The 70,386-nt window shown below is 32.9% G+C and overlaps 7 protein-coding genes across 18 annotated transcripts in view; 2 read left to right on the top strand and 5 right to left on the bottom strand.

Annotated features, from left to right (window-relative positions):
- LOC110646898 (probable folate-biopterin transporter 3) overlaps positions 1-5,924 on the top strand; it is a 6,363-nt gene extending 439 nt beyond the window's left edge. Inside the window, exons 1-5 of the mRNA XM_021800504.2 lie at positions 1-220; positions 1,695-1,954; positions 3,269-3,364; positions 3,443-3,613; positions 4,881-5,924. The exon at positions 1-220 is cut by the window's left edge and continues 439 nt beyond it. Coding sequence (XP_021656196.2) covers positions 1-220; positions 1,695-1,954; positions 3,269-3,364; positions 3,443-3,613; positions 4,881-5,471 — 1,338 coding nt within the window. The 3' untranslated portion in view covers positions 5,472-5,924. The remainder of the gene's footprint in view (positions 221-1,694; positions 1,955-3,268; positions 3,365-3,442; positions 3,614-4,880) is intronic.
- Positions 5,925-6,059: 135 nt separating this feature from the next.
- Positions 6,060-9,005, bottom strand: LOC110646897 (aspartyl protease family protein At5g10770). 2 transcript variants are annotated; one of them, XM_021800502.2, is made up of 3 exons: positions 8,174-9,005; positions 7,996-8,039; positions 6,060-7,623 (listed from the first exon to the last, which is right to left on the bottom strand). In XM_021800502.2, exons 1-3 carry the CDS (start codon positions 8,224-8,226, stop codon positions 6,356-6,358), a joined length of 1,365 nt encoding a protein of 454 aa, XP_021656194.1. In that variant the 5' UTR covers positions 8,227-9,005; the 3' UTR covers positions 6,060-6,355. The 2 variants fall into 2 exon arrangements, with proteins under 2 accessions (XP_021656194.1, XP_021656193.1); XM_021800501.2 differs by lacking the exon at positions 7,996-8,039.
- Positions 9,006-11,069: 2,064 nt separating this feature from the next.
- On the bottom strand, positions 11,070-14,357 carry LOC110646901 (protein HEADING DATE REPRESSOR 1). Of its 4 annotated transcripts, none has more exons than XM_021800509.2 (4): positions 13,950-14,353; positions 12,462-12,787; positions 12,156-12,377; positions 11,070-11,684 (listed from the first exon to the last, which is right to left on the bottom strand). In XM_021800509.2, the coding sequence occupies exons 1-3, from the start codon at positions 14,065-14,067 to the stop codon at positions 12,159-12,161; spliced, it is 663 nt and encodes a 220-aa protein (XP_021656201.2). In that variant the 5' UTR covers positions 14,068-14,353; the 3' UTR covers positions 11,070-11,684; positions 12,156-12,158. The 4 variants fall into 4 exon arrangements, with proteins under 4 accessions (XP_021656201.2, XP_021656202.2, XP_021656203.1 ...); XM_021800510.2 differs by lacking the exon at positions 11,070-11,684 and adding an exon at positions 11,715-12,001; XM_021800511.2 differs by lacking the exon at positions 11,070-11,684 and having other exon boundaries at positions 12,053-12,377; positions 12,462-12,809; positions 13,950-14,357.
- Positions 14,358-27,612: 13,255 nt separating this feature from the next.
- Positions 27,613-40,418, bottom strand: LOC110646905 (uncharacterized). Of its 8 annotated transcripts, XM_021800521.2 has the most exons (7): positions 40,323-40,418; positions 38,666-39,348; positions 37,805-38,596; positions 29,767-29,862; positions 29,251-29,313; positions 28,831-29,160; positions 27,613-28,188 (listed from the first exon to the last, which is right to left on the bottom strand). In XM_021800521.2, the coding sequence occupies exons 2-7, from the start codon at positions 39,333-39,335 to the stop codon at positions 27,965-27,967; spliced, it is 2,175 nt and encodes a 724-aa protein (XP_021656213.2). In that variant the 5' UTR covers positions 39,336-39,348; positions 40,323-40,418; the 3' UTR covers positions 27,613-27,964. The 8 variants fall into 8 exon arrangements, with proteins under 8 accessions (XP_021656213.2, XP_021656209.2, XP_058003948.1 ...); XM_021800517.2 differs by having other exon boundaries at positions 37,805-39,348; XM_058147965.1 differs by lacking the exon at positions 40,323-40,418 and having other exon boundaries at positions 38,666-40,217.
- Positions 40,419-42,865: 2,447 nt separating this feature from the next.
- LOC110646900 (PIGF/3-ketodihydrosphingosine reductase fusion protein) lies at positions 42,866-49,586 on the bottom strand. The gene is made up of 9 exons (XM_058147954.1): positions 49,217-49,586; positions 49,076-49,141; positions 48,702-48,744; positions 46,260-46,314; positions 45,812-45,860; positions 45,407-45,474; positions 44,760-44,868; positions 43,253-43,381; positions 42,866-43,107 (listed from the first exon to the last, which is right to left on the bottom strand). The coding sequence occupies exons 1-8, from the start codon at positions 49,499-49,501 to the stop codon at positions 43,268-43,270; spliced, it is 789 nt and encodes a 262-aa protein (XP_058003937.1). The 5' UTR covers positions 49,502-49,586; the 3' UTR covers positions 42,866-43,107; positions 43,253-43,267.
- A 7,802-nt stretch (positions 49,587-57,388) lies between these two features.
- Positions 57,389-60,586, top strand: LOC110646907 (AP2-like ethylene-responsive transcription factor At1g16060). The gene is made up of 8 exons (XM_021800524.2): positions 57,389-57,779; positions 57,882-57,964; positions 58,108-58,116; positions 58,332-58,420; positions 58,535-58,608; positions 58,731-58,781; positions 59,314-59,390; positions 59,745-60,586. Exons 1-8 carry the CDS (start codon positions 57,631-57,633, stop codon positions 60,260-60,262), a joined length of 1,050 nt encoding a protein of 349 aa, XP_021656216.2. The 5' UTR covers positions 57,389-57,630; the 3' UTR covers positions 60,263-60,586.
- Positions 60,587-65,196: 4,610 nt separating this feature from the next.
- Positions 65,197-68,454, bottom strand: LOC110646894 (tubby-like protein 8). The gene is made up of 9 exons (XM_058147944.1): positions 67,688-68,454; positions 67,480-67,594; positions 66,476-66,652; positions 66,335-66,387; positions 66,151-66,247; positions 65,975-66,064; positions 65,781-65,873; positions 65,593-65,660; positions 65,197-65,500 (listed from the first exon to the last, which is right to left on the bottom strand). Exons 1-9 carry the CDS (start codon positions 68,113-68,115, stop codon positions 65,425-65,427), a joined length of 1,197 nt encoding a protein of 398 aa, XP_058003927.1. The 5' UTR covers positions 68,116-68,454; the 3' UTR covers positions 65,197-65,424.
- Positions 68,455-70,386: the final 1,932 nt, after the last annotated feature.

Below are 70,386 nucleotides of genomic sequence, written 5' to 3'. Positions count from 1 at the left end.
GTGATGATAGTTTATGGTATCAGTCAGGGGCTTGGCGTGGGCTTGAGCAGAGTCAGTACCCAATACTACATGAAGGATGAGCAGAAGGTGCAGCCCTCTGAAGCACAGGTCTACTTTGGGTTGCTTCAAATTCCTTGGATTATCAAGCCCCTATGGGGTCTCCTTACTGATACTCTTCCTATTCTTGGGTACCGCAGGCGGCCTTACTTCGTTTTTGCAGGTAAAGTTATATGCTTTCTCGCTTAATTTTGTGTCTTTTGTCTTATGGTGGCTTAGATTGCTGGTATGCTAATGGGGATTAAGTTTTTGTTTTGGATACAAAGTCTAGTTCGCCTTCTGTGGTTGATAGCTGTTTTGTATGCATTTGATGTGTTGCCAGTGTCTGATTTAGAGCGGTAGAACCGTTTTATTAGTTTTTGTTCTTGATGACGGAATGAAAACGTGAATATTGGGGAGGCTAAATTATGTTCTTCCCGGTTGTCTTTACCTTTTAAAATCTCTTATAGATTTTTACTCGAATAGAAGGTAAAACAATTGTCAAGCCTATGGTAGAAAGTCCTTTGGGCTTCTATTTGTTTTACTTCTAATTAATAAGAAATTATAGCTGAATAATACGAATCCAGATTGCCATGTACAGATCTAGGAAAGGCTAACTAACTGCGAAAAAAAAAGGTTATCGAAACATCAGAAATGTAAGGGTGAATTCAAGGTTGTTAGCGGAAGGTGCACTCAAAGCAATGCATTACTCCATCCCCATCTCTTAAGGTGCAAAGCCCAAACAAAGTGCTTTGAAGGAAGCGCAAAATTATTTTTAAAAAAATTAACTAATAATATAATATGCAAATAAAATATAATTCTCTATATTTTAAACCCTTTAAAAATCATCAAACATCCAAAATGTGCTTTGCATATTTTAAAGCGCTTTCCTATTTGTCGCCGTGCTTTTGCGCTTTTGCACTTTAGCTAGTGCTTTTTGAGCTTTTGACTACACTAGGTGAATTTTGATAAATTACAAGCTCCAGCTCTAAAATGCTTCATAACATTATACCAAAATTACATGGAATTAGAATTGCCACATAAAGGTTATGAATAAACTGCCAAAGATAGATTCGGTAAGATTGCGTCTCTAATTCCATGGTTCAATGATAATGTTCCTCTGAAACTGTTAGGTGAACATCAGAAAAGTGCTGGAGAGAGAGAGAGAGAGAGAGAGAGAGAGAGGGAGAGAGAGGGAATTGGTACATTATATTTGCCTCCAATTTGCCATTGAAGCTAAGTTACTATGGCTTACTGGAGAGAGAGAGAGAGAGAGAGAGAGAGAGAGAGAGAGAGAGAGAAGTGGTACATTATATTTGCCTCCAATTTGCCATTGAAGCTAAGTTACAAGGGCTTACTGCGGATGTATCATGACCAATAAGATGGGCCCCATGTTGTGAAAAAGTGTCTTAAAATTGACCAATACTAAGGTTTGAATGAGCAGAAATCGTATCTAGTATTGAAGAAATCTCCTTTCTTTGCAATGACATTCTTTTTTTATTATTAATTTTCTATTTCCATTTTCTAGGATTACATAACAGTAAATAAGTGAGAAGAAAACAAGATTACCTTTTCTACAATATGCTTGGATATAAGATAGTGAATAGTAAGCAAAATGCAGTTGTTTAACTAGTATGGCTCCACCCTGTTATTTTCAGGTTTTCTTAGCATGATCACAATGCTTGTGCTATCATTACAGAAGAACTTGCATCTCGCATTTGCTTTGCTGTCGCTAATGGCAGGAAGTGCTGGAATAGCTATTGCAGATGTGACCATTGATGCTTGTGTGACACAGAACAGCATAAGTAATCCATCTCTAGCTGGTGATATGCAAAGCTTGTGTGGACTCAGCTCTTCCATTGGGGCTCTTGTGGGATTCTCGCTCAGTGGCTTTTTGGTTCACATAGTTGGTCCTAAGGTTAGTTTTTTATTGTATTTAACACTGACGATATTCAACGATCAGCATAATTCATTTGCATATCCTTTTATATCTATTAACATCCAAACTTTTAGCCTGATTTGACTAATACCTATGATGTAACTGTTTATTGATTGTTTGAATGTTTGAACTCAAATTACTAAAAAAGGACTGAAATAAAAGAATCAGATTTGCTGCTTTTTTGCCTTTGAATATGTTTCTGATGCCGATATATGGTTTATGACGTGTTAGAAATTTTACATGCAGATATTATTATCTGATCAAGCACTTACATAACAATTTGCAATTGCAGTATACACTGCTTTGAATTCAACTGCGTAAACAGGTTAAATAAATTTTCCCTTGTATGTTTATATGGTGAAACTTGTATAATTATAATTAGGGTTTACACTTTGAGAAGAAAGGTCCAACATTTGTATACTGACTGGAAGTTTCAAAACACGAGGTTTGAGGGTAGAATTGGCTGCTTTAATGGTGGACTATGAGAATTAGGCTATCTAGAAATTTCTGGCAGCAGCAATTTGCGAAGCTTTTGGGTTGACTTAATTGGACTAACTAATCAACAGGAAAATTGGAGAACTATGTTGACTTTAATGTTTTCTAACAGTGAAACAGTGGGATATGAGCTGGGGGTGAATAAAACAAGATGTGAAGAAGAAACTATTAAGCTAGCTGGTTGCTCTGAACAGTTTCCAAGTTACTGTATTAGAGAAAGAAAGAGAAAAGTAGGTTTGCAGATCAGGAAGGGGACACAAAAAGATAGGAAGAGAAATATCACCCTAGGCATGTCTGTTTCCAAAATAAAAATAAAATATCACAGTATCCCGATAAAAGAAATGTAATAAAGTAGATTAACTCAATATTTGTGGAAAATTTTAGTTGTCTCACAAGAATGAGAACTTCTAGATAGCCAAAAACTAGAAGCACTGAAAGGCTAACTTGGACCCAACAAAGAAGTACTATCAAGACTTTTAGAAATTCATAGAAGACTCTCGATTGTAAAAACTAAGAATTGGGTGGAAGCCAACCACCCACGGAACCCCCACACCCCAACAACACCCACCCCCCACACCCCCCCCCCCCCCCCCCCCCCTTCTCTTCTCTTTCCCTTCTTCTCATTGACTACACCAATTTTGATTTGAGATCCTTTTGCAGAACCCATTCTGTTTTGGTATTCAGTCAGGGACAAGTTTCAGTTAAATCAAGTTCAGATCTTTCTGTTTTGAGACATTCCAAGATCACTTATTGATTTTACCCTTTATTGACCTGTTAAATGTTGCTCTTTCCTGGCAGGGTGTGTTTGGGTTGCTCAGTATCCCAGCAGGCCTGATCATTTTGGTTGGCATAATGCTGAGAGAATCCCATGCACATAGATTTGCTTACAGAGGGGTAAAGTTATTTTTAATTGTACTTTGGTACATTTATATTGAAGCTTTCTTCTATGCTCATCTGAAGCATTTAAATTAGGTAAATGAGAAGCTTCTGGATGCTGGTAAGGCTATGTGGACAACGCTCAAATGTCGGGAAGTCTGGAGGCCTTGTTTATACATGTACTTATCACTTGCAGTGAGCTTAAATGTTCATGAAGGAATGTTCTATTGGTACACAGATGCAAAGGGGGGTCCATCTTTCTCGCAGGTACTTCCTTTTACCTATTCCCTACATTACTCGACTTGGGCACAAGTTTCTGATACAAGTACATGTCTGGGCTTTGGATTTGCCTATTTTCTAAAATTTCTATAGATTTTCCCACTAATATTAAGTGTCAAATTATGATATTGATGTCTATTGAGATTTAAGAATTAAAAGCAGGAGAAAGAAAGGGAAGGAAGGGAAGAGAAGGAAAATAACTCCAAGAGTTACATCTTTATTCTTCATTATTTTTATAAAATAGAAGATTACATATTTATTTACAAATCTTCTATAATTACTCTACTTAATTAGTAATATAAATCTCTACCTAAATAGGTAATATAAATCCTACACTAAATAGGAATATATAAAATCTACTAATTAGAAATATTTAAAAGGCATGTTGACTTTTCCTAACACTCCCCCTTAAAATGGAATCTCATCAATTCCAACAATGTCAAGAGTATTTTATCTGCATGGGCATTTAATCAACAACATGAACACAGTGGAAATCTAGACTTTTGCCATTGAATAGGGATTTAAGGCTTCAATTATCCTAGTGTATGCATGAAAATGGCTTTCCTTTATGTTATTCCTATAATTATCTTAATTAATCTGCAGTAAGATCAGTCAAAAACCACAAATCACAAATTATTTGTGAGTTTACATGCAGCCCTTAAATTTCTAGATTTCTGGTAAACTTCTTTGTTGGTCCTCAAGTTTTCATCCTCCTAGTTTGAACTGACAGTTAAGGTTCTGAACTTTAGACTGGTTAGAAATAATCACTTTTATAGGAAGGCAGAGTGGTACTTATTGAGGACAAAATTTAAAGGGGGTCAACTGGTGCTGAAAAATGAGTGAATAAAGTAGTGGGAGCAGCATGGGACAGGTAAATAGCAGTGGTAAAGGATGATCTATTATTAAGATAACTATAGAAGGTTTGGATGGATTAAAGCAGAGTTAAGTGGAGAAGGATTCTTGTATACACAATAACTAGTTTGTGACTAAGACTTATTAGACTAGGTTCCAGACTTTGGTAAGTAGCTCAGTGGACAACCAACAAGTTTGCATCAACTTATGAAAATTTATGGCTTCCAACTACCACTTGGCCCGGATTCAGCCTGTGGCCGGGTCTAAGTTTGCAGCTATATGATCACTCAGTTCACATACTACTGAATGTATCTCTAATGTTCAATTTCCGCTATGTTTATAAAAGCTTTTATTTATAACATGAAGCGCTTCGCATGAAACTCCTCTTATATTTTTCACACAGGAGGTTGTTGGGTCCATATTCTCAATAGGTGCTGTTGGTTCCCTCTCTGGTGTGCTTATCTACCAAAATTTGTTAAAGAACCATCCTTTTCGAGGCATACTTTTCTGGTCGCAGTTGTTGTATGGTGTCTCAGGATTGCTAGATTTGATACTTGTCTTGCGTGTGAACTTGAGAATCGGTTTACCAGATTACTTTTTTGTTGTGATTGATGAAGCGATTTCTCGAATGATTGGACGCGTTAAGTGGATGCCTCTTCTTGTGCTTAGTTCCAAGCTTTGCCCTGCTGGCATAGAGGGCACTTTCTTTGCTTTGCTCATGTCAATTGATCATGTTGGTATGCTTTCATCAACTTGGGCAGGAGGTCTCTTGCTCCATGTCTTGAAGGTTACACGAACACAATTTGAGAACCTCTGGATGGCCATTTTGATCCGGAGCATGTTGAGAATGGTTCCGGTAAGCCTGCTGTTTATGATACCCAGAAGCGATCCAAACTTATCCATCCTTCCAGCAGAGATGTTGAAGACAAAAAAAGGTGATGATATGCTTGAAACTGGAAATCTTGAAATGGCCTCGCTTGTTGAGAACTCTTGAAATAAGGAATGGAAAAATGGCATCTAGGAAATTGCTAGTTCCTACATGACGACTAATAGTTAGGTCCCAAGGTGTCTTTCTATTCAAGGATTAGCATAGCAGCTGAAAAAGGTCCAATCATGGAGGATGTAACTTCTAACCATGATTTCTTTCCATTTTACACGGTCCACAGAATAGAATGGCTTGGTCAATGTTAGCAGTTATTATTCCTAAACATTCCTTTCAATCTGAGCATCAAGCGGACAATTTTGTGTACTTGACCATGTAATATTCCAGGTGAGAAAAGTTAAAAGCACTAGAATCAAATTGAGGTATAAGCACATATTTTTTGTACAATTTTTTTCAAGTGATACCTCCAACATTGGAAATTTCCACGGGCCCATTTATGTTTGTTTTTGTTGGATAAATTTTGCAGATCCTAATAGACCCATCTTGTTTTGCATATTCATTAAATTTGTTGGGTAAGATGTGGCGTTTGATATGTCCTGGATGCAGTTGAATAATTTTGCTTGTCATGAACTCTTGATCTAGACAAAACACAAGGCATAATGGTATGCAAATCTTCATTCTTTAACCACATTAACAATCTTGGAGCATCTTCAATCTTTTTCTTATATTCAAACAGGTCTTACAGGAAAAAAAAAATGTACAACTTGCACACTTTTTGCTGTGTTAGGACTAGGAGATCGCATTATAACACCCAAGAAAATCTTCAAGAAATAGGAAGAGCTTTTATATATTCTATACCTTACCCCAATATAGCTATTTATATGTGATGCAAAATGAGGAGAACTATAGATCTACTGTTTCTTTGCCAATTGAAGAAATTGGCAATTGCATCAGAGAAATATATTCACACCCACACAACTAATACTATCTTATGCTCAGTTGAAACCGCAAGCTTCTGCAGCAAATCCTAACTTGGATTCCTTGGTATCATATATAACCCTTTGGTTTCTCTGCTGATAATTTCCTATTATAGGGATCTCATCTTCAAATGAGAGACTAGCAAGGGCCAGACAGACCTGAGATGCATCAGTCTTCACAAAATAGAAAATCCCAGTTACGTCAACATTCAGCTCAGCAGTTCCTTCAAAGTGCAACTTTATTGTAGGAATATCAACTTCTTGATATCCGCTAAGGTTAAAACAAGTATCCAAGATTGAAAAAGGCTGTGCAGAAGGAAACCCAGAAAATTGTTTCAGAAACTCTGCTTTCAGAATCCTGTACACTGAAGGAGGAAGCCTGGTAATGACTGTCCCTGAATCGATCAGTATACCACCTTGAACGAAGGATGGCGCTTGCAAAGCCACCCCACCAATACTAATACCAGTTAAGTTGAGAAAGTAGAAGGTGGGTAGTTGTGGATTGGGAATCATTCTAGTATAAGAAATGGGAGTTGTGTTCTTGTAAATTGAAAAATTACCACCCAAGACTAATGAACCTGTATCATCAGCAGCTGTGTTTGGCAAACAATAGGAAAAAACTCCTCCAAATATCGCAGAAGATTGATAAATCAATGAAAGATCACTCCTTCCTAATCCCATAAGACCTGAGGTCCCTCCAAAGAGACCTTTACTATTCCTGCCACATCCAAAAATGAAATTGCTGACACGAGTGGTTCCTAAATTGATCTGTTCTGTCCCTAGCTCACCACGGGTATAGGACCCATCACCGTAGTTAACAACATAGTTACAGGTTGGTGGGTTGCTCCCACAGACTCCTGAATTCCCAATTGCAAATTGGAGGGATTGGCAAGTTGATGAATTACATAAAACTGCTTGGTATGTAGGGGATATTGAAGGGTTGAAAAGAGGATCTTGTTGGTTATAACAGACATTGCAAGGTTGACATTGAACCCATGTTAAATCACTTCCTGTGTCTACAATAACTGTCATGTTTCGACCGCCTAATTCCACTGTAACAATGTAGTTCAGTGTCTGAAGTCTTACACCAGAAACTAATGGGATTTGACTATCTACAGAATCTTCCATGTTGCCATAAATAATCTTTTTGATTCGAGATTGAAGTGACCGAACTTGGAACTTGTCAAGAATCAAGCTTTCTTGTAGCTTCTTGTTCCAGTCAGTAATCTGTCCTGAGCAGGAATCTCTGTGCTTCATTTCCAGAATGGTTGCACCCTTTTCCCATCCTATGATTCCAAACAGAAATAAAAATGCCACTCAAAACATTAATCACAAAAGCAATTTCTTTTCTTAGCAGACAATGAAATAACATCAAGAAGAAGAAGAACACTAATTAAAAGCAAATGATCAGAGTTATGGATGTATTTAGGTACCTAATGCATGAAGTACTGTATGTGGACAAAGTGCAGGTCTAATTAGAAACAGTTGGTTTCAGGAAAATGAAAGAAAATTTACTGATAACTATTGAAGTACTAAACTACATAATTCAATAATAGGCTGCATATTGCAATGAAAGGAAAGTAAAGTAAAGTCAAGGGCAAGCTTTTATCAATGACATTCAGTTTCAACCTAACAAAGTTAAAGGGAAAGAGAGAGACCAATGATGGTTGTTTCCCATAAAGCATGAAAGCAGTTATAGATCCTAGCAAAAAAGGAAAGCAGTAGTAGATTACAGATCCCAAAATGGAGAATAAATAAAGAAGCTAAAGGAAAAAGACTTGGTGGCCATTCAATGGCTGGACTAAACATTTTCCTTTTCACTTTGGTAGGACTCACTTGATTTCTGGGAGAGACAACTTGAAGTATAGGCCTCCTGTTTCCATTGCCATTCCTGCAAGCTAAGGACTTTCTTCTCTTGAAAACATTGAACTCCAAGAGGAGCAACAGCGAGGAGAAAAACAAGAAAAGTAAGAAGAAGAGAAAGAAGAGCTTGTTTCAATGGCAAAAGAGGTCTTGCTTCTGCCATTGTTGAGTACAGTGAAGAAAATGAGAAAAGGGTTGCCAATAAAAATGAAGGAGGGAAAAAAATCTGGGAATATGTGGGAGAGAAAGAAAGAAAGAAAGAAAGAAAGAAAGAAAGAAGAGAATGGGAGATTCTTGGGAGTTGGAGTTTGGCAAGACAACAAAAGAGGAAGGGCTGGCTAAAGGACCCACTGGTGCATGAGAAATTATTGGGGATTCACGTGCAAATACTTGAGCAGAGGAAGAAAAAAAAAAAGAAAATAAAGAAAGAAAAAAGAGTTACTGTGTTGCGTAGGTAGTAGTGGAGGGTAGTGGAATATGGAGTTTTAAGTAGTGATTTCGAATGATTTTATTGGTTCTCTATGCTTTTCATAAGATAAGGACTCATCCATCAAGGAATCAGCTGTCACAGCTGATATGCATACAGACAGAGAGAAAGAGGGTCCATGGTGGGGAAACATGTCAAGGCATGTTTTGTGTTTGATATTGTCCCTTTCTGTAATGAGACTACTTTGAATGTCATTTCTATTGATCATTTTGGTTATGGTTTAGTTTAGTACTAATTACATAACAATCAACTACACCTTTTCAGTTTTAGCTATTTGATATCTCTACCTAGCCAGCTTTGTTCTCTGTTATTTTGAATTGGGCATCGAGTGGTTTCAATTTTGGCAATTGGCTCCATAATAATGTGTAATATATATTGGGCATTGGAGTTGAGTTGTTTCCCTTGGTAGATAATTATTACATATAGAATATTTTTTTATACAAATTAACTTAATTTTCTTAGAGTGCATTGATGAAGGTATCAACTAATTTAAATCGAACTTTTTTAGAGTGAAACTTTTTTTAAACTGTCGATTTCATAAATTGAACACTTGATAATCTGTAAGTATTAGGCTCACTTGAGTTAAATTATCTTCTTAAAACATGTATGTGAATTTCATTCTTTGAAATGAAAAAGAAAAGAAAAGAAAATATGTAGGCCTTGTAACAAACAATAAGCTATTAAAATTGCTGACAAATAAAATGTGTAGGCCAAGTCAGAAAAAGCAATGGTTAATGCAGGGCCAACACCAGAGCCCTTCAAAGATTATCAAAACCATAGAAGTTTATTTGGGTTTCAGACTTCCTCAAAGCCCACCAAAAGTAGTACCATAGAAATTAGAGAGAGAATATTGTATTTTTTAATTAATATTTTTAATCATAATTTCTTTTCACTTTATGATAATTAAAAAAAATAATATATAATTGATGATTATTTGTAAGCGATTTTTCATTGTTAAATCAGTTATTAATAATAATCAATTTATTAATTAGTTGTTAATTATTTAGCAATTAAATTCATTACAACCGATTAAATCAATTATTAAATAAATACTAAATTGACTGCTTTAAAAAATTAATAATTTAGATCTTGTATTTTAACTCTACCATAGAAAATGTTCAGTTAATTATCTGAATGCATGGCTATAGCCTATAATATCCCAAGTAGTACTTGCTTATAATTGCAGTTAAGACTGGCATACTTGTTTGAGAAAGGTTGTGAAGAGCACTGAAGCTGTGCACTAAATATCTTCTAATCTTGTTTTAATTATTGTTCATAAATAACTCGTATTCGTTTCTTTTCACATTTTTTCTTTAGTTGTTTATTGTAGTATTGTTGAGTAAGTAGACTAACTATTTGATTAAATTGAAGCCAATATTCTGCAAGTATATGACCATTCAAGATTTTATTTAAGAGTTTTATTTGAAAGATAAAAGATCTCATTAAACACTTTCACTCTTCATTGAGATGGAATTGATGTTTCCTTTGTAGAATGACTTTATCCCTGAATTTTTGTTTGTTTGTCAATTCCATTTGTCAAATTATTGAACTGCTCTTTGCAAAATTCTTTAGCTTTCCCAAGAATCATCTAGTGGGAACGAAGCTAAACAAAATATTATGACATTAATGCAAACAAGTAACTATCTGGTTGAAACGTTTGGTAAGCCTAGCTAGCTTCTGTTAAGCTTCATCTGTATGCAAATGATGCAAGTCAAAGGATCATCCGTCAGGATGGGAGAGCAAACATGTTACACTGTTATGTTTGTGCATTACACGTGTGATGCTGTTCTCCTCTCCTGTGGGTATAGTTTTTGAGTCTTGAATTTGCAAAGTAGTAACAAGGAACACTAGGTGAGCAGGTTGACTACCACTCTAATGCTTAAAATAGTATAGAAAACTGAACTCGTATATCAATGAATGTAATTAAGATATTATCATGCGTATTTGATGGCTTTTATATAGGTTCTGATGTAGATTCTTCTATCATTGAGAGCTAATACCGGAATAGGACTGAGAGTCCACTTTATTTGGGAGTCCTACAGATGATAGGATTGTAAACATGGCGAGAATCACGGGATACTTATCCTCTTATGAATGTTTCGAGTAACTGGAGATATGATGGACGAGTATCATTACTCGATCAACTAGGGTGAGTGCCCGAGCTACACATAGTAGCTCGGGCTTTGTCTAGATAGACTTATCCGTTAGTTGGTACTCGCCCGTAAACACCATTTAAAAGAGCTGGAGTGTCAATGCTGAAGTAGTCTTTTGCTCTCATTTTCAGTTGATTCTTGCATACTGCAGTTAAAATTTCATGGTTTTAATTGTTAAAATGATTGTGGCCTTGTAGGCTGTAATAAAGCTCTATTTTTGGTGCGTATATATCCTGCAATAGCATATTCTTCTTTTTAAGTCGACATTTGTCCATTTTTGGCAAAACCATGACAATAGTTCTCATTCTTCTAGTGAAGTTGTTTTCTAACTAATCTATTATTTGTAGTGATGGATACTGATACAATTGAAGAAATCAGGAGTATGAAAACGGACAGGCGGAAGATACCAAGCCACTGGGAGTATCAAATTAAGGTGCCTGAACTTCAGCCATCCATGTCATTGAGCGACCTTGTGAACAACCATGGACAACGCATTTCAGAACAGATGATATCTGGCAATCCTAAAATTTCTCATGGTGATCCAAAGAACGGTGACATTCTAGAGGAGATCACTCGATACTTGCTTAGGGACTCTCAACTTACATCAGCATCAGATGAGCAGCACCTCATGTCAAGGGTCAATTCTCTTTGCTGCCTATTGCAGAGAGATCCTGGATCAGTAAGGAATTTGCCGTCTAAGAGTTGCATCGATCTTGAAGTAGATGATGACAGGAGCATAGGTGAAACTAAATCCATCAACACAGCAGCCTGCCTGGGTAAATTTGTGAAGGGTTTCCAGGGCCCGAAGTTTAGTCCAATAGTGTTTCCAGCTGCAAGCAGGCACCTACCACGTCAAGAAAGGATTCAGTTGGGGAGTTGCTGCTTAATATCCCAAGGATTGCCTCCCACCCACAATTTTTGTATAATATGTAGGGAGATTCAGATCAAGAATTGGAAAGAACGATGGATTCTGCCACTTTCAACTGGTCGTGGACAGGATATGTGGATTTTGTGTTTTGCAGTTTACTTTTTGTAAATTGTAGAAGCTCGAGGATTTAGAAATTTTGTATTGATGAAGGATCCTCGCATGTTAATAGCAGGTGTAAAGTAGTGCATAAGGGTGCATCACATTGTAGCTCACAATTACTTGCACGTATATACCTACCAAATATGAGACTCGATTACAAACAACATCAATCATGCACAAGGAAATACCACCTCCAACAAACTATCATGACTATATATAAATATATGTATGATTCCTTCTAACCATTCAAACAAACTTACAAAAGAATAAAACATAAAATGAAGCTACCATTTAAGGTTCATCAGGGCCTTCGTCCCTGGCACCTTCATCACCCATTTGTTCATTTTCCTCTAGCATGTTCATCAGCATGGATACTTGGTCTTGCAGCATTGCGTTCTCTCTCTCAAACTCGGCACGTTTACTTCGTTCTTGCAGAAGCTGGAGTTGCAGGTGTTCTAGACACCTTGCATCCTCTTCCAACTGCTCATTTAGGCCGTTAATTTCGCGGTCCTGAAAGAAACATCAAATGATTGTATATGTATTCTGCATATGCAACCTACAATCCATGTGTGGGAAAAGTTATAGAAGCAATACCTTTCTGTTCATTTCCTGAATGGCAATATTCCTCATGCTCTCAACAACATCTATGTTAACAAGCTTCCGCTTCTTTCCAATTAGCCAACCTTTAGGATAGCTTGCTGAGTCAAAATCTGGCGGAGGTAGAAGGGATTCAGCTGACGGTCGTTTGCCATTGATATTTGTTACAGGTTCCAATGGTTCAAAGAGAGCCTTTCGCCGCTCAGAAAGTTCTGGAAGTGCATTTGGCTCCTGCATCTTTTCATCATTGGGAGATTCTTCCTGTTTGCTGGGAGTTTCATTAGCAGTATCGTCTGTTACATTGTCTAAATTCCTCCCGCTAGCTGTTGGAAAGGAGTTACCATTCTAGTTCCAACAATTTTAGACGTGGCAAATTTACAAGCACAAAAGCATAAGAAATGTAATTGGTGGCATATATATATATACTATACTTGCTTTGAGCAGCACAACAGGTTGCAAGCTAGAAGGAGAAATGCAAATTCATGGTATGGAAGTGCACCCATTGAAAAGGTGATGATATGAAAGTGTAACAACAAGTAAACTGTATGCCTAATCATATTCTAAAAGGGAGGAGGATGCTTCCCACCGCAACTTCCTCTTTGCATTTTCTCCACCTAATCCTTCCAACCAAACAGAAGATTCAATTCTTCTCCTTCCTTCACATACTCTTCATTCTTCTACTTTTCCTGCTTGATATGTAAACACAATATGACAATTTTCTTCCTGCATGGCATGGTGGACTAAAACATGCTACCAAGCTTTTTTTTTTTTTTTTTTTGGCAAAGATGCTACCAAGCTTAATGATTCATTAGATATATTTATTTATAATTAATTTTGCATAAGGAATTGTTAAATATTATATAGAAAGTAGTAATATCAAATATTATAAATTTTCAATGTAATATTACATATTTTTATATAATATTTGATAGTTTTTTCATATAAAATTATAATATTTAACGAATCATAATAATATTAATATTGGTAAGCTAACCTTACCATAAAATTGACGTAGCAGCAAAGTAATATGCTAACAGCTGGTCATAACATTATTGTTCTCTCTCTCTCTCTCTCTCTCTCTCTCTCTCTCTCTCTCTCTCCCCTATCTAACCAAGCAAATGTCAATCCTATTGTTGTCTCCTTCCTTGGCGTTGTTGAGACAGAATAACAACTTGCAAGTTAATTACAAGCAAATTAATTAAAGGATCTGCCTTTTGACAAAGCTAACTAAAGATTCAAGAATTGGTAGAATTGACCAATTTTAAGAGAGATCTTTCAAAGCCATAACATAAAAATGGAAATTCTTCACTTATGTCAGATTCCCAGATGTGGGTTTGTTGGATATGCTCTTGTAGCAAGCAAATATCATAAAACCATACTGAATTCAACATATTCTTTCCTTTCTTTTCTCTATGGTGTTACTTTTTCTTGGAAAGCAAACAGAGAGAGAAGAGAAACGGAAGTTCAAATAATAGAAACAAATACCTGATCTCCTTCGAGATTTCCAAAAGAGCCTAGGTGTAGAGACTGGAGAGAAGCCATCCAAAACCCCATCCACCACCTTCTTCCCATCTTTATTACTGTACTGCCTCCTTTTTTCCATAGGAGACAAGCCTCAAGTATTAAGAATAGAAAATATCAAGGTCTCTCTCTGTGGATGATTTTCTTGAAGAAAAAGAAAAGATGGTGTTTGTTACAGCTTTCCTAGTATTTCTTTCCTTGCACTTCGGTTTCTGGTCTTCACCTACGAGGAAAGAAGGAAAGAAATAACAAGAACTAGAACAAGAAGAAGAAGAAAATTTCTTTGAGAAGATGGACAATGGGGTCACAGAGTGATGACGAGACCATCAAAGCCCCTCAACGCTTGGGGTTTGGCTTTTTCTATGGAAGATTTTAAGCCTAACACTTCTTTCCAGGTCCCCATTTTTTTTTTTTAAATCAAAATGTCAATATGAAATTTATATATATATATATATATATATATATATAGTAATAATTTTTATTTTTTTTATAAAATAATTTTTATTATAAACTACTATTTAATTCATAAGATTTAATAAAATCTATAAATTAATCATATATTTTCAAAATAGTATAATTTAGATTATAAAATTTAATAAAATTTATAACTTGGTCTCAATTTTTAAAATTTTAACTAAGTTACTATTAATTCTAAAAAATAACTTAAAAACTCTTAATCCTATTTTTAATTTGAAAATGATTTAGTTTCTAAAATTTTATTTTATTTATAATTTAATCTCAAGAATTTGATTAAATCTATAAATTAATCCATATAGTTTTAAAAGTAAGCAATTTAGTTTTTAACATTTTAATACACTAACAAATTAATCTCTCTATTAAAATTATAGTTAATTTGCCATTAAATTAAGTAAAAATACTAAAAATTATTTTAACTCAATTTTTAATATAAAAATAATTTAATTCTTAAAGTTTTATTTTAATAACAATTTGCGTTTCATATTTATATTTTTTCTTTTATATATATATATATATATATATATAATGTATGAAAATATTATGAATTGATAATATATTTATTTATTTATATGTTATTAAAATAATAGTGACAAATAGAATTTTACAAAATTATAAGAGTTTATTTATTAATAGTTATAATATTTAAGGATTGATGTCCCAAAATATGTCCAAGAGGGGGGTGAATTGGACTTTAAAAACAATTTTCGGTTCTTGCTCAAAACCTTTGAAAATTGCAGCTAAGTTCAACTTAATTAACTAATGCTAAATATGAACAATATAGCTCTATTGATAAGTTGACTCAAGGTTAAGTCAGATGCAATCGTGATAATCGATATAACAGACTATATAAGCATTCAAGAAATATATCAAGAACCGAATACGTTTTTATCACAAAGAACTAGAGCGATACCGGATATCATATCCGATAAAGACAACAGATAACCAATGAATATATCGGATATCGCAGATTTTGCAAGAAACTATTTTTCTCGGATAGCGGCAAGATCAACAAAGATATGATATCAATTTTCATATCGAAAAGTATATCATTCATAAAGCTAAATTGCAAAAATGTAAAGAGCAAGGGTTGAGAAAATGAACACTGGAATTTTTATAGTGGTTCGGCTTTAACTAGCCTACATCCACTCTCTCAAAGATCCCACTTTGAGTCTTCACTCCACTATTCTTCTCTTTTCAAGGCAAGAGACAAAGCCCTTTACAAATCTTCTCAACAAAGCTTTTACAAGTAGCTTCACACTTCTACCAAGTGTTATCCCAAACACTTATCACAACCAAGCTTCAATAGGTGCTTGAATGACCTCTCACAAATGATAATAATGTGTTTAAAAACTCACTCTCACTCAATTACAACAGAAACTATAAAGAAGAGTTGAGTAAATAAGCCAATGATGAGCAATAAATCACTTTGAGCACTTTGAATGAAAGCTTTAAAGATTTTGAACAGTAGAGGGACTTTCATTAAGTGCAAAATGGCCAAAGGAAGGTGTATTTATAGCTTTGGAACGTTTTTTTACCGTTGCAGAACTCATTTGAACGTTACAGATACGAATTTCAAGAAAATAGCCGTTATTTTGTCATTTTCTGCGATGTTGTGCAGAGTTGAAACAGTTAGCGTACTTGAGAAAATAGCAAACCAGTTAGCATACTAAAATCAGTAGCAAACCAGTTAGCATACCAGGAAAACTTTTCTGCATAACTTTCAAAACTATAAAACTTTACACCAAATCATAGTCAAATACTTTTTAGGCCAGTAATGATATTTAAAAAGAAAATCTTTTGAGGGATTAAAAATAAGCATCATTGACTTTTACTCCTCAATTCTTTTCACAAGTAATTCTAGAAATTAAAACTAATTTCTATACTAGATGTACCTTCAATTCTGATTTTCAATGCAGCCTTGGAAGGTAACCTTTTCTTCTTTTATCTCTTTTGCTTCGTCTTGTGTTATCCTTAGAATGTCATCCTTTCTTCATAAGCATGAATCCATCATGAAATCCTTTTGTCCTTTTTCTTTGAAATACACAACACTTAAAACAATGTTAGTTTGATTCTAGTTGAGTTTTAGTATCATCAAAATCTATGCTCCTTTGAGCTTGTGGGGTCAACAATCTCCCCCTTTTTGATGATGACAAAACTCAATTGAATCACCAAGTAAATGTCAATAAGTGTGAGTATGTGTATGAATGTGTATGTGAGAATAACTCCCCCTATGTATGTGCTTATATCAACAATTAATCACAAATAACTCCCCCTTAATAATTTCAATAAAACATCCATAAGCATTTTCTTAAGGAGTCAAGTGTGACTAAAGATACTAACTAAATATGCACAATATACACACTAATCACAAATTGTATATATCATTCACAAGTGATATCAACAATATGCACACCATAAAATTATATCAACAATATACTATTCACAAACTATATCATGCACCATTAATCACAAACTATATCAAGTATCAAGATTACCATTCATTACTTTTCTCCCCCTTTTTGTCAGCATCAAAAGAATATGGGAGAAATCATGCATGTGTGAATAAGTCAAAATTCAGTTTAAGTGCAGTGAATAAACAGTCAAAATAGTAACTGATATAGCAAACTAATTAAAAGTTTAGAAAAACCAAAAGTAGCAGACTAAGTAGCAAACTAACAGACAGACTGTTAGACAAAATTTAATTAAAATTCAGTTTATCCTTTCAGCCTGGAACTTCTTCTGATTGGTTTTGGAGCACCCATTTTCAACTTTTTGGGCTTGATAGGTTTGTCACTCAAAGTTTGAAGAATTGCAGCAGCCAATTCAGTCCCGGGTGTCAAAGGAACAATAGGCCCAGCTGCTAACTCAGTAGTGCCAGACTCAGCTGCAGACTTTTTGCCAGTTTTAGTCTTTTTGCCAGTGGGTTTACCAGTTTCCTCTTTCTGTTTGCGTCTTTGTTCTTGTTGAGCTGTTTTGCCCTTTCCTTTTGCAGGAGCAGCAGGAGCAGGTGTCTCAGGTTCTGCTTCAGACTCTGAGTCACTCATGTCTTTCCCACTACCATCTTTGCTGCCTCCATTACCATTTTCATCAGAATCATCATCATCTTTTTCTGCTTCAGCTTTTTCCTCTTCTTCCTTTTCTTCCTCTTTCTCTTCTTCTTCTTCAGTTTCTTTCTCTTCCTCTTCTTCTGTTTCTTCTTCTTCTTCCTCTTCTGTTTCTTCTTCTTCTTCTGTTTCTTTCTCTTTCTCCTTTTCTTTCACTTTCTCGGCTAGAGGAATGAACCAGAGCAACCTTATCGGTTTCTCCAAATTTCGATGGTTGAGATACCCAAATGGACTTTGATTTTAAACAACTCTTCAACAATCTTGTACATTAACATCAAAGATCCATCAACTTTAGAGTCTAGAGCATTCATAAGAATAGTTTGAAAACTTCTAAATTTTTGTAGCTCTCCAAGTTCCATCTCAACAAATTCTCTCAAATTGTTTACTTCCTCCAAAATACCTTCAACATTGAAAGTACCACTTGCACTATCTTTGGAGCTAGCACCTTGCTCAAATCTAAGCTTTCTACCATCATCATCTTTTTGCAAGCTAGTGATTGGGATCATATTGGTCCTAAGTTTCTCAGTTTCCAAAGGTATCCCAAAGTCTCTAAATAGACCATTTAGAAGATGAGCATAGGGTAGCTTATAAGGTGGCTTCCATTTCATGATTTGTTTCAGCATAAAATAGGCAAGATTAAACTCAATTTGGTTCACTATATGCCAAATTATGCAGAGGTCAAGGGTACTCAAATAGTTGGGATCGCTGCCTAGGATTCAACACATAAATGATAAAACTATGAAGAATTTTAATGTGTTGATGAGCATGGGTAATGCTAGTCTTATCCTTCACTTCTCCTTTAAACACTTCACCCTCAAAATCCCTTTTGTTAAACCCACCAACAGCAAAAACATCTTTGTGGGAGCAGATTTTGTTTCCACTATTTGGAATTCCTAGGGCTTTAGCTAATCTAGCTACTGTCACTTCATAAATTGTCCCTTTCATTCTCACCTTAAAGGACTCATCTTTTTCAGAATCATCAACCCTCAAATTTTTATAGAATTCTTGCACTAAGTCCACATACACTCCTTCAGTATCAGAACACAGTTTATCCCATTTTTGATACTCAAACAAAGATTGCAAAGGAACGGAAATTTCAACAAAAGCAGGCCAGTGAATATACCTTGGCTCATGAATAGCCCTCTCCATATGCACAACTGGAGCTTTTAAAATCTTTTTCTTTTTGGTTCCCCTTTCTTGAACTGGCTCGCTTGTTCTTTTCTTGGTCTTTTCTTTTGGTTTACCAATTATCAGAGGAGCATCCTTTTGTGGAGGTGGTGACGCAGGGATACTTGCGTCAGTTGAGTTTGATGATGAGTATGTGGTGATTTTGGCTTTCCCTTTTCCTTTGTCTCGTGCCATAACCAATCTTAGAAATAAATTGGGCCGAAATGACAGAAAGAACTGAGATTATAAAATCAGTGATGTGAGCAGCCAATATATATACATTTATATATAATCAATTTTAAGCATATCAACATCCATTTTTCACAACAGAGCGCAATGACAGAAAAAATTAGAACAGACAGCAAAGAAAAAAATATTCGGGTTCTTACGAATCCATGGCAGTCGATTTATTATTTCACGAAGTGTTAATGCCCAAAAAAAAATTAACAACAGAGCGCTAGAACAGAACAAACAACCGAGAGCAATAATAAAAAAAATCAGCACATTACGATAGCAGAACAAACAGGCATAAATAGAATATGAAACACGATTCCATTAAAGGTTTAAACTTTATACCTGAAATATACTGAAACAGAGTGTGCGAATCGACAAAGAAAAATAACCAACAGCAAATGATTTCTTTCGGCAGATTAGAGAAATAACGGAAACGAAAAATTTTGGGAATTTTCTATCTGCAAACAATCGATTTAATCGATTCACTAACAATAGGTTTCGGAAGAATTTAAAAATGATGAAGGAAAACGATTGCTTGAAGGGGTGCGACCAAAATGGTTTTGTGAATGGAAAGAGAAAGGCAGCCGTTCGGGTTCTGGGAAACGAGGCGACGGAAAGAAGGGTTTTGAATTTTAAAACTTGAAAGGACACAACTGTAGGTTTTGCAGGGAATAGGTAGCGTGTAGCAGAGGAGAGACGGCGAGAAGACTGATGGTTCAGAAGAAAAAATTAAATCCCGCGCAAATCAAAGTGTTAAAAAGTCCATTTTGCCCTTAAATACATAATGATGCAATACTTTAAGTAGAGGGTTATTTAAGTCATATGGGCTTTAAACATGCAGAATAGGCGCTTCGAAAAAAAAAATAATAATTTTAGAGTTTTAGAGCAATCAGACCTGACTTCCAGTTTGCCAACGAAAAAGTAGGAGCAGTGGTAAAGCGTTTAGCAAACAAGAAAATTAGCAAACGGATTAGTATGCCACTGAGAGCAAATTCTGCAGATTACTGTTCATATCTGATATAACCCAGAATTTTTCAAACTGCACCAAAAATATCAGAATGCATTTTCAACACTGCAAATCAACATATATCACTTCATTTTCATATGGAAACATGAGAATACATCAAAATTTAATCAAAAGCATCAATCATACCAAGTTCTCTTCTTATTTTGCAAAAAGTTTCCTCACTAAGTGGCTTTGTGAAAATGTCAGCAAGCTGTTTTTCAGAAGGGACAAATTCGATTTGAATATCACCATTTTGAACATGATCCCTAATAAAATGATGTCTAATTTCAATATGCTTGCTTCTAGAGTGTTGAACAGGATTTTTTGATAGGTTTATAGCACTAGTATTGTCACATCTTATGGGAATGTGATCAAATTTAATTTCAAAGTCTTCAAGCTGTTGTTTCATCCACAAAATCATGCAACACAACTTCCAAATGCAATATATTCACCTGCAGAGAAAGTGCAACAGAGGTTTGCTTTTCTTGTGCCATGAAACTAATGCATGACCTAGAAATTGACAAGTTCCTGAAGTGCTTTTTCTGTCTAATCTACTACCAGCAAAATTTGAATCACTATAACCAATAAGATCAAATGATTCACATTTTGGATACCACAAGCCAATATTGTGAGTGCCAATGAGGTATTTAAAAATTCTCTTAATCTACAAGATGAGATTCTTTTGGACATGACTGAAATCTTGCACATAAACATACACTAAAATGAATATCCGGTCTAGATCTTTGTTAAGTAGAGTAAAGAACCAATCATACCTCTATAAAATTTGTTATCTACCTCTTTACCTTTTTCATCTTTCTCCAATTTAATTGTTGAGCTCATGGGAGTTCCAACACTTTTCATATCCTCCATTTTGAATTTCTTTAGCATATCCTTTATGTACTTGGACTGATTTATAAAAATTCCATCTTTCATTTGCTTAATTTGCAATCCAAGGAAGAAAGTAAGTTCACCCATCATACTCATTTCAAATTCACTTTTCATCATGTTGGAAAATTTCTTACAAAGAGAATGGTTAGTAGCACCAAAAATAATATCATCTACATAAATTTGCACAATAAGCATGTCTTTTCCAATTTTCTTAATGAAAAGAGTAGTATCCACTTTTCCTCTTTTAAAATCATTTTGAAGCAAGAATTTACTAAGTCTCTCATACCATGCTCTAGGAGCTTGCTTTAAACCATAGAGAGCTTTAGTAAGCTTGTAAACATGATTTGGAAAGTGAGGGTCTTCAAAACCAGGAGGTTGAGCTACATAAACTTCTTCATCAATATATCCATTTAAAAATGCACTTTTAACATCCATTTGATAAAGCATGAAATTCTTAAAACATGCAAATGCACATAACATTCTAATAGCTTCAATTCTAGCAACCGGGGCAAAGGTTTCATCAAAATCAATACCTTCCTCTTGGTTGTATCCTTGAGCTACTAGTCTAGCTTTATTTCTAACTACATGTCCTTTTTCATCCATCTTATTCCTAAATACCCATTTAGTTCCAATAAACTTGTGCTTTTTAGGTTTAGGAACAAGTGTCCAAACTTTGTTTCTTTCAAACTGATTTAATTCCTCTTGCATAGCAAAAAGCCAATTTTCATCATTTTGAGCATCATCATATGTTTTGGGTTCAAATTGAGAAACAAAAGCAACATTACCAAAATATCTTCTAAGTTGAGCTCTTGTCATCATTCTTTGTGATGGACTATCAAGAATGTCATCTTTGGAATGATTTCTATGGTACCTCCATTCTTGTGGAATATCTTGATGTTGAGGTTCCTCAATTTGTAGTTCTTCCACATTTGGTTGGGAGTCATCTTGAATTTCAACATTTGTGGAGCAAGGGAGTTCTTCTTCTTTATCATTTTGATCATCCTCCACTGGTTCTTTTGATTGAAGCTCATCATTATTCGACTTCTTTGAATTCAGAATCTGCTCAATTTCATCATCACAAGAATCTTTCCTTTGCAAGGAAGTGTTAGCATCATCAAAAATTATATGCATTGATTCTTCCATGGTCAATGTTTTTCTATTGAAGATCCTATATGCTTTGCTATTTGTTGAATACCCTAGAAATATTCCTTCACAAGATTTAGCATCAAATTTCTTGAGATTGCTGTCTTTGTTATTCAAAATATAACATTTGCAACCAAAGACATGAAAATATGCAATATTGGGTTTTCTTCCTTTCCAAAGTTCATAAGGAGTTTTCTTTAAAATAGCTCTAATGGAAACTCTGTTTAAAATGTAGCATCTTTGTATTCTGACTTTAAAAATATTTTGGTAAACTGTTTTCATTCAGCATTGTTCTTGCCATTTCTTGCAAAGATCTATTTTTCCTTTCAACAACTCCATTTTGTTGTGGAGTTCTAGGAGCTGAAAATGTATGATAAATACCATTTTGAGAGCAGAAATTTTCAAACAAATTATTTTCAAATTCTTTTCCATGATCACTCCTTAAAGATGTAATGCAATACCCTTTTTCATTTTGAGTTCTTTTGCAAAAAGCTTCAAATATATCAAAGGTTTCATCTTTATGAGCAAGAAAGAAAGTCCATGTGAATCTTGAAAAATCATCAACAATTACAAATGCATATGCCTTGCCTCCTAGACTTCTAGGTGTGATTGGACCAAAAAGATCAAGATGCAACAATTCCAATGGTCTAGACGTAGTTACAACATTTTTTTATTTAAAAGATGATTTTGTATGCTTACCAAGTGCACAAGCTTTGCATTGAAATTCTTTTTCAAATCTTAGCTTTGGAAGTCCTCTAACAAGGTTCTTTCTAGAAAGTTTAGCAAGTGTACTCATGCTAGCATGTCCTAATTTTCTATGCCATAACCATGCACTATCATCTGAAGTCATAAAACATGTTTCACAATTTTCTTCAAGACTTGTTAAATCAAGTAGGTAAATATTATCTATTCTAGCACCAGCAAACATAACATTATTTCCATGAATTTCACAATGTGTTGAAGTAAAAATGACTTTAAAACCATTGTCACACAATTGACTAACACTTAAAAGATTATACTTTAATCCTTGAACTAATGCAACATTCTCAATACAAGGATTTTTACCAATAGTTCCACATCCAACAATTTTAGCTTTACTTTTATCACCAAATTTCACATAACCTTCTTCTTTCAAGGTAAGAGAGGAAAACTTGCCTTTATTTCTGTCATGTGCCTAGAGCAGCCACTATCAATGTACCAATGTTACATTTCCAGATACTCCTTAGCGGACACTGAAATCGATTAAGCGTTCTTAGGTACCCAAGCAACTTTGGGTCCTTGAATGTTAGTAACATTAGGTAGGGTTCCTTTAGGCACCCATACTTTCTTTGCCTTAAAGGTTCCTTTCCTAATAGGACAAGCATTAATCATATGACCATTGTGATTGCAATAAAAGCATGTAATACTTGGTTGAGAAAATGATGTAGCTTTAACAAAAAATTGTTTGTATTTTCCATACTTCATAAATCCATCATATCCAATTCCAGATTTTTCATTTGTAAATCTTTGATTCCCAAGAAGTATATCAAGTGTTTCTTTTCCTTTTGTAAATTTAGATAAATCTCTTGTCAAAGATTCAACTTTTTCCTCAAGAATTCTGTTTTTCTCAATAAGTTGTTCACATACTTCTTTTGATCTTTGAAGCTCATCATTAACTTCCTTAAATAATTTCATTTGAGATTTATAAAATTCATTTTCCTTTGAAACCATACTCAATGAAATATTTTCTGATCTTAAAGCACAATTTTCATGAACTAAAATTTTGCATTTCTTTTTAAAAGTTCTATATTTATCATATGTCTTTACAAATGCAAGTTCTAATTCATCAACATTAGAAAGTTCAAGATTTACTTCATTTTCACTATCTTCGATGTGTGAGCTTTCACCTTTTTCTTCAATTGCCATCATACAAGTATTTGCAGCCTCTTTGTCACTTGTTTCATCATTTGATGAAGAATCACTATCCTCAAGTTCTTTGCCATTGCCTTTTTGCTTTTGTCCTTTCTAAACTTATTTTTCTTCTTCAATGTAGGACATTTTGGCTTAATGTGGCCTGGTTTGTTACACTCATAACAAACTATTTCACTTGAATGATTTGGAGTCTTTGGAGCATATTTCTTTGTGAACTTCTTGTATTTGCTTCCACCTTTTCTAAATGCTCTTTTGAATCTTTTGACTATCATAGCCATATCTTCATCATCATCACTTGAAGCACTTGAATCATCACTTGAATTAGCTTTAAGAGCAACATTTTTCTTTTTCTCATCTACTTTTTCGGATATGAAAGCTATCCCTTTCTTTTTCTTTTGATCACCTTCATTCTCATCTTTCTTATAAATCATCTCATGTGCAATGAGAGAACCAATCAGCTCATCATAGGTGTATTTTCTGAAATCCTTGGTGTCTTGAATAACAGTAGTCTTTGCTTCCCATGTCTTTGGAAGAGACCTCAGAATTTTCTTTACAAGTTCTTGTTCTTCAAATCTCTTTCCAAGAGCTTTAAGTAGATTTACAAGGTCTGTAAATCTGGTACTCATCTCGAATAGTTTCACCAGGTTTCATCTCAAATAATTCATAATCACGGATGAGGAGATTTGCCTTTGACTCTTTTACCACATCAGTTCCTTCATATGTGACTTCTAGTTTGTCCCATATCTCTTTTGCAGTTTGATATCCTGAAACACGATTATACTCATTAATATCAAGAGCACAATGAAGAATATTAATAGCCTTGGCATTTGTAGAAATTTTCTTCCAATCATTATCATCAAATTCAACTTCAGCTTTAGGAATTTATGCAGTTCCTTCACTGGTTTTATAAGGAATATAAGGACCATCTTTAACTATTCTCCAAGCATCAATGTCAGCAGTTGTATAAAGTTTCTCATTCTAGTTTTCCAAAAGGAGTAATTTGTGCCATTAAAAAGTGGTGGTCTAGTGATGGAATAACCTTCACTAAGAGGCGGGTATACAGTAATTTCTAGATGAACTAGCCATGTGTGTGGATCACTCTAAGGGGTTTAATCCTCAAGCAAGAGAGACAAGCTCTGATACTAAATTGATGTCCCAAAATATGTCCAAGAGGGGGGTGAATTGGACTTTAAAAACAATTTTCGGTTCTTGCTCAAAACCTTTGAAAATTGCAGCTAAGTTCAACTTAATTAACTAATGCTAAATATGAACAATATAGCTCTATTAACAAGTTGACTCAAGGTTAAGCTGTATGCAATCAGTATACTGATATAACAGACTATATAAGCATTCAGTAAATATATCAGTAAACTGAATATGTTTTTATCACAGCAACTAGAGCAGTATACCAGATATCCTATCGGCGGACAATGAGATAACCAACAGAATATATCAGATATCAGCAGATTTTGCAGTAAACTATTTTTCTCAGATAGCAGCAAGATCAGCAGCATATGATATCAATTTTCATATCAGCAAAAGTATATCATTCATAAAGCTAAATTGCAAAAATGTAAAGAGCAAGGGTTGAGAAAATGAACACTGGAATTTTTATAGTGGTTCGGCTTTAACTAGCCTACATCCACTCTCTCAAAGATCCCACTTTGAGTCTTCACTCCACTATTCTTCTCTTTTCAAGGCAAGAGACAAAGCCCTTTACAAATCTTCTCAACAAAGCTTTTACAAGTAGCTTCACACTTCTACCAAGTGTTATCCCAAACACTTATCACAACCAAGCTTCAATAGGTGCTTGAATGACCTCTCACAAATGATAATAATGTGTTGAAAAACTCACTCTCACTCAATTACAACAGCAACTATAAAGAAGAGTTGAGTAAATAAGCCAATGATGAGCAATAAATCACTTTAAGCACTTTGAATGAAAGCTTTAAAGATTTTGAACAGTAGAGGGACTTTCATTAAGTGCAAAATGGCCAAAGGAATGTGTATTATTTTCTTTGGAACGTTTTTTACCGTTGCAGAACTCATTTGAACGTTACGAATACAATTTCAAGAAAATAGCCGTTATTTTGTCGTTTTTCTGCGATGTTGTGCGAGTTGAAACGATTAAGCGTACTTGAGAAAATAGCAAACCAGTTAGCATACTAAAATCAATAGCAAACCAGTTAGCATACCAGGAAAACTTTTCTGCATAACTTTCAAAACTATAAAACTTTACACCAAATCATAGTCAAATACTTTTTAGGCCAGTAATGATATTTAAAAAGAAAATCTTTTGAGGGATTAAAAATAAGCATCATTGACTTTTACTCCTCAATTCTTTTCACAAGTAATTCTAGAAATTAAAACTAATTTCTATACTAGATGTACCTTCAATTCTGATTTTCAATGCAGCCTTGGAAGGTAACCTTTTCTTCTTTTATCTCTTTTGCTTCGTCTTGTGTTATCCTTAGAATGTCATCCTTTCTTCATAAGCATGAATCCATCATGAAATCCTTTTGTCCTTTTTCTTTGAAATACACAACACTTAAAACAATGTTAGTTTGATTCTAGTTGAGTTTTAGTATCATCAAAATCTATGCTCCTTTGAGCTTGTGGGGTCAACAAGGATTAATTTGTGAAATATATGAATAATTTATAATTAATAAAATTTTTTAATGATTTTAAAATAATTAATTCATATTTTAATAATTTAAATTTAAAATTTTTTAATTTAATGAGACTTACATTTTAAAAATATATAGACTACATTATTAATAAAATTAATTCTTAGATACCAAATTATTAAGAAAATAAAACCTTAGGATTAAATTGTTTTCATATTAAAAATAAAAATAAGGGTATTTTGGTATTTTATTAAAATTAATGGTAATTTAACAAAATTTTAATTACAGTGATTAAGTTATATGTTTTGTCAAATTTTATAAATTAAAGTACTTAATTTTAAAAATATAGAAATTAAGTTGTTAATTTTGTTAAACCTTAAAAATTAAAATATAATTTACCTTTTTTTAATTTAATAGTAAAGAAATGTATATATAAAAAAAAAAAAGACTAGCCACATAAAATCAGAAATTATAGAAAGCATATCCCCTAGAGGATAGATCATAAAAGGAGTAGCTTTCTTGAAGTTTGGATTTTCTTTATGAAAGTTAACTAAATTTCCATGCTTCTGCTTCTGGATACTCAGCTGTTTGCTTCATCCTTTAGCATGCTTATTGTGCTGTTTTTCTTTTTATTTTCTTTTGAAACATTCCTTTTATTAATATAGTTAATTTTGTTTATTATTTTAATTATATTTAAATTATGAAGGCAATCCTTGAATTTTATAAGTTGGTAAATTAAAAAAAAATGATTTTTTTCGTTAAAAAAAATCCTTTTGTTAGGGTTGAAATCAAGATTAGTTCAAAAAATAAATAAATAAAGATTAGTTCAGCCTGGCATGACTTCAGCTCAACAGCTTATTTCCGACTTAAGGAATAAAGTTGAGCAGTCTAAATGACAAAAAAATATTTATTTTTTGTATAACTAATATAAAACTATTAAACAATGATAGCAATTAATAAATCAAATCAAACATTATATAAATACCATTTATATATAAAAATAATATTAATAATCTCCTTTAACTTTTTTTTTTTTATGCTACATGAGAGGGAGGGGAAGAGAGAAGACAAGCCTTATAAAAAGAAAGTCCTCAAATTGTGGAAATTGCCCTCATGAATGGGAGACACCATCTCAAAATGTTGGTACAACAAACTGCTTTTTAGGGTCAACTCATCATACACTTTTGGGAATTGTGCATATTAAATTACTAATACAACATAAAAGGGTTCCACACCCACTCTTCCTCCTAAGGCCTTAGAAATTCTCTGCCCTGTTAGTTAATCAGCTCATTCAAGACAGGCCCATGTACCAAAGCTCATAATTTTGGCAAAAGAAGGTACTCTTAGGCCCTAAACACTTACCTTACAAATGGCCAATCTAATCATTCTCATAATTAGCTTGCGCTTTGTGTGTGATGAGAGCTAGTCCTTGTCACTCATGGCACATGGGATACATGGAGGATCTTGAGCTTGGTTTAGAGGAGTGATGCGCTGCAAGCAGGAATCATGAAAGTGGTGGCCGCATGGCAATACAGCAACAGTTATTGGTTTCTCTGGCTGGTAGATGGGGCCTTTTGGGGTGAATGAGAGATCTCTCTTGCAAATATGACATCGTTTTCCACTTGGTTGAGGATTTTTATTTTCTCCTGCAAAGAAGAGTTACAATCATCTATACTATTCCAGAAATTATTCATCCACAGAATTCTTAATATCATCAACATCTAACCACTTTATGAACGAGTAAACTGATTTAATGCAAAAACTGCCTCTCCAATCAGTTGCCTACGGTCCTAGTACTAATGCATTCTGAGCAAAAACCATGCTGAATCAGTCCCACGTGTCATGAGCTGGACCACCCAAGTGACAAGCTTTCAGATTCCAATAAAACAGCCTAGGTTAAACAAGGTACAGCAATTTGGCAGTGGCCAAGCAGGCCCTTATGCAGAATTCCCCATCAAACATGCATTAGTATAATCCAAAAGCCTCTTTCAGACTAGGCACACAGTTCGCCAATATGGGCTACAACCGCATGAACACAGCACTATGAAAAGTACACAAAAAAAATCAAGTCTTTATGCATTAAAACCATCACAATAAACATGGAATGGAAGTAATGTAATGAACAAAATAGTTCAGATTTCTTACACACAAAAGAAGGGGAGAAAACATTATAAACATCATAAGAAAGGGTAATCTAAAAGCAGCTTTTAATGTCACTTGGAAAGTGAATTGTAGATATTGGAGGAAAAATGTCATAAAGATTTGATCAAAGAAGCCTTGAGATATACCTTGCCTTCCTTTCCACTTTATATGGTGAGGTGAAGAAGTTCTGGGCAAGGATGGAAGACGAGGAGAAGTGCGGGCTAGAGGAGGGCGACTGGGAACAGTCTGGTGAATGGGTGAGCTTAAGGAATCAACTGAAGTTAGAGGTGCTTGTAGTGGACCAGTTTGGAGCAATGTTGGAGCAGCTGGAAGACTGGCAGGTTTAATTGATCTGGTCTTTTTGCACCGAAATTGGGGAGCACTGGGAGGGCATATGAGTGCAGTCCTCTTAAGTGATGGTCCAGAAGGAACACTGGAAGACTGAGGGGGCCTATTAACTGCTGGAATTTCTAGACCTGTAAGTCGTAAAATTAACACTAATAGTTGCATAGAAACATGCACTAAAACTTACATTTATAAGCAATGGTGGCGTTCATAATGGGTACCAGTATTATAAGCAAGTGCAGAAGGCTTGACAGGAGCAGAGGCTTGAGATTGACCAAGATTACCTGCAAGCAATCATCAATGGATATTACCAGTGAGAATGAACACTTAGCCGCCAAAGTCAAAGTTGTACCCTTGACTTAGACTTTGCAAATATGAAATTTATGCACTACAAACGTAAAACAAATTAGCATAAAAATGCTTAGAGGATATCATATCACCATCTTCTGCTTTTCTGTTATCTACAAACAAAAGCATGTGATCTATGGTCTTTCCAATGTTAAAAATAATAGCTGCTATGTTGGTTACAAAATTCAACTACAACTCCAACATTCTTGCCATGATAGAGGCTTCAACATAGACTTGATGAATATGGTAAATACAAATTCCAACTATAGTTTTACAAAATTATTCAATCAATTATTATACAAGGAACATGAATGTTAGTGAAATTAGAAACTAAGCCTTCTGATACACACACACAAACATGTGATGCCGGTACAAAATATGGGAGATACCTTCATTAGCTTGCTTAACTCTAATATTCTTGGAAAATTGATCACCTTCAGTAACTTTAGCTGCAGAAACCTTATTAGATTGAACAGGATGACCTGCTAAAGAAAGTTTGAGAACAATTCATTTAGCAAGGAAATCATTAAACATTAAATATTGATCTTTTTGAATCTAATGGATGCAACCAACACTGAAAAAATAACTCAAATATCCTATGGAGAGGAAAAGTAAAGGAAGAAGCATCAAAAACTTGAAGCATCAAAAACTTCTTTCTTTAAGAAAGACAAGCCAGCTTTATTATATATAAATTAGACTAACATGTTCATCTTGTTAAATATTTTCTGGAAAAAATTTCATCTAGTTCTGGTTGTTTATACCATTCATACCGAGTGATATAGATAGAAACACAGACACCTGATATAGTCTTCCTCACCAACACCCCTAATACCAATATAACTATGAAAAACACTTTAGTAACATGTTACATATTATAGAAGGAAGAAGAGAAATAATAATGTTAGGCAGAATAATCTAGTAGAGAATGTTTTGGAGGGAAATGTTGAGAACTGAATCTGGTCACAGTTAAGGAAGAACTGAATCTGGTCACAGTTAACTGAACCTGGTCACAGTTAAGGAAAACTGAATCTGGTCACAGTCAGTTGTGTATCTGCTCTATAAAAGGAAAGATCCTCATCTGTATTCATTCATTCCATTAATGAATCAATAACAGACTTTCTCTCTCTGATTCTACTCTTTTCTTTTCTCATCTAAATCTAAATTCTCTTCTCATCTATTTCTATTCTCTAAATCTGTTTTCAATCTTGCATTCAGAGGATGAATTAGGGTTGAACCCTAACAATTTGGTATCAGAGCAAGGTTACGACGGGATTAGATCTGCAATTGTGATTCTGGCAGTCGCAGGATGACCAGATCTGGAGTAGTTACTCAGGATTCAACTAATTCAGCTAAAATAGCTGAATTGGAGGAACAGATTAGGGTTATGCAGGAGGTATCGAAGAAGGATAAGGAAGAATTGAGGGGAGAAATTAAGCAAAATGCAGACAAGATCTTGGAGGAGATGCGATCCTTGTTTGCAGTTGTTATGATGGATAAAAGTAAGGGAAATAATTCTGGAGAAAATGAAGTAGCTGGATCTGTAACTGCTGCTCTCGGAGGGAAGGGAATTCTGCCCAAACCAAACGAGAATGGGAATCAGCAACAGAAAGAAGATAATAATGCTGGATCTACAGCAGACAATGAAGGTATGTCAAAGATCTTGCCTAAAGTCAAATTAGTGACATTTGATGGGAAGGAACCTAGGGCTTGGGTTAGGAAATGTATCAAATACTTTGAGGTGTATAGAGTACCTAAAGATCAAATGGTAGGAATTGCTAGCCTGTTTTTAATAGATAGGGCTGATGCCTGGTATCACAATTGGATAAAGGGGGATGGACCTCATGCTTGGGATGATTTTGAAAGGGAATTGTGTGGAAGATTTAGAGAGGAAGGGCTAGAGGATATTGTGGAAGAATTTATGAAGATGAGACAAGAGAGATCTATTGAAGAATACTTGGATAAGTTTGAGGATATTAGAATAAGGTTGGAAAGGGTGATGCCTAGTTTGGGAGAAGCCTATTTCCTTTCTGGTTTCATTGGAGGTTTGAGAGATGACATTAGACCTATGGTGAGAATGATGAGACCTACTAGCCTTGCGCATGCTTTTGAAATTGCAAAATTTCAAGAACAGCTACTTAATTGTAGTAAGAAACCTAATTCTTTCACCAGAACCTACGAGCAGTGCAGAACTTCCTTTGTTCCATCATCATCATCTTTTCCTTACAAATCTGCCCCAACTTATCAAAATTTTCCTTATGCACCCAAACCACCCAATTCTGATCAAAATAATAACTGAAACAGCCCATCTCCACCCAAAACCAAGACTTGCAACCAGTCAAGCACATCAACCAAGCGCTACTAAACCATATCCTAATACTGCACCTAATTCCAACAACATTAGACAACCAAGGCCCTGCTTTAAATGTGGAGATAAGTACTTTCTGGTCATCAATGTAAGCAGAAATGTGATGGCTATTCAATCTGGTGAATATGAGGAATCTGCATTTCAAAGGCAAGGGCAGGATATGGAAGATGGGGAAGAAGTGTGGCATGATGTTATGGAAGGAAATGGAAGTGGAGAAGTAGATGAGATAACCCTTTCTGTACATGCTATTGAGGGTAGACAGGGGATAAAAACTATAAGGGTGTTAGGGAAGCATAAGAACAGGGAGTTATTGATTTTAATTTACTCTGTAAGCTCTCATAGATTCTTAGATGTTAAAGTAGCAAGGGATTTGAAGGTGCCTGTGGTAGATGTGACTGCTTTTGCGATAGATGGTGATGGCGGAAGAATTTCCAGCACTTGTATCGATCCTAATTTTAAGCGGAAAATGCATCATTATTCTTCTGTTTTGACTTGAGTTCTTTGGATATGGGGAGCTTTGATATAATACTTGGAGTTGATTGGCTGAAAACTTTTAATCCAATTTTATTTGACTTTGAGAGTTCCTCAGTCAGTTTCCACAGGGCTGGTACAATGATTACATTACAAGGAATCACAGATGCTACTCCACAGCAAACACTTTTGAATTGTATGAACTGTGGTAAGCTAGTTCATAAGAAGGGAGGAGACTTTCAAACCCCATTATTCTGTCTACAAATTTCTCCAGTGCAGGGGTCTAATGCTGAAAGTACTGCCATGGCAACTAATTCATCCTCTACTACTTATCCTATGGATTTGCAACTATTATTGGACAAATTCCATTGTATATTTGAGGATCCTAAAGTGTTGCCACCTTTTAGAAGCCATAATCACTCAATTCCTTTACTGCCATCTGCTCAGCCTGTTAATATCAGGCCATACAGGTATCCACACTTCCAAAAGACTGAAATAGAAAAATTGGTGAAAGAAATGTTAGGGAGTAGAGTCATACAGCCGAGTAACAGCCCTTATGCTTCTCCAGTGTTGCTTGTCAAGAAAAAAGATGGCTCATGGAGGTTTTGTGTTGATTACAGAAGATTGAATGATCTCACCATTAAAGATAAATTTCCAATTCCTATTATAGATGATCTTCTAGATGAGCTTCATGGTGCTTCAATCTTTTCTAAGATTGATTTGAAAGCTGGATACCATCAAATTAGAATGAATCCCTCAGATGTTCATAAGACAGCCTTTAGAACACATCATGGGCACTATGAGTTTACTGTCATGCCTTTTGGGTTGACAAATGCTCCAGCCACATTTCAAGCTCTTATGAACCACATTTTTCAATCTTTGCTGAGGAAGTTTGTTTTGGTATTCTTTGATGACATTTTGATATATAGTTCTTCATGGAAAGAGCATTTGCAGCACTTAGAAGCAGTGTTTAAAATCCTGCAACAACAGCAGCTGTATGCTAAGCTTAGCAAGTGTTCTTTTGGGCAGCATGAGATTGATTATTTGGGACACATTATTTCTGGCAAAGGTGTAGCAACTGATCCTACTAAGATACAAGCCATGATATCTTGGCCTACTCCCAAATCAGTTAAAGAACTCAGGAGTTTCTTGGGATTAACTGGCTACTATAGGAAATTTGTTCCTCATTATGGAATAATTAGCAAGCCCCTTACTGATTTACTCAAAAAAGATGCATTTCAATGGGATGAGAAAGCACAACAAGCCTTTGAGCAACTTAGGGCTGCTATGTCCCAAGCTCCTGTGTTAGCCTTGCCAAATTTTACAAAACCTTTCATAGTGGAGACTGATGCTAGTGGTGTGGGTATGGGAGCTGTGCTGCAGCAGGATGGGCATCCACTTGCCTTCATTTCTAAGGCATTTGGTCCTAGGACAAGGTCTTTATCAGTTTATGAAAGGGAATTATTGGCTATAACATTTGCTGTGTCAAAATGGAGACATTACTTGGAACAGGGACCCTTTTTCATAAAGACTGATCATGAAAGTATCAAACATTTGTTAGAGCAGAGGTTGCATACTAACTTGCAACTTCGAGGGGTTTCTAAATTGCTGGGTCTGCAATACAGAATCCTATACAGAAGAGGGTGGATAATAAGGTGGCGGATGCCTGTCTAGGAGACCTGCACCTTTGGAAGCTACTTTACTGGCCTTGCATTCTTCTTCACTGCAGCCTACTTGGATGTCACAATTAATTCATAGCTATGCTACTGATAAGCAAGCTAATGACTTAATTTTTCACCTTTCTATTGATGCAAATGCACATCCTGGGTACTCTTTGAAAGATGGATTGTTGTTTTACAAAGACAGACTTTATGTGGGCAGAACAGGACATTTGAGGGAGCATTTATTAGCTCTCTATCACAACTCACACTTAGGAGGACACTCAGGAATTAATGCTACTGCAGTGAGACTTAGCAGGCATTTCTTTTGGCCTGGGATGCTTAAGGCAGTAGTTGAGTGGGTAAGAAGTTGTGATGTTTGTGCCAGGTGTAAGGTTGAGACTTGTGCCACCCCTGGGCTGTTACAGCCCTTGCCTGTTCCTCATCAAGCTTGGCAGCACATCACTATGGACTTTGTGGAGCAGTTGCCAAAGTCCAAAGGCAAAGACACCATTCTTGTGGTTATTTGCAAATTTACTAAGTATGCTCACTTTTTGCCACTTCAGCATCCCTTTTCTGCCTCTGATGTTGCCAAATTATTCTTGGATTTTGTCTTCAAATTACATGGTTGTCCTATTACTATTATCTCTGATAGAGATAAGATTTTTACTAGTTCTTTTTGGAAAGAACTATTCAGGTTGTTGGGAACCAAATTGGCTTATACTTCAGCATACCATCCCCAATCAGATGGTCAATCTGAAAGGCTAAACCAAAGTCTAGAAGGGTACTTGAGGTGTAATTGTTATCAACAACCACATTCTTGGGCCAAGTGGTTACCATTGGCTGAGTGGTGGTATAATACTAGCCATCATTCTTCCTTGAAAATGACTCCATTTGAGGCTCTCTATGGTTATAAGCCACCTCCCTTGACATTTCTGCCTTTGGATAATACTGTTGTAGGTGCTGTTGTTGACTTTGTGAAGGATAGGCAGCACATGTCTCAGCTAATTAGGGACAATCTATTAATGGCTCAGAATAGGATGAAGCAGTATGCAGATAAAAAGAGGTCTGAGAGGACTTTTGAAGTAGGGGACTGGGTTTACCTTAAGTTGCAGCCCTACAGACAAACATCAGTGGCTCTAAGAAAGAATTTCAAGCTAGCAGCAAGGTTCTATGGTCCATTCCAGGTAGAGGCTAAAGTGGGTTCTGTTGCTTATAAATTGAAGTTACCTCCCACAGCATCCATTCATCCTGTTTTTCACGTGTCACTCTTAAAGAGAAAAGTAGGTGAAGGTAATGTTGTAGTCCAAGATCTTCCCACTTTTCAGGATGACATGATTGTGGTAGCTCCTGAGAGGGTGTTGAAGACAAGAACTGTAACTAGGCAACAGCAGCAGGTCCTTCAAGGCCTCATTAAATGGCTTCATTTGCCTGAGGAGGAAGCTACATGGGAAGATCAGTCTTTTATCCAAAGCCAATTTCCTGACTTCAAATCTTCTTGGGGACAAGAAGATTGTCTTGGGGGGGGTATTGTTACATATTATAGAAGGAAGAAGAGAAATAATAATGTTAGGCAGAATAATCTAGTAGAGAATGTTTTGGAGGGAAATGTTGAGAACTGAATCTGGTCACAGTTAAGGAAAACTGAATCTGGTCACAGTCAGTTGTGTATCTGCTCTATAAAAGGAAAGATCCTCATCTGTATTCATTCATTCCATTAATGAATCAATAACAGACTTTCTCTCTCTGATTCTACTCTTTTCTTTTCTCATCTAAATCTAAATTCTCTTCTCATCTATTTCTATTCTCTAAATCTGTTTTCAATCTTGCATTCAGAGGATGAATTAGGGTTGAACCCTAACATAACAACATTTATTTCTTTTCCTTTTTTCCCCTCATTTTGACCAAAGTGTTGCATCAATTTTTTAGCATAAAAATTAGAAAAAAAAAGAAGCTAATAGGAGGTTTGGCATCATTAAAATTAACCTTATGTTGTATTTGGATTCATGGATTTCAATATATGGATTTGGATTTTTGGATCTAATATTTCATTTTGGGAAGCTTAAAAAAATATGAATTTAGATTTCATTCAAATTCAAGATAAATCTAAAAACTAAAAAAAGTAGGGATTTGAAATGACAACATTAACCATGTTATTTGAAATTCTAGTTCAACTTAATATATATATATATATATTTTTTATTGAATACTCACCTCCATTTTAAATTTAAAAATTGAAATTTTTTTATTAGCCAAACAATATATTTTCAAATTTATAAATTTCAAATTCCAAATTTCAAATCCAATATTTGAAATCCAAGTTTCAAATTCAAATTTATGAATCCAAACACAACCATAACAAATTTTGGGAATGAGGCCTAGTTAAGTTGAGAAAAAAGTACTAGCCTTACAAAACTTTAAAAAATGTTTTTTAAATTTTCTATAACATAAATATTTACTGATTGAAATCATTAAATTAATTCATATAGACCATTAATATTTCTAACCTCTAATCCTGAATGGTAAGTTTAAACATTATGACATTGTACTTTTTTCCTGAATAGGTCATTAAATATAACTTCAAAGTTGAAAAAGCTCATGATGAGATCATAATTTTTGATAACTAACGACTAATGATAATTCCACAAATTTCCTTTTCCTTCTTCACATCAGACTGCCCAGCACACTATAGATTAAAATGAACCACAATCTCTACCTCACATTATGCGAAATCCACATCTAATTATCACCTTAAACAAGGAGCCACAACCACCAATAAACCCTTTATGGAAAGAACATACAAGGATAGCGAGCAAGAATAATTCATGGTACAACTTAGCAGATGACTAGGATTTTCCATGTTTTCTTTCTTATCCATGCTTTGGAGTTTGGATCCATATGCTTGCACTTGGTTAAACTAGTGCTATATATATATATATATTGAAAAAAGTAAGAATGTCATGTAAAACCATGTAAAATTATGAACAAATTCTTAGCATCAGATCAGCATTGATGGACAGAAACCAAATTGAATCTTAGCAACAGCAAAGCATTATTTACTTCTGCAATCCAATATGCATTTAACAATAAAGTTAAAAAAACTAGGCTGATTCACAAAAAAATTTATATAAAAGCTCAATTTGATTACCAAATTTTTTCATCTGTGTCTACATTTTCCATGGTACTATGCTTAGTTGCTGAATCAATATCCCAATGGTTTGAACTAGGGAATTGCAACATGTATGTCCCAGGTTCATCTCATATAGAAATGGTGATTTTTATGGGGTGGGGGAGAAATGGCCCCTGCTACATAGTTCACATCCTAATTAGACTCCTTATATAATTCAACAAATGTGTACATTTACACAGTTAATTGATTCACCATATCTAAATCATAAACAGTTTGCAATTCAAAGCTAGAATTGGTATAGGTAACATATTTAGCTGATTCTTTTCACAGTAGTAAGGCTCCAAATAATATTACACTACTAATGCAATCCAAAACATTTTAGTAAGATACTGATATGAGAAAATAAATAAATAAGTGATCCAACCAAAAGAAGATTTTAAACAAACTTTATATATTAATCCTGGTAAGTGGATAACAGCAGATAACAAAGTTTAAATAAGAATATGCTCATCATGGATTAAACAGAGGTAAAAATCATAGAAATGCTCATAGAGATTAGGACAAGCTTCAATAAGTTACAAGATTGCATTTTGTTTTCTGTGGGGGTATGAGATTGCAAAAGAAAAAAAAAAATAAAGAATTTGACATGCATTATTGACTTTCAGAAGTTCTCAGTGATTATAAGAAAGGAAGAAAGGTACTAGGCATCTGATAGACAGATAAAGTGTAAAAGTTCCATTTAAAAACACCACAATAATACCTATTTACATCTCAATGTGGAATGTGGAGGATCCGTAACTTACCTGACTGATTCTGCCAGCCAGTGCTTCTTGCGACCCCACTAAAGGGCGAAACCACAAAAGGGTTGGGCAAGAAGTTCCTGACAGCTCCAACATGAGGAACATGGAGCTGATCAGAAGCAGGTTGAATAGTACTCCTAACCAAAGAAGAAGATGGTGATAACCCAGTCACCTCAAACCATCCAGTGTCAGGTAAGACAACTTTGTTGCTATTATGTGGCATTAACGATTTGGTTGGAAGATCTTGAAAGCTTGTGTGAGGATTTGTATTTGCAAATGTCTCTTCCCATTTCTTTTCAAGTCCTAAGTTCCAGCTGCTTGGAATATGATTATAATGTTGCTTATCTACTAGTGGCAACTGGGTCCCAACACTACCATCCCCAGACGGTTTAGAAAGCCCACCTACATTCTGCATTTGACCAGAAGATCTACCTATGTTCTGAGCTTGATGAGACACCCAACTTGCATTCTGCCCTAAACTAGAAAAACCATCATCATGCTGTGCATGGCCTATTCTTTTAGAGTCACTCTCATCCAGCACTAGTCTAGTAAATCCACCGTCATGCTTTCGGAAACTAGAAAAACCATCAGCCACATTAGAACTAGAATTCAAAGAACTTCTAGCAACATTTTGACTAGAATTAGTGTTTAACATGGGCAGAGCAATCTTTTTAGAGATCTGATCATTGTCTTTGCTGGAGACTTTATATTTAGATCTAGTCTCCATATTAGACTCATATCCAAGAGTAAGGAATTTCCCATCAAGCATTTCAGGATGATTTGATTGAGCTACACCTGCCATAAAACTGTTATTCATTCTCAATTCTTCTTTAATTGGGTCATGGCCTAAGAAAGGTGTACTACCTGCATGGATGAATTGATTTCCAAATACCCAAGGCACATGAATATTATTACCATTTGCTTCTCCACCAGCTGTGCACATCTGTGAGATGTTCATCCCTAATTCTCCATTAGATGGGTTATAGCCTGATAAAGGCGCAATCTCTGCATGGTTGATTTGATTTTCAATTAACCAAGGCCTACAAATATCATTATCATTTGCTTCTTCACCAGCTTTCAACATTTGTAAGCCACCGCCCACATCAGTCCCAGTGGTAACTGTATTTCTCTCAATCTGAGAATTGCCAAGATCAGTGGTATGGATATTAGCAGCAGCTACAGAATCCCCAAGAGCATGGTATTGACCAAATTCATTCACACTACCCATCAAATCCGAAAAACCTGAAACAGGCTCATATAAGTAACCAAGGCCAGTCTCAGGATTGTGAGAGACATTACATTGAGAGATATCATCCTTGATGACAGGAAATGACATTTCCTGCGCATTAGATTGAGGCATGCCATGCACATCCCCAGTTGGAATAAAAGTAGCTGGCTGCGCCACATTATCAAAAATACCAGCAAGATCATCAGTTCCATCTTGTAGATGAAAAGGTTCAAGCTCTTCATTGCTTTGGGGAAAGCAAGCAGACAGTGTCGATTTATCTCCTTGTTTCAGCTTGTCACTTGCCATTGCATAACTAGTTCTGGAAGAAAAAGGGAGGGGGGTGAACAAAGAAATATACATTTCCAGAAGGATATGAACAACTGAAATTTAGGCAACTATGTGCACACAGTCACACAAAAAAACCAAAGATAGACAGAAAGAAAGATATGAGAAACTTTTGATCTTGAAGACTAGGTAATAAAACCATACAAGTATGAAGCAGCATAAGAATAGTCATTCAGCCAAATATTTTCAACTCAATGATTAATTATAAGGTAAATATCCATCATAAAAGACCAATTTCTACTAGAATACAATGAAGAAGCTTGGAGAAAATGCAAAGCTACAAATAACAAATAGTAATAGAAGGCTCACAATGAATGACATGTTAAATTTCTTAATCTTGAAGTCTAACTAAAACAAGACAGATTAAATAAAATAAATTTACCAGTGACTAAAGATAGAGGAAAATTGATTTAGGTCTCGATTAACAAAGATGCACGTCATTAAATATATTACAATAAAAAAAAAATATTGAAACAAACATATAGAATGCAATCTTGAAATCCTGTGATCCAGATTTTCAAATGGTAAAATAACTTGTGTTCGATAAATTGCCCACAGTACTATCAATCTCTTACATATACATGTTTCTCAAAAAACAAATTGCTAAAAACAAAGGAATGGATATGAACACTCTCAAAAATCCCAGTAAAACCCAACACGAAAACTGCACACTAAAAGCCATAAACATTAAAAAGCCTAAAAACCAACAAAGAAAAATCAATCCACGAAGCAAAACAATTAAAATAAAAACACCCCAAATAAGCAGAAAAAGCTAAAAGGGAAAACGAACATAAAAAAGAAAAATCAATAATCGCATAACAAAACTAAGCAGCAATCCAAACATCTAATCATATAAAATATATGCTTTACTTTTCAAATCGACTGAGATTAGAATGCAAAATTAAAAATTAAAGAAAAAAACAAAAATAGAACTTAAGGCACTCTTACCAGTGACTTGACTCTTGAGTGATTGCAGGGAGAAAGAAAGAGAGAGATAGAGAGAGAGAGAGAGACAGAGGGCGAGAGGGAGAGATGTTTTGGCGCTTAGGGCTCTAAAGGAGCTTTTAAAGGGTTCGGTATGGGGCCCACTTGGATTTTTAAGCAATTGCCACGTAATCGTATGCGACCCTTTTTTCAATGCACGCAAGCCGCTGGCGCTTGCCTACCTGGCTGCCTAAGACGACATTTTGTTTTGTCAACTTGTGTAGAAAAGAGTGGCACTTTCGTTATTAGGCCAAATAGTTGAGGGCATTTTCGTTCCCATGTTGACGACTTCCAAACCGCCTTAGAAAAATTTCCTACGGCTCGGTTAATCAACTAGGTTTATGCTTGTTACGAACTAACAGAGATAACAAATAGAATATTTATAAAAATTATTTTATTTAAATTTAATTTAATTAATATTTTTAAAATTTAAATTTATTTTAAATTTAATTAAAATTTATTATCAACTATCTAAATTCATTTCAAACCCAATTGTTATTATTCAAAAAATATTTCAATCCGTTTAATTTTATATATTTAATTAATAATTTATATAAAAAATTATTTTTATTAATAATTTATATTTTAAAAATTTAATAATTTCATAAAATATTTTAATTTTATTTTATATAAAATAAAATATATAAATATTATTAAATATATATATTTTATATTTAATTAAATATTTATATAAAATGGTTTCGGATAACGGATACCCAACATATAAAACTCAAATCCGAAGCTGAACTCGCACCCGTCATAGATATTAAATTTTACATCCGAACTCGTCCCAAACCCGATTATATACTACCCAAACCCATCCTATTAAAATTCGATCAGATCGAATACCCGTAAAAATCTGATTTATTGCCATCCCTACGAAGCATATTCAGTGAAAGCCAGCAACCAAAACGGCCCGTAATTAAGTAAAATTTCCTAGGCTAATTTATAAAAGGAAAAATTACAATTTAATTTTTATATTTTAATAAAATTAATTATTTAATTTTTATATTTTATTTTTATTTAGCTATTTATTGTCCCTATCAATTTTTTTATTAACATTATTTAAATTACTATTTAATTTTTCTGTTTTAAGAAAATTAATTAGTTAATTCCTATAATTTTAGAAATACTTTTATTTAGTCTTTTTATTTTAATAAAACTATTTATTTAGTCCATATATTTTAAAAAATATAATAATTTGAAAAATATATTCTTTGATAAAATAAAAATTTTACTATGTGAAAAATAAATCTGAATTTATATTTTTTTTTTAAATTAATTTTTTGGATATTTTTTTTCTACTAAAAAATAATTTTTTTTAATTATTTAAAAATTTAAGAAATTAATTAACTTTTTCATATGGATAGTTTGTAGCATTTTTATTAACAGATTAAAACAAAGAATGAAAAGAAGGAAGGGTGTAGGTATAGGGAGAAGAAACATGAAAAGAAATAAATAAGAGTGAACAAGAGAGAAGTAAGAATGAGAGGATTAGTGTAGTTTAAGAATAAAAAATAAATATGAGACAAATAATTAACAAAGTTAAAATATAGTGATTAACTAATATATTTTTTTAAAATATAGAGATTAATTAATTAATTTTATTAAAATAAAAAGATTAAATAATAATTAGAATAGTATTGACTAATAAAAAAAATTAATGAAGGAATTAGATATTTTAATAAAAGTAAAAATATAAAGATTAAATAATATATTTTTTAAAATATAATAGAAAAATAATTAATTTTATTAAAACATAAAAATTAAATAGTAATTCACACAAACGCTTCTCAAATAGTACATTTGTTTACTTTATCAAAAGTTTATTTTTATTTTTCATTGATAGTGCCAATTGCCAAAATGATAATGTTAAATTTAATCTTTTAACATGACCTGAACATTATTAATTCACATTTTATTAACTTGAAAAGAAAATGTTCTATCACATCCTCATGGCCTAATTAACAAAATCAAAAATTAAATATTTAAATTCTTTTGTTAACTAGTAGACCATTGTGTAAAAATGAATTTTAATTTAATATTACAAGATTGTGATGTCTGTAATTTAAATCCTAATAAGAGTTAATTATAAAAAAGATTTTTTTTTAACCTATAAAAAGAAAATTATATAATAAAAAAATTAAGAAAATAGCCTTTTTTTTTAAAAAAAAAAATATGACAAAGAAAGTAATTTTCTATTTTACTTTATAATAAACAAGTAACCTGCCAGAAATCCAAAGAACTTCAACTTTATTAGTGCCTATTTAATATTAAATTGGAAGCATAAATTGTTTTTCTAAAAAAAAAATTATTTTCAATACTATTGAAAAAATAATTTAAAAAATTTATTTTGTTATTTTAATGTTCTTATAACTAAAATTCACTAAATTTAATTTTAAATTATTTTTTAATATTATTTAATTCATATATTTTAAAAAGTGTTTTTCTTAAGAGCAACTCTAATAATAATGTCAAACAAGTCCTTAGTCTTTTGCAATGCTCTCTGACAAATGCAATCTTATGACAATCCATTTCAATTCTAAACGCATTTTCCCATACGTTGGGAGTAAAATTGTAGAACTAATCTTTATATACAACGGCAATTTTGTCCAACAATTTATTGATGTTATATATTAGCTCACAAGATTAAGTGTTGATGCCTGCAAAAGTAGTTTCATATAATGTACTAAAGACTTCGAATCATTTCTTGTTCATGCAGAAAATAAATCACCACTCCCTAAGATCCCTGCAATATATGAGAATAGTCACTCCATCCATAATGCAAAAGAGATATGGAAATCTTCTAAGTATTTTATCCAAATTAGAAAAATTATGTATTTAGCAAGTCTCCAAGAAATAGTATACATGCTATTGTAACTATCGGTTAATACCTATGTGTTGGCTTGTTAATCCCGTTTAAGATGCTGCCTTCCACCATGCACAAGTGCAAAGCCAAGAGATACTACCATTGCAACTAGATACCCAGTTATTGCTCCATAAGTCACACATATTGGCCAGTCCTACAAATAGGAAATAATAAACTTCAGGTCTCAAAAAAAATAAGAAGCAGGGTTGATCGGAAACACAAACACACACACACACTAAAGAAACAGAAATATATCGGATGATAATCATAATCTTAAATTTTCTTAAATGCAAGGTTCATTTGGTTTACAGAATGGAATAGAGTAGGAGGGTAATAGATATTCCATAGCTATTCCTCTTCCTCCCTTGTATGTGGAACTTTTATTTTAAAATATCTTTTGTATGCAATAATTACTATACATCTTAAATTTTAATGAAAAGTTGAGATTGTGGAATAGCTATTCTATTGAACTAAGTATTCCACATTTAAAATTTGAACCAAAGCTAAGAGAAGCTATTCTATTCACGTCCTACTTCATGAATCAAAGCATGGTAAGGATGTCCAGTTTTGCAGGAGCGTTTAGACCAAGAAGGATGCAATCCTTCTTTAGAAGTGCTTATGCTACTTAGCTCTCAAGCATATTACTGCATGCAATGTGGTATATATTGAGGTCATTGTTTATAACTCTTCTTCAGTGTCCAGGTTCAGGGAATCAGGGTAGATATTCAGGTCCATGGTAGCGCTTGTGTCAATAATTGTATCCACTTGATGTTTTTGTTTACCTCAATATATCTAATTGTCAATCAATCTCCAGAACAGGTCATATTGTGTAATTTTAAGGTCATGTTGTATTGGATTCAGGTTTCTGTGAACAAATTTATTCGTGTATGTCATGTAATCCTGATAAATCCAAAATTGCCACCTTTTCTATAAGTTTTGGAATGCGGAAGTAAGAAGAATTCCTGCTTCAATTTTATCAGTGAATACAATTACAGATCACCACAGTACCTACTCAAAAAGCAACAAAGGGTAACGCGGTTCTAGATACACAAATGAGGAAATAAAGAGAACATAGCCCAAGGGAATATCCAAGTGGACTAGAAACTTTTACAGTACACATATGAACATCTCCTCACTTGATGTATTGTCTATAGGAAAATTAACATCAGTTTAACCACACCTGATTACATCAGTATGTTGACAACAGAATCATTTATTTAATATCTAAATCATATTATTATGGCTCAAAGCAGGAATGTAGTAAGATAACTTATATTGTCCCTCATCCAAAGGAAACTAATAAAGTCAGGGCTTATAATGTCAAATGCAACCCCACCAATTAACTTAAATAGAAAGATACAACTAAAAATAAAATTAGGAAATATGCAACATACTGTCATAATTCAGATAAAACAACTGACGAAGAAATAATTTGACAGTGCACAAATTATATATGAAGAGTGCAGATAACAAAATGACACAGATGGCGAACAATAGCACAAAATTAGGAACTACAGGAAACAAAACCATACCTGCCATGGCCTTTCCCAGTCAAGTGGCATCGGCCAAGCCCCAAACCAAGCTCCAATTAGAGCCCCATGTGCTGGTATACAAATCATATACTCTAAAGATTCATTTGGCCTAATAAAAAAAAAAAAAATTAATTTCCACATCAGGACCAAACAAATTTGTAGAGAAAATTCAACCAGCAGCTTTATTTATACATTTTAACTATGCTACCTTAAGTTCTTAAAATTTTCAACAAGTTGCTTTGCTGTTCAAATTTATTTACTGAGATATGATTTATTTTAATAAATGTCTTGCACATTAATTGAGTTCCCAGCAAAAAGCAAGGCCCAAAGTGTGATTATTTCTCTGAAATGCAAAAAAATAAAGGGATCAGAAGAAAGTAAACGCACCAAATTCTCTCTAAAAGTTAAAGGAGACACTTAAGGAAACCTATGCTGCGTAAATGGCTAAGCATGCAGATAAATCATCAAAAGATTTTAGACAATGTTGCTTTGGCTAGAGGAATAGTATTGAACAAGGGTATGTATTTGAGAGACATTTGCTCAAATTTTTCATAGATTCTTCCACTGGTTTGAGGTATCAATTCATGTATCCTTATATGACACAGGTATTTTAGGGTCAAATGAATGCGTGGTGTTGGAAAACTTACTTTGTATGTGCAAATATACGTTGCCAATGTGGCGATGATGAACCAAAAACAGAAGCTGCAGGCACAAACTGCCACAAGACAAGTTTGTTTAATAATATCATAAAGGCATCATATAACTGATAAGGGAAAACAACATGTTCACAATAACTTGGATTAGCATGGCAATCATACTTATCAGTTTACTACTTCACTTGTATGAACCTTTAACTTGTTACTGACACTTGAGGACTTATTTTACAAATAAGCAAAAGTTTGACATACAAAGATAGGAGTACATTACTTTAGGTGACTAACATATAATATGAATATAGGACACATAATACAAAAGATGGTTTTTATTATTTTCAAACAAAATAATTCAGATAGTTAATAAATTCACATAGCATAACTACCATAGATACTTACCATGAATGATGACATAAGAAGAGACCAATTAATGGTCTTTGGTAGGTACCTGTCTCCAGTAATAAATGAGCAAAATCAATGCACTCTTGTAGATTTCTTTCTAACTTGAAAAGGGAATATATATATATATATATATTGTCTTCATAATTCTGAAGCCATAAATCATAGTTGAGGTTGGACAGACAGTACCACCATCCAAGTTAAATAACCCAGCTGAATTTTTCAACCACAAACGATTTACTTTCACAATCAAATATCAGAAGGGAAAAAAAGGCAAATAAATTTAAAAATTGAATCATGCAGAGGATTTAAGTACCTGATAGTGATGAAAGTGTTGTAGGGGACTATAGAACATGAACCCCATCCCCTCCAACCTCAACTCTGATTTCTGTTTTCAGAATTATTTTAGAAGATAGGAATTTGTTGACCATTATAATATACCACATACTCGATGCCGACAGGTGCTCCCAAAACAATAGCTCCAAGAGCATTCACAAGAGCCCCTATAGAGTTGAAAGCAAAAAATAATGGTAAATTGAGCAGACAAAACAGCAAGGACTAGAAACTCATGAAAGGGAGAAGAGAGGGGGATTTTTTTTTTTTTGGTGGGTTGGGGAGGGGGGGGGGGGGGGGTTGCGGGGAAGAATGGGCTAACAGTAAAGACAGAATAAACCCCAGTCAGCCTTGAATAGCCTGTACATGTATTATTACTACAGCTCAAGCCTAATGAGCTCAGCTGTTAGTATGTTGATGATGCTTAAAGAGAATTAATGGATTAATGAAGTCCCGCAACTAGGAATGTGGACACAGTTCACTTGCAGTAACAGCAATAAATATGGCATGGCCTGAAATCTTGGGGAGGAGTTATATGAAGCCATAATTAATTAAAATATCATCAATTTATCTTTGTCACCTAAAGAACTACTAAACTTAAAAGACTGATTTAAATTTTATGCATGCACCTAGGGGCAGCCACCAGGCTAGTTTCAGTTCAAGGTTCAGGGGAATCGGGACTAAACTGCAAGATCCTCTCTATTCTAGTTTTGATCAAATCCAAAGGTTGAAATTTTTTATTTTTGAAAGGGAAAAACTCAGCTTTTGGCTGATTTCATCAGGTTTTGACTAGTTTCAATTTTAGGTTGGACTGGTCCAGTTCTAAACCAGATTGTGGCCAAGCTACATGCAGCCAAATATATGCAGTTGTGCATGTACATTAATAAGGTTAAAAAATAACCATTTTTATTCTCTTTTAACAAAATTAAAAAGAAAATAAAATTAGTAGATATTATTTGCATAACTTCTGCAAAACCCCAAAAAAAGTTCATAATGAAAGAAATCATGCCATTTTAATAACAATTAACCCCCATAGAAAATGTCATTGAAGAACACTGGCTAACATTGATTAATCAAGATCTAAGATGTTCAAAGATCCAAAGTTTTCTTCTAGACGATAGGCCCCATTCATTGTGATAACCTTTGAATCTTCAAACAATAGATGAACAAATGCAGGACAACTTGCAAGTCAAAGAGTTAAGGCTGAAATTTGAGGTTTTGTTGAAGACTTGAAGTTTAAAGTAGGCAAAATTTTAGTTGGAAATTTCAGGTTTAGAAGAGTATAGGTCTGGGAAGTAAAACTAGTATGAGAACCAAGGTTTTTGGTAGGGGTGAGCAGAATTCGATTCAAATCGAAAAATCGATGCGATTTAATTCAGAAATTAGGATTTGTTTTCTCAGTTAATAGGTTTGGTTTTTTATTTTAAGGAATTTGGTTTATTTGGTTCGGTTTTTTGAGGGGAAAATGGTAGAACCAAACCAAATAGTTTTTTTTTTTTAATTAGTTGTTATTAGTTCTTAAATTAGAGTTAAAAATAGAAAATATAACTGAAATTAGGTCTAGAATGACTCCAAAATAAGACCCAAAAATTCCCAAATGAAACTATGAAACCCAAACCAACAAACTGAACCAATTAATTTGGTTCAGTCTAATATGCTATAAATTTCAATTTATTCAATTTTTTAGTTTTCCAAATCGAACTGAACCAGACCAACTGATGCGCACCCCTAGTTTTTGAGGTTGTTTGAGCGACTGAATTAGGCAAAGTGAACAATAGTATTGGTCAGGCTTTAGACCTAAACATCCAGGGAATCACACTCAAAAGTAAAGTTGTAAAAAGAAGGAATTTTTATTAATAAAAAACTATCATGCAACATTACAAAAATAGACATTTATATAATCAAAAAGTTAATTCTTATCCTTTTAAGGATTTGGACTCAAATTAAACCTTAATCTTTAAGTAATCTAAAAAGTAATCTCTAAATAAAGAATTCTATAGAAATCTAGAACTTTACATGGAATCTAAAATTACAAAAATACCCGTCTTCTAGAAAGTCAAAATCCCGCAAATTTCGTAAGCAAGGAACATCACAACAAAACTAATGGAGCTCTAATTAAGTTCCCAACAATGCTCCTTGTCATTAGAGTGCCAAATAAGTGTTTGAGCATTAGAATTAGGCATTAGCTTTGGCATGCCTTTTGTACATATGTTGCCAACTTGCCATCATACTCAATCAAGAACAAAACATATCATATAGATATCTTGATACCCTAAACAATGCCCAATATTATCAAGCCACAACATAAGTATTAATAGAAACCATACCTACTATTGTAGAGGCTAACCACATTCTACAACACCAAAATACACATTGCAATTTCTACTATTTTGTCCAACCTAAAGCATACATTTACTAGTAGGAATCACATAATCATCCTAAAATTATTGAATGCATACTTCCAAGCTGAAATATACACACATATAATTGTCTAGTCATGTAATACAATATGTATAAACTAAAAAACAAGAAAAGAAAATGCACATTTGATACTAACCAACAGGAAGAGCTAATATGCCTCGTCCTACAGCTTTCAAGTACTGTAACATCACATTCAAAAGTAAAAAAAAAGGATAAATTATGACGAAACACGAAAATAATTTAAGCAAGCCTTGTTTGGTTTCCATGAAAATGATAATTAAAAAAAAAAATAGAATTGTGGATAAGAAAACAAACTATGAATTTAATTGGTGAATACTATTTTTTTTTTTTAAAAAAAAAGGTTCTTAGCTTAATGTAATTAAGCTTACATTAAGCTATTTCCGCCCCAATTTTTCTTTCTTTTGCTTTCCCACATTTTCTGAACATTTTCCAAACAACCAAACGAAGAAGCTAGAAAAATAAATAAATAAGCCACTGAATTGATAGTACCGAGCACTGTTGAGGATTGAGTCGAAACCAACTGTAAAGAAGTATGACGATTGGACTCTCTACAATCTGAAGAAGGAGAATAAACAAATTCACAAAAAAAAAAAAAGAACAACAAAGTCAGAGAGAGAGAGAAAGAGATACCCAGATCAGACGGAGGGTGCGTGAAGGATCAGAGATCACATTGATGGAGTAGAGATTGTGGGCCATCCATAAAGCAATTGCTAAACCAAGTCCACAGATCATATGGATCGAAAATACTTGCAGAGCTGATAATGACTGGGAGGAATTCTCTGCGTTGGAAGCTTTTGCAATATTGCTTTTCTTCTGCTTCTTCTCTTTCTCCTTCATCTCTGCGGCCGTGAGTTGGTTCAGTACCGTGATTTTGAACAGCCGGTTCTCTTCCCGACGGCTCCAACATACATCCATGGACCGAACTGGGCCTAATGTACCAGAAACAAACCGATCCGAAGTGAGCCGAGCTGGGCCTCCACCTTTAGGGTCATTATTCCTTCCACGTATACAATGATTTGTGAAAAGACCTACTTTTATGTGTAGTGGCAGATCCAGAATTTTTAGTTAGTGGGGCAAAAATTTTTATCTTCTTATATTTATAAAATATTTAAAAAATATTTTATTTTATTTATAAAATATTAACTCATTAGAAATAAATATATATATATTTTAATTAAATGTAATTATGTTAATATTTTCATTTATTAAATTTTGTCTTGAAATGAAATGTACAATATTTAATTATATTATTTATTATGGTCTTATAAAAATTTGATAAAAAAAGTTATATATTTATTTTATATATTGTCTTTTATTTTATATTAGATACAAATATTAATAATTATCAAGAAAATATGTAAGTAATGCATTTATATTAAATATGAACTTTTTTACTTTAATTTGTATACTATAATTAAGTAATTATTAAATATAATAATCTCATTGGAAGATTTTGAAGTTATTTCAATAAATAATTAAATAATTATGACTTTTTAATATATTCTATATCAAATTTTTAGTAATTTCATATGTTAAATTTTATATAGATTAGAGAAAAAAAATTTAATGGGACATTAAATAAATTTAGTGGGATATATATATATATACACACACACAAAATCTGAAAAAAATATGAAAATTTTAGAAATTTTGAGTAGGGTCAATTGACCCACTAATACATACGTACCAATGAATATTTTTAAAATTATAAAAATACTATAACACCTTGCTACACCTTACTATTATCTTATTTATTAATTATTTAATATTATTTTTTTTAATAATTTGCTCTGATAATAATTCAAACTCGAGATTTCACACATCTGAAAACAATTCTATCATTATTGAGCTAAATAGTGTAATATTAAAGTTACTTATGACATAAAGGTCACAGGTTGAAACAGAAAGAGCCTCTATGCAAAGTAAGAATAAAATTATGTATGTTAACTTTTCCTAAAATCTATAAATAAGATATTCATACACTGAGTCACTCTGTATTAATTTTATTATTAATTTTTTTATTATAGATATTTAATTTTTAAATACCCAAATTACCAAAAGAAAACTTTGACGCTTTTTAAGTTTTATAAGGAACTTTTAATTTTAACAATAATGCTTCTTCTTTCCCCTTCTCCCTTAGGGCTGATATTTTTCCTCATGTTGATATTAATCATTATCAAACAAAACCGAAAGCCTAATACCATCACACAACTCTCTAAAGTTACTTGGCTTCAACACTTTGGAGAGTGTTCCTATGGATTAAAGCAAATCTCCATATGGGTCACAAGAAGGAAACTAAAGACAACTTTTAAAGCACTTGCATATTCAAGCAACATCAACATGTGGTCTTGCCATTACTTCGTAAGTCCCTACTTCCATGTTCTCCGATTTCACGCCGCTGCCACCACGTATCTCCTCTTATTAATATCCTACATTGATTTGAAATAGAAGTAATGTATTCTTTATATAGTTTGGACACTTCTTTAAAGGTGAATTAGGCCCACTCTATTTTTTTAAGAAAGTATTAGAACCTCTCCAACTAATGTCAGGCCTCTCATAAATATTTCACGTTTTAAGTGTTTAATCCTGTGCGTGAGAGGGGTGTGTTAATATCCTACATTGGTTGGGAATAGGGATAATGTGCCATTTATATAGCTTTGGGCACTCCTTCCCCAGTAAGCTAGCTTTTGTAAATGAATTAAACTTGATCAATTTTCTCAACACATGAAGACTATATTTAGTAATGTAATGCAATGTATTAATATATTACTTTGTTTAGAAATATAAAAATATAATATAATAACCATTATATTTACTCATATTTACTTATATGCATATATTTATGGAACGTAATCAAACTTGCAATAAAATTTTAATATATAATATTTCCTTATTATATATTGTTTAATGTGAAAGTGTCAATATTTTCATTACTACCTCTATCCATCAATTACCACCCTACGACCTCCTCCACCATCACCACCTTTTTTATCAAACCGTTAGCCAAGAATATGTAAATGTGAAATTTTTATATTGAAAAAAGATGAGATGAATGTGAGACATATAAACTGAAATGACTCATAGAACCATTACCTTAATGTTTGTGTTAGATGTGGTGTCAAATTTATGAGTATCTTCTTTCATAAGACTCTCCCAAGCACTTTGGGCTTCCCCAATTTCTAACACCTAAAAAAATGTTGTAAGGTTGATTTAGAGTACTTTTAGTGTAATCCAACTTTAATGTGGAGTATTGAAAATTAGGGTCAAGCCGCAAAATATAGCACACCAAAAATTGAGGGCACTTTAAAGCTCTCCAACCCCCTTCTTTGCTTTGCTTGGTGCCATCTCTTTCTGCATATATATATATAGGGAGGGACCAATCATTCCTCAGATCTGCCACTTCAATAAGTTAGTGTAATTTGCAAAAACCCCACTCTGTACTGAAAATGATTTATTCAATTAATTGAAAGAAAGAAAAATAGGAGAAAGATTGCATTAAAATTTTAAAATTTTAAATCACCTTGTTTCTCTTTTCTTTTTTTCATATGGTAAAATGTATATATATTCTTCTTAATATTATGGGTATTTTGAGGAGAATGTGGTCTGATTTTTTTTTTTTTTAATTCAATAAATGTACGATGAGTATTCAAATATAAATGATGGGATATGTAGCGAAAGGTAACTCCTCTTTTTTTTTTATTATAACTTGAAATATTTTCATTTTTAATATCTTAAATATGAGAAAGACTAATCAAGTTATTGATTGATGTGTAAAATATAAATTAGAATAAGAGCTAATAACACAAAAATATTATATTAATTATTGATTTATCAAGCACAACTGTTGAGATTAGTAGCAATTGGCAAATAGTCCTTGTCTGTGGGTACACAAATGTGACAAATAACAAGACTCCATGGATTGGATCTCCCTCTGTATCTATATAAGCTAGCCCTTTGCATGGTAATTGGTGATGAAAATTATTTTTCCATTTGGGTGTAATTATGACGGTTCAATGTTGTCTCCAAGCTCCAATTGCCAAAGTGTATAGGGTTCCATCACAGGCTCCACCCTATCCACTTTCTGAGCACACATACAGTTCATAGCATTCAATGGAGCCTCTTATTTTGATTTGGTAATCAATTTTAACTCTAAAATCGATAACCTCTTTCGCTAGTGGAAACCTAAGAGAGTTCAATTGCTTGACATTGACAATAATTTACGAGCTATACAATTAAAAGTAATCTCCCCTTTTATTATAAGATAAATAATTTTATAATTAGTAGATAAGAAAACTCGAACATCAAAATCTCTTCAATTTCTAAATTTTAAAGGTAGAAGAAAATATTATTAATGATTACTTAATTTTAATGTAATTGTGTAAACATTGTACAAGATTGAGGTAGGTGAACTATATAAAGCATTTAACCTATTGTAAATATGAATCTATGTGTAGTTTCCCTTAAAATTTGAAAAAAAAAATATTAATTACTAATTATTGGAGTTAATCAAACTTGTTAATATAATTAAATAAAATTAAAATCCCTCTCTCTAGTTGACTTAATCATATAAGGCCATTCATAAAGATGAAATAAATTCAATTTTTATTAAAGTTATTTAATGGAAAGTAAATGTGGACACATTAATAATGTGTATTATTACCCATAAATGCACTAACTCAGAGGGGGCCTAAAGTATTAAAAGGTCATCAGCTCATGTGTTTGTACATACACAACCCACTATTGAAGCCAAACCATAATAATATAGGGCTATGTAATTTGTCGGTTGAATTTTAAATTAAATTAAATTGAAATAATTAAAAAAATTAAAATTAAAAAAAATATTAAATTAAATTAAATTAATTTAAAAATTAAATCAAATTAAATAAAAATTTTTCAATATGATTTAATTTATTGATTTACACTTATTTTATTGATTTTTTTAATTTTTATATTTATCTTCTCTGATTAACTATAAATTTTATAAATTATACATGTCATTCAGGGACGGATCAAAGATAGAGGATGGGGCCTGGCCACCTTTTTTTTTTTAAATTAAAAAAAATATATATGATATATTAATATTCTAAAATGAGGGCATATAAATAAGGGGGCACTTGGCCCTCAATTTTTCTGAAAAAAAACAGATATAACTATAACATACTAAACGTACAATAATAATAATAATAAAATAAAATAATAGTAACAATAATAAATTTTTAGAGTTAAGATATTACTATGCCAAAAAATTCTATAAGTGAAAAAAACAATATAAATAATTAAATATCGTAAAATGTGAATATATATTTAAAATTTTTTAAAAATAAAGTATTTATATGCTTAATTTACAAGTGATTAATTGATAATTTTTTTAATATATATATAATAGGCTTTTAATTAATAAAATATCTAATAAGCCTAAGAATCAAAACAATTATATATATTGCAAAATTTTTTTAATTTAAAATATGTGCACCAGTGAGCTAATTTTTAATAAAAATAATAAATTATTGAAACGAATTTTAAGGACTCGAGATGAGAAAATTGTAACACTCCTAATTTTTTTAAATTTATTATTTTTGGGTAAATATTGATAGTTTATTTTATTTGAATTTTAGGAAATTATTTAAAATTTTTCGGATTTTACAAATTGGGTTCGATTTTCAGAAAATATAAACTTTGATGATTTTTAAAAATTAATTTAAAGACCACGTGGTAAAATTAAAAATATATTTGGAGTCTATGAATTTTTCTGAGTTTTCTAGAATTTTTTTGAAATTTTTGGACCTCGTTTTCGGTCTCAAGGCAGAGTAAAAATTTAAAATTTTGTATCCTAAATCGAACCAGCCAAATCAAACCGGACCGGATCGGACCGGCCGAATCAGGTCAGCTCCTTTTTCTTCTTCTTCTCCTCTCCCGCGCGCGTTCTCCTTTCTCTCTCTCTCTCTCTCTCTCTCTCTCTCTCTCTCTCCCGTTTTCTCTCTCCTCCCACCTCCTCGCGCCACCGCCTCCACCACCCTGTACCAACGGCGGCCTCCCACCGCCCCAGCTTGACCGAGCGCCCGAACGCCAAAGAAGCGTCGCACGAAGGGACACGACGCGCAGCGCCCGACCCTTCGTCTTCCCGGTCGATCCGGCCACCGATTGAGTCAGGTCTTGTGTCTAAACCCATCTACTCGTCGAGAGCTTTCCATAAACACCAAGAACACAGAAATCTATCGAGTGGTTTGTCCAATTTTTGCCTGGAAAATTTAGCCCATTTTGAATTTTTTGCTAGATTTCTGGCAAACCGTGAACCCCACGAGAAAACCGAGAGTATCAAAGCGCTCCACTTGTCGAGAGCGTCGCGACGATATAAATTTCAAATTTTTCTGACACCGTTTTCGGTGGGTCCCACGGAACTTCGTAGTGTTTTTCCGAGCATTAAATGAGCTTAGAAAATTTCTTAAAATTTATTTACTAACCCCCGTGTTGTGGGCTTCGTGTAGGTATCTTCAATTCACGGAAATTCGACAGTTGTCCGGGTCTGTGAATTTCCGACCAGATAGACTGACTACCGAAAAAGTCTCCGAATTGGATCGAGATTTTGGCTACCCTACCATTGTCAAACGTCTCAAGCGCGTCCCCGAAGTCAGAATCAGCATAGGTAAACCCAAACTTTACTTTTTTGTAATTTTCTAGTACTTAAATGAGATTAAAAATCTATAAAATATTCGTGGTAGCTCAAAAAATTATGATTCTTTTTGCAATAGCCTAGTAATATTGCTAAGGACCACGGGGCAAAGTTTTAAAATTTTTAGAGCTTATTTGGGTAGTTTTTGCAAAAATGATCAATTATAAGGACTAAACTGTAAATTTACATATTGTGATTGAGGACTGTTTGGATGGGCCCAGGAGGGGCTGTGTGATGTGATTGAGTTATGAATATATGATTTGTGAATATAGAAGTGTGTTTTGAGCCCTTTTGCAGGTTGGATAGGTCTTAGGTATAAGGGAGACTCTGTCGGATTTTCGGCACGACTTAGGACGTATTTGATCTTTTCTTAGTTTGTATTGAGTCAAATTTATTAAATGATTGTAATAAAATTATCAGGTAAGCCGGGACAGCCTTCTTCCTCCGCTCAGCCGCCACAGTGACCGCTGTCAAGTCTGTGAGTAAAATATTAATTTTAATTGTAATTTCACTATTATTATATGTTCAAGCATGCTTATGTCTCACTTTTATATATATATATATATATATATATATATATATATATATATATATATATCTATGTAGTTAAACTCTAGGCACGTTTTATGTTGCATTCACAACTGTTAAAGTGCCATGTATGTTGTTGTGGTAATTTGGAGCAGTGTGCGTGCATTGGCGTGCGTGTGATGTGGTGTTGGCTATAGACAGGACGGGTAGACACGGCTTGAGATCTTCGCTGGGACCCGATCCTTCGGGGGTAGTCACGACTTGAGTTCTTCGTTGGGACCCCGATTTGGTTTATTAAGCGAAAGTCCGGCTTGAGTTCTTCGCTGGCACAGGTTGGATTTAAGAGAGCTGTATAGAGGATTAGCTCCCATATATTATGATTGATATTACTGGGTGTGTGAGTGCTCCAAATTACCTTTTTGCTGTTATGATGTGAAAATATTGCTGACGTTGCATTTCACTCTACAGAGTGCATTAGTTTTGGATAGTTATAGAGATTATGGTTAAAATTGATATTTTACTCTCTGAGTCGAACGCTCACTCCTGTTCAATATTTTTTCAAGCCACAGGAGAATATTTTTGAGGTTAACCTGTTTTTCTCCTTCGCAAGTCGTTTATTAATTTTTGTATAAACCTGTTAACTCTTCGAATTTTCACATGTGTTATAAATATTTATTTGAATTGGGTCTGTAATAAAAATTGTTATTTTGGACCTGTAAACTTATTATTTTATGCATGTTGATGGACTGAATGAGGGAGCTGAGCTCCCATTTATTTTTATGTTGTATGAGTATGTGGAGGGTGAGCTGAGCTCCCCAATTTATTATATACTGTGTTTACAGGTCGGGTGAGTCAAAAACTCCCCGTTGAAAGGTCCATATTATGGCCGGACTCTGTCCGGTTGATTTCTTGAAATTGAGCCCAATGGGCCTTTGAGTTGGGTTGAAAAATAGTTAGACTTACTACGGGTCTCAGGGGTTTTAGGCTGGCCCAGGTCCTAGTGCCGGTCCGGCCCATAGGTTGGGTCGTGACAAATGTGGCCTTTCCATTTTACACTACACAATATTAAAAATGAGACAAAGTCGCGAAAAATAGATTTCAATGTGGACAGAATTAGTTAGAATCCAAAACAATTAATATCTCTATTAAATTTTGGTACTCCTCCACATTTAATTTTGCGTCCATCCCTATTATATTATACAAAAGCTCATAAAAAAAAAAAAGTTACCAATTAGACAAATTAGACTCTTTTTTTTTTATAAATTGAACTAAAAATCAAATTTTTTTAAAAAAAATATGAATGATGTTAAATCAAATGAACCAATAAATAAATTTTTTTAAAAAAAAAACCAAACAAAAACAATTCAATTCCATTTTTCAATTATAATAAATTTTTGCTCACTCTTGGATAACAAAGCTAAGTAAAAAGTGCAAGGTAGGAATTGTAGAAAAAAAAAATAGTAAATAAGTTTGCATATATTAATATAAGATAAAAATTATATTAATATTTATAATAAATCATTATTAACCGTTGATTATGACGCGATGTGGTTGTAATGGGCTAAAGTCTATCAGACATTTCTAATTTAAGCATCATATAACTGAAACAACACATAACACAAACCCCATAAGTGAGGACAAAGGAGAAAAGACTACAGAAAGCCGCTTATAGACGGCCACTAGAACTCATCATCTTCTTCTCTAGCCGGCTTTCCTCTGTATCTCCCATTAAAGAAAAGCTCTCTCTTTTGCTTTCCTTTTAAACCCCTCTCATTGGATACATGACCTAGTCCTTCCCTTTTCATCATTCTCTTCAAAACTGCTTCTTTTCTTCACATTTTTGTTAATGGCGAAAATCTCCAAGCAAAGCCAAAGGAATAACACTGCTGCGAACACTAGCACAAACCCTACTACAACCAAGACTAAGCGGACTAGAAAAACTGTGCCTAGAGATTCTCCTCCTCAGCGCAGCTCCATCTACCGTGGTGTTACAAGGTAGATGAAATGAAATCTCATTTTCTTGGCTCATTCACAAGCATATGTTTATTTTATTTCTTCTTAATTATTCATTTTCTTGCTGTGTATGTTTGGGTTTAGGCACCGATGGACGGGACGTTATGAAGCTCATTTGTGGGATAAGAATTGCTGGAACGAATCACAGAACAAGAAAGGAAGACAAGGTTCTTCATTGATCTTCTCCTTTACTTTTTCTTGCAGAATTTTTTTTATTATTTATATTTATTGATTATTTATTTATTTTTTTTTTCAATTTGGGGCCTGATGATATGAATGTTCATGGTGGTGGAATTCAACTGAAATACAGTATATCTAGGTGAGTTTGGTATCTCTAATTCTGACTTTTTTTGTGTGTTTTATTTCCTTGTTTTTTTAATCTTTATGTCATTTTCAAATTCTTAAAGTTGAAAACTGAAAACCCATTTTTTTTATTTTTAAAAAAGTATATATTTTCTTTTTAATTATAGTTTTTGAACGGTTCTGGTGTTGAATATGAATGTTTTATTAAATTTGTGTGAGTGGGTGTGGTAGGGGCATATGATGATGAAGAAGCTGCTGCACATGCCTATGACTTGGCAGCATTAAAGTACTGGGGACAGGACACCATCCTTAATTTCCCTGTAAATATTCTCTTCACAAACACTCTCTCGTATAATTTGCTCTAATCTCTTCTCTTCCCCCTTTGTGCTTTGATTATTGAATTAACAATAATATTTTGATTAATTTATATTCAGTTGTCAACTTATCAAGAAGAGCTCAAAGATATGGAGGGTCAGTCGAAAGAAGAATATATTGGATCCCTCAGAAGGTGATTACCAAATATTTAGATAGCTTAATTAATTAGTTTAAATATATAAAATCTTTTACTTAATTAAAAATTTTTGGATTAAAATGTTCATTATCTTATACATCATGAATCCTGACTTGCAGGAAGAGCAGTGGATTTTCTCGTGGGGTGTCCAAGTATAGAGGCGTAGCAAGGTACCCTAATTACTTTGTTATACAAATTCCTTTTCTTAATGCATGCAAATGGAAATTTATATTGAATATTTATATAAATATGCAATAACTCAATCAGAGAAAAAAAATGTATGAGTTTTAGATTAGTGATATTGAGTTCATTTCGAGAATTATGAAGTTTTGCATTCAAACTCCAATCAAAATTAATTATATAAAAAATTAAAAAAAAGGCAAAAAATGTGATCCACGAAATATATGACGAAATGCAAATACAACTGCTAACTTGTTTTGCATTATGTAAATATTTTTTTTGTGGAGAAATTATAAATTATTCAATTTCTCTTTAATGGTGGTACCATCAATTATGTGGTTTAAAACAGGCCAAAAAGTTAATTTGGATGAATCTTTTATGAGGCCTTCTAAAGGTGGTCGTATTTACGAATTTCCCACATTTAATAGTTCTTGTTGATAAAAAGTTATAAAGGAATTCATGCAAGCGTCTGAATCCTTTAGTTGATAATGGCATTGACATATTAGTCCAAATTTTGTGTAGACACCATCATAATGGAAGATGGGAGGCTCGAATTGGCAGAGTTTTTGGCAACAAATATCTTTATCTTGGAACTTACGGTAATTTCTTCCGCTTATGACATTAATATGTAAGTCTTATACATTATATATGAGTCTCACCATATATAAATCTGACCGTTGAGTTAATAATTTAATCTTGTAGCTAGATTCCCATAACATACAAATTAAAATTTTAAAATGGGCATGTAAGTCAAGATAATTGGATAAAGACTAGAGGGTCAATGTGTACATTCAAAACAAGTTGGTTGAGAAATAGATCATCAAACCTCAACTGCTTGGTGAAGCCATTTAGAATTTCAAACTCACACCAAAATCTGCATGCCTATTAAATTCTCCCTTTTTATTCGCATACTACCCTCTGGCCTCAATTTTTTTACGTGGTTCTCTCTGCAGCCACTCAAGAAGAGGCAGCCACAGCTTATGATATGGCAGCTATAGAGTACCGTGGGCTTAATGCTGTTACGAACTTTGACCTTAGTCGTTACATCAAATGGCTACGTCCAGATACCCAAAATGACCCTTGTCAAGAGACCAACACTGGTAGTGATGCTAATTTCATTGCAAACCCTACTCAAGACCTTGGATTAAGTTTCACATCCCATCAACAAAGCTCAAGTCCGACGGAAAACACCATGCCTGATCCGCCACGGCCTTGTGGTGGCTCCGCATCATCTGCATTAGGGCTTCTTTTGCAATCCACCAAGTTTAAGGAAATGTTAGAGAGAACATCTCCGAATGATTGCCCTTTGACACCACCGGAGTCTGAACCGCCACGTCGGAGCTTCCCAGATGACATTCAGACTTACTTTGATTGCCAAGACGCCTGTAGCTTTGCAGAGGGCGACGACATTATTTTCGGAGAGCTAAATGCATTTGCCTCACCCATTTTTCACTGCGAACTTGATTGTTAAAGAAGGACTCTTGGCTCAATGAGGCTACCTTTGCGGTATAAAAATATTTGAGGGTTCTGTGAATATGGAGGTAAGGATTATTGCAGGAGAGATGATGATGAACAAGAGCAAGAAAATTGACAATTTACAATTATTCTTTTCTTTAATGAGATACATGCTCTCAAAAAAAAATTTAGTATAATAGTTTCAGATCGGGACTCCAACTTGATATTTCATTGAACTTCAATACCATTAAATTATAAGTTTTTTTTTTCTTATAGTGAAAAAAATAGACATTTATGTATCAATTATTTCTCTTAATTAATGACCTTATTTTATATATAAGGGAATACTATTTTTTGTTCCTTCCCGTGTATGCATTAATTGGCCAACACTGATTATTAAGTTATTATTAATTCAATAACTAAAGAAAGATGTCTTTAAAAAAATATAAATATTGAATGATATCATAAAACTTTATATGCATGCTTAATTAATTTAACAAGAATCTTGTTAAAATTATCATAGTTTTAATAATGGCTCATTGTTATTATTGACCCATATGTACGTGTATTCTAAAGAAAAAAAAATATATATTTCTGGACAGATTGCAACCTTTCTTATAATATTTATCTTAGATATGGATTCACTTAATTTATAGTAAATTAAACCTATGATGTTTGACATAATATTCATTTGGATCTGTTATTGTCACCCTTTGGCTTTGGTTATGGATGTCTTTCAATATATATATATATATATATATATATATAACAGCGTGTGCTTATCTTCTATGCGGTGAGGCCGACCACATTAATAAAATAAATCACAACAAAAATTAAAATTATATCTGTGCGTTGTGTCAAAATTTATCAATTTTAATCAAATGAGCTTTAATTTAATATTGCTAGAATGATTTCCAAGACTCTAAGATTTCAAGTTTGGGTTTTAGGTGGACTCAAATATATTAAAAATTTATGAATTTTAGAATAAAAATTTAAATCTAAATCTAATTAAATTTTAATTAAAAAAATAATAATAAAGCATTGTGAATATGATAGACAATGGTGTAAGAGTTAAGATGGACCACAAAATATATAGTGGTAGCAGACACCTTGTTTGTTAGACGGCAAATTAAAGTTATAATAACCAAAAACGTTGAGATACACATTTCTTTCTTAATGCCTCTTTAACTCATTGAAGAGTCCCGCCCTTACAGGTATTTTCCAAGTTGAAATTCTGACATGGGTTGTGATCAAGGGCGTTAGAGGTTGGGAGCTGCCGTCATGAATTCGCGTTAGAGATTGGACAGTATTGCAAAATTTTTTTTTATCGCCTAAAATAAAAAAAGATTAATCAATATATAATTGAAAAGATTATTCTCCTCACATATCACATTTCTGAATAAAAATTTTTAATTATCTATATTTATATTTTTTTCAATACTTACCTTACGATGCTTATTAATGAATCGCTAAATTTATTTGAAAAATAAATTTTCTTTTTAGGTTCCATTTGATTAACGAAAAATATTTTCTAAAATATTTTATATATTTTTTAGTAATTTGAAGCACTCAGAAAAATTGGTCAATGAAAAATTTTTCCTGATCAAAGAAAATGAAAGTCATTTTTTGTTTCTTAAATTTTGAAAATCTTATTAAAATATAAATATATTTATACATATATAAAATAAATAAATATAATTAATTTAACATTACAACTAAACAACGAAAAATATTTTTTTGAAAAATATTTTTCATGAAAAATATTTTTCATATATAAGTTATTTTCTGTGAAACAAATGGTAAACCTATTTCACACTTCATAATTATTGTATATGGGGTTTGATCTATTCATTCACCACCATATTCATCGATTCAAATTTGTGAATTTATGAAAATCGTGTAACATATTTGGTGAGGTTTGATTTGTGCTATATTCATTAATTATTGATTTAATATGAGAGTGTAATATAGGCATGATTCGTGATGAACACAACATTGATAGCACTCAAATCGAATCACACGACAACAAATACAATGCATGAAAATCGTTTTCTTGAGAGGTTTGATTTGTGGTATATATATTCACACTTGCTTAGTAATTTTAGGTCTATTTCATGTCTATATTGTGAAGTCTTATAGCGTGATTTATGCCACTCTTAATAAATAAAATTGTTCATGTGGCTCTCAAAGAAGGATTGATGAGAAGGTTTGATTGATATATTTCTGTGCGTTTTATTTCAAAGCTTTGACTCTTGATAGGATATTAGTTGTGTCGCACACATGGGGATACAGTGATATAAACACGAAATAAATAAAGGACACGATAAATTCTAAAAAATTAAGATATTGACACACCAAAAACATAATATATATGAAAAAAATTAAAAAAAAAATCAAATATAATATCTATTTTCCTTTTTCATTTTTTATTAGACATGATTTAATGTATTCGGCACTGTATGCCCTTTTCGTGTAAGTATTGGCGCATAATTGGATGTGAGTTTCTCCCAGTTAGTAGGATTAGGTGTTAGGCAGCAGATGCCTCTTTGCATGAGAAATTACAGTGATATACTAAAATTTCTCAGACACAGACATGCAAAAATAAATATATAGCTTAATCTGATATGATCTAGTAATTAAAGATATATTATTTATTTAGCAGGTGTAAATTCGAATCTCCATTTTCCTGAAAAAATAACTAATAAATAAGTGTGGAGCAATTTCTGGTTCTGGGTAGAGCAAGACAGCGAAGCCTATACTTGACTTTATTTATACCTCAATGCTTCGTAGACTTGATGACTATACAACAAAGGAGTATTGGTGGGTGTTACTCGACCCGTTAGCTAACGATTCGAAAGTGATATAAAATACCTGAATTTGAATCTGTTGACTCAATTTGAATAGGTGAAGGTTTGAAATGGCCCATGGATATTTGGATTTTGACATTATATTGATGTTTTATAATTTTTTTTTTAATTTTATACAGATCTAAATTTATCTAATTGAAAAAAAAAATCTATTCAAACTGGATAAAAGATTGAAAATTTTGTAAAACAAAAGTGAAAAAAGATATGAATTCGTGTAGTGATTGAATAAACTGGTAATAACTAATGCGGATTAAGGTGATAATGGGTGGATTCCATTGAGTTTAATTTACTAGCAAAGGCCACAAAATATCCCTACAGTCATCTATGCATAACTCATGATACAATATAAAATGTATGAGTCCTTGAATGAAGAAGGGCATGTATATGCTCATACAAGAGCTGTTCCTTCCCTATGGTACAAGTAAACAAGTTCTTGAGTAAAGGATACGTGCGTACTCAGAAGAAGTCGGATATCTTTTGGTCACGTCAGCATAAAAATCTCCTTTCATAGTACAATCATACCAAGAATGATCTTACCACTAGCCCTAAACTAAAAGAGATTGGAGAACTAACCTCAAAACTGAAAATAGTCATACAGGCCAAATGATGAAAATGATGGCACCCATTAGTTTATTTTCTAGAGTATCATATTGAAAACATTCATTGATACAAAAAGGATAAGCTTAATGAACACCCCTACGACAAAGTGTTTGATACTAGAGAGAGAGTCACACACACAAATGTAAAAGACAAAATCCTCTAATAAGGCCATCGAATTTATTAAATGTCATACTTATGGATTGAGGGAATGGATTAGAGTAACTAAATTACTATGGCATAGATTTATATTTCTTTCCGAGTAATTTAAGTCAGAGTGTCCTTAATATGTAGGTCAGCAAAATCATTTTTCTCAAACAAACTAGTCGGATGAGTTAATTATTACACCAATCCAAGTAGTTATCATCTATTACTATCGGTACAGATATGTCAAAATTATTATTACTCTGATCAGATTTCTTGAACAGATTTCAGTGATTAAGACAACCTACTTATAGTAATTTTATACGTGACAGGCAAACATTGACGTGTTTGTTCTATAAATAAGAATCTTCTCATGTTGAGAATATCATATTTCCATTAGCCTAAACTATGCCCTTCATTTATACGTTACATTACTTTTCCTATACCTTCTTCCAAAGTAGTCGTAGCAGCATAGTACAATAAGGAAGTTGTCGTATTTATCTCAAAGAAAACGCATAACACTTGTGTTATCCTAAAACACCTAGTTATCAACTCATAATGCTCGACCTTGACTTAAAAAGTGAGATGCAGCTACTATAAGTTGGACTTATTACAAGGATCAACTTAATAATCATTAGATCAAATATTTGTTTCGTTATATGCTTTGATTAATTTTGCAAAAATCTCAAGATAAATATTTAATTTAATAATTATAAAATTCATTCTCATATAATATTTAATAGTTATAAAATTCATTCTTGTAATATATGAAATTAAGAACATCTCAAAAAGTGAGGTAAGATATAGTAGAATTTAAGAATAAAAAAGAATTAAATCCATATATTATCTCCATCTATTTTTATTTGTCGCAATTGGTTTTTCTTTTGAAATTATCTTGTAACATTTAAAAAACTAAGGAGTATTAATAATTTTTTTTATAATTTTACCTTTTCTTTCTACTAAATACAATAAATATTTATATAAGAAATAGTTAAGCAAGATAAAAAGGTAATTTAGTCAATTACTCTGTTTTTATAAAAATAAGGTTATCAATCATTTTCTTAACGAAAAAATAGAGGTAGTAATTTTCTTTATCAATTAATATTTTGGTCTACCATTAAGGTGAAAAATAAACACCAACTTAGAATTTCACTCCTGATAATTTCCTATTCTTTAAATTCTGGAGAACAAACATGATTCTCCTTTTCTGAATTAATTATCAAAGCCAATGTAATGGGTACCTGAAAACTTCCAATTGAATAATTGTTGTGTTTTTAAGCCAGTACATGATATTCAAGAATTTCCCTTGCAGGATTTAGAGGGGAAGACATTATGAATAATATTAAATGAATCCCAAACGGGGTCAAATGGCATTATTGAAATCTGAAGGCTCAAATATCAACCAGTTCACCAAATGTTCATGAACTAATAACTTCTTTGTCTGCCCTTGCAAATTGACTCTTGTCTAGTTGTGCTTCTGGAGAAATAAGAAGCATTGGCAGGAACCAAAAATAGAAACTAAAAAAGATTGTTCAGAGTTTGAACTGAAAAGGATGATGGTAACTCGTAATTAAACTGTGCAACAAAGTTTTGAATCAATTGAAGCCAAACATATGCAAAATGCTTGGTAACCTGTTAAAGGGTATCTGCAAAAGAAAAGAGAAGATACTGTCATTGCTTTCATGCAATGTTTTCCTTTTGAAAAAAAAAAAACCATTATTAGAGAAAACATATGCACCTGAAATCCATCACAAACTTTGACTTCCCCACTTTTCCAAGCTGCAAAATTGTCTGCTTCCCATGCTCCTAGGCAACCATACATGAGTCAGCAATCACCAATCAGAGACTGGAAATCTTTTAATTGGTTATAATTGATAGTGATTCATTCCTAAGTAAAATTTCTATGTCAAGGAACTTCATGATTACCTCCAATTTAAGCTGGAAATTCTTCACTGATGTTTGGATACTAAGACCAGCTCTACCCCTGTCTCTGTAGTCTAATTCATATTGTCTTGAAATCTTCAAAACCAAAACAAAATAAATTACATGAGATAAAACATAAATGAAGTCCAAAAAATTTTCCTTGTATGATGTGAATACATATATATTTGCATTCTTACATTATTGTACTTTGGAGTCTTTGAATGTAACTTTTGTACTTTATCCATTTTTTCCTCCCAATCCTTGGGCAGACCATTAATGTGTTGCATCTACTCCACAGAAAATAGCAAGTCAATAAATCATCACAGCATTACCAGTTCCAAATCCAGATACACATGATCCCAATCTAATTCACCTGGGCTGTGTTCTTTAGCTGCATAGATTGGTGCTTGGGTATGTACACCCTCATGCTTCTGTAACTCCCAGTGCAAGTGACTATGGTAGGCTCATATCTGCAGAGGAAAAGGAAAAGGAAAATGAAATTACAGACAATGATTACAGATAGGAGATAAGAACAAGAGGGGAATGATCTGCCTTACGTAACAACAGCCAGGAGAGGATTGCGCTTAGATGGCGAATTGAGACGACCACCCTGCATTCAAACAATCATCACTATTATTAGTTTGCTTAGAGATACAAGTTAGCTCATTATGAAGTTGCAAGTTTTTGGGGCAGCAAACCTGATCCCATACGTGATACTTGGAACCCATGAAGTTAGCTGTTACATTCCCAACAAAACTATCATCGGAAGTAGATAAAACTCCCTTTAAATTCTGAGCTATGGTAAACACTGACTTCCCATTATGCCTCTTATGGTGAGCCATAGCTAGTTTCCGATCCTGTCGTCCCTGTCCTTCCTGTAATTTTCATCCATAAAAAATCAAAGTTAAAAGAGTAAATTGTAGTCCCAGTGCTGGACTTCAGCTGTCTTCATGACTAGAATTCATTGGTTTTTTTAGTTATTTTCTAACAGAAAGTATAACTTCCACTCCAACAAAATCAGAAAAGCGTCATGCTTGGAAAAAAGGAGGTCAATTATATGCAGAAACACAGTTCATCAGATCACTTATGCATGCAAATGCAATTTACATGACAATCAGATAAAATGACTCACAAGTAATAAAAGAAAAAATTAATGCTTTCATATATACAGTAATTTGCAACTAGAAGTCTTAATTGTTAGAAAGATATGAAAAATTGTGTATTTAATTCAACAGAAGCCTTCATAAAATTTGCTGCTTTTCATTAATAAAAAATGAAAAAAAAAAAAAAAAAAAAACTATCTATGCTTGTTATGTATTTATGTTAGCATTAGCATCATATGAACCTAACTGCAACGAAAATGTATATATAACTAAAAACTGATTAGTTAGATGGCAGGGACAAATTGCAAGGTTTTGCAGTACAAGATACTGCTTCAGGGTTCATGAACAATCTAAAAAAGAAAAGACTCAATTCTCTCAACAAAAGATTATTAATATTTAATAGAAGAGATTGTTTAATGTATCTAATTGTGTAAGTAATTTCAAGAATCTCTTTTCCTCCAATAATAAGTGAAAGTGTTAAATTTCTTTAACAATTGAAATTGAAATGGCCAGCCCAGCAAACCATCATCAGATCCAAACCTCATAAAGAATTCATAAAAAGCCAAGAAGAAACTATTTACAAGTTGCAGAGATCTTACATTGGTATAGAGGGAGTATATTGTACCCCCATTTAACCCTTTTGGTAAGGCTTCCTTCAAAATAACACAAGTGCATCTCCCTATGTCCAATGGCAATGGCCTGCATAACAATGCCCTAAAAAAATACAAAAATAAATAGGCAGTGAAAAAATCTAAATCAAAGGACACTGATGAAATTTAGAATTTAAAGAACATGAATATGAACTACCTATTAGGCAATGTAGACCAAGAAGAAGCAGGAGCAGCTTCAGAATCAGAATAATCCCAAATATTTAAGGAAGTAGTTGATTTCTCAGATTCAACTGAATCCCATAATTTGCACTTCAAACCCCTTTCAGGTTCATTCATCTGCATACAGAACTGCAGCGAAGTTGGCTTCAGGACTCTGCCTGTAGACAAAGATTTCATATTTGACAACTGCTTTGGCATCAAGGGACCATTTGCATTAGAGTTTTTGGGCATTGCATTTTCCTTGTCACTTCCAAAGATGGGATTATTCTCTTTGTTGTCAAAGAAAGTTGCTGTGAGGTCTCCTTCGCTACAGCTATGGTGGTGTTTGGGATCAGTTAGGGGATTGAGATAGAGGGAATTATATGAAGATTTGCTTGGAACTGTAGGTTTCTTGAAACCAGCCATTTTCTGGCAGAAAAGAGAGAGAACGAGGAAGAGATTTGGAGGATATAGCTTCAGTCCTCAATGGAGTGTGGATCTGAATGCTCAGGGAAGTACTTAGAGTAAAGGGGTTTTGGCGTTCATCTTCGACCACAAACTCAGAAAGCAGGATGATATGATCTTCCTTCCATGAAAGAAGTTTTTATGGTTTGTAAAGATGCAAGCTTAGTTACCGTCTGACTCCATTACATGATCTTGTTTGCTTTTCAATTTTGGTGCCTCTCAAATTCCCAAAAGGAAATCTAACGTCCTGATGTAGCCACGTCATGATCCGCAATGGGATGTAGAAGATGGTGACTTGCTATGATTGCTTTGGGAAAGAATAAAAAAGCATAAGAAAGAGAGGGATTTGAATTTGAAAGACATAGAGAAAAGTGATGGCGTTTTGTTGGGTAGTGGGGACTCCTCACGTTAAAGAGAGCTAACGGTAACTGATATAAATTGTCAAAAGAAAGGAAATGGGCAAAAAATAATAATAATAATAAATAAAATTGTTGGAAGTTTGGAACTTATTGTCGTGTTGTTTTCAGGTTGTCTTATTTAAGATACGGAGGATCTGTAGCGGGAACACGGTTTGAATGTGCTTTTAATCTTTTTCTTATCAATTTTTTTTACATTTTAAAAGTAATATAAGGATATTTTAATTAATTATTAATTTTTATATGAAAATGAGAATTATTAATGTAATAAATTTTATTTTGTCTTTCTCAGATATACTCTTCACTAATGTTGTTATATTAAAAACTAGCTAAATGTTTGTGTTATGTATAAATTTAATAAAAATTTATTTTTATATATTTAATTTAAGTTTTAATATTTTATTTTTTATTAAATTCATTTTTAATATTTTATATAATTTTAATTATTAAAATATATAGCATGTAATTATAATACTCTCAGTTTAATATTTTGTTTTTAATATTTTTCTATTTAATTTAGATTTTCAATAAAATTGCATTTCTTTTCATTTTTTGCAATTCTATTTTCTATTAAAAAAAATAGTTAATATATATAATTAAAAATATATCATCACTCATAAAAGTGTCATCATGATGATTTATAGTTAATTAATCATGAAACTTGTAATATTTAAATTTAATTGGATAAATATAGTTATATGTTTTATAAATTTTAACTATAATTATAGGATATATATTAAACTAAATTATATTTTTATTTTAAATGATAATAACAATTATGATAATTGAATAGCAATCATTTTTGTGACAAAAAATTTTATTTTCTTTTATTAATTAATTACATAGAAATTTGTTTGAAAAATAAAATTACATAAGAATAAATAATCAGCAGAATTATAAGTAAATTTTGAGAATGAAAATTAATAACTTTGAAAGAAATAATAAAAAAATAAAATAAATAAAAAAATATTTGAGAACAATTAGATGAAAAGAAAATACTTAATTAGAGGAAAATATATATCAAATGTCTCATATGATTTATTATATATAGGTAAACAAATGAAAGTCATTTAAATAAAAATTTAATTTTATCATTAAATATTATTTAATTAAAAAATCATAAAAAAATTTAAATTTAATTTTTATAATAGTAAAACATTTTTTATTTACTTGGTTATTTCAATTTAATAGCCGTAAGTTGGCTACCACGTCATCATTATCATGAATAAAAAGAAAATTAAATTATTAACATAAAAATAATACATATAATTATAAATGAGTTAAATTTCTATATTTTATTTTTATAATTTTTTATAGACACACTTTTAGTCTCAAATTTTTTTAACAAAAATTTTATGATAAAAATAATAAAAAATATAGTAATATAATAAAAATATTTATAAAAGGTATGAAATAATTTAAAATTGATTAAATTATATTATTATTTTCATCATTTTAAAATATCAAATTTTCTGTCCTCTTAATATGCTAAGAAAATATATTATATTTAAATACTATCTTTATTTGGTAATATTAATATTATTCTAAAAAATAATACTAATAATTAAAAAAACATTAATAAAGTAGTGCAAAGAGAAAAAAAAAATACATATGTGTGCAATAAAATTAAATTAATTATATTTAATAAATAAATGGTCAAAAGTCACATGACAAGCTCTTGGAAAAATTTAGCCTTGCCACTTATAATATCACATGATAAGGTCTCTTTTTAGAATCTCACATGACAATCTCTTGAAAGAATTTAGATAAATTAAATAATTTGTATGACTAAATTATTCTTGGAATTAATAGATTT

This window comes from Hevea brasiliensis, chromosome 1 (assembly GCF_030052815.1).
Source record: "Hevea brasiliensis isolate MT/VB/25A 57/8 chromosome 1, ASM3005281v1, whole genome shotgun sequence".
Taxonomy (NCBI): Eukaryota; Viridiplantae; Streptophyta; class Magnoliopsida; order Malpighiales; family Euphorbiaceae; genus Hevea; species Hevea brasiliensis.
This window is presented reverse-complemented; position numbering and strand designations above follow the sequence as displayed.

Bases quoted from the DNA above. Each gene is read 5' to 3' on its own strand.
- LOC110646897 (XM_021800501.2), bottom strand. From the start codon at position 8,363: ATGGCAGAAGCAAGACCTCTTTTGCCATTGAAACAAGCTCTTCTTTCT. The intron at 7,624-8,173 runs GTGAGTCCTACC...TTGGAATCATAG, and splicing joins TTGTCTCTCCCAGAAATCAA to GATGGGAAAAGGGTGCAACC.
- LOC110646901 (XM_021800509.2), bottom strand. From the start codon at position 14,067: ATGGAAAAAAGGAGGCAGTACAGTAATAAAGATGGGAAGAAGGTGGTG. The intron at 12,788-13,949 runs GTATTTGTTTCT...CCTTTCCAACAG, and splicing joins GAAATCTCGAAGGAGATCAG to CTAGCGGGAGGAATTTAGAC. The intron at 12,378-12,461 runs GTATTGCTTCTA...TGTTTCTTTCAG, and splicing joins TTCAGGAAATGAACAGAAAG to GACCGCGAAATTAACGGCCT.
- LOC110646905 (XM_021800518.2), bottom strand. From the start codon at position 39,389: ATGTATATTTCTTTGTTCACCCCCCTCCCTTTTTCTTCCAGAACTAGT. The intron at 29,314-29,766 runs GTATCTCCCATA...GATTGCTTGCAG, and splicing joins AGTTAAGCAAGCTAATGAAG to GTAATCTTGGTCAATCTCAA. The intron at 29,161-29,250 runs GTACCCATTATG...TACGACTTACAG, and splicing joins TGCACTTGCTTATAATACTG to GTCTAGAAATTCCAGCAGTT.
- LOC110646900 (XM_058147954.1), bottom strand. From the start codon at position 49,501: ATGGATGTATGTTGGAGCCGTCGGGAAGAGAACCGGCTGTTCAAAATC. The intron at 44,869-45,406 runs GTAAGTTTTCCA...TTTTTTTATTAG, and splicing joins CGTATATTTGCACATACAAA to GCCAAATGAATCTTTAGAGT. The intron at 43,382-44,759 runs GTATGGTTTTGT...TCCTATTTGTAG, and splicing joins ACTGGGAAAGGCCATGGCAG to GACTGGCCAATATGTGTGAC.
- LOC110646907 (XM_021800524.2), top strand. From the start codon at position 57,631: ATGGCGAAAATCTCCAAGCAAAGCCAAAGGAATAACACTGCTGCGAAC. The intron at 58,421-58,534 runs GTAAATATTCTC...ATTTATATTCAG, and splicing joins ACACCATCCTTAATTTCCCT to TTGTCAACTTATCAAGAAGA. The intron at 59,391-59,744 runs GTAATTTCTTCC...TTCTCTCTGCAG, and splicing joins TCTTTATCTTGGAACTTACG to CCACTCAAGAAGAGGCAGCC.
- LOC110646894 (XM_058147944.1), bottom strand. From the start codon at position 68,115: ATGGCTGGTTTCAAGAAACCTACAGTTCCAAGCAAATCTTCATATAAT. The intron at 66,653-67,479 runs GTAAGATCTCTG...TGAAAATTACAG, and splicing joins TATACTCCCTCTATACCAAT to GAAGGACAGGGACGACAGGA. The intron at 65,661-65,780 runs GTAATCATGAAG...ATGGTTGCCTAG, and splicing joins ATTTCCAGCTTAAATTGGAG to GAGCATGGGAAGCAGACAAT.